The sequence below is a fragment of the Arachis ipaensis genome, chromosome B7 (assembly GCF_059453495.1).
Source record: "Arachis ipaensis isolate K30076 ecotype BB chromosome B7, ASM5945349v1, whole genome shotgun sequence".
In the NCBI taxonomy this organism is placed as follows: Eukaryota; Viridiplantae; Streptophyta; class Magnoliopsida; order Fabales; family Fabaceae; genus Arachis; species Arachis ipaensis.
In genome coordinates this window covers 36,759,771-36,831,859 of record NC_142442.1, presented here as the reverse complement: position 1 = coordinate 36,831,859, position 72,089 = coordinate 36,759,771, and the positions used below count along the sequence as shown (strand labels likewise).

At 39.0% G+C, this 72,089-nt stretch overlaps 2 protein-coding genes and 1 non-coding gene across 4 annotated transcripts; 2 read left to right on the top strand and 1 right to left on the bottom strand.

Moving 5' to 3' along the window:
- The first annotated feature begins 28,151 nt into the window (after nucleotides 1–28,151).
- Nucleotides 28,152–32,201, top strand: LOC107609784 (glycine-rich domain-containing protein 1). 2 transcript variants are annotated; one of them, XM_016311813.3, is made up of 9 exons: nucleotides 28,152–28,292; nucleotides 28,407–28,606; nucleotides 29,140–29,257; nucleotides 29,426–29,683; nucleotides 29,906–30,361; nucleotides 30,437–30,969; nucleotides 31,319–31,511; nucleotides 31,623–31,775; nucleotides 31,868–32,201. In XM_016311813.3, the coding sequence occupies exons 2-9, from the start codon at nucleotides 28,449–28,451 to the stop codon at nucleotides 31,964–31,966; spliced, it is 1,968 nt and encodes a 655-aa protein (XP_016167299.1). In that variant the 5' UTR covers nucleotides 28,152–28,292; nucleotides 28,407–28,448; the 3' UTR covers nucleotides 31,967–32,201. The 2 variants fall into 2 exon arrangements, with proteins under 2 accessions (XP_016167299.1, XP_016167298.1); XM_016311812.3 differs by lacking the exon at nucleotides 28,152–28,292 and having other exon boundaries at nucleotides 28,295–28,606.
- A 416-nt stretch (nucleotides 32,202–32,617) lies between these two features.
- Nucleotides 32,618–34,480, bottom strand: LOC107609362 (uncharacterized). The gene has a single exon (XM_016311309.2). The coding sequence runs from the start codon at nucleotides 34,217–34,219 to the stop codon at nucleotides 32,858–32,860; it is 1,362 nt and encodes a 453-aa protein (XP_016166795.1). The 5' UTR covers nucleotides 34,220–34,480; the 3' UTR covers nucleotides 32,618–32,857.
- A 21,339-nt stretch (nucleotides 34,481–55,819) lies between these two features.
- On the top strand, nucleotides 55,820–55,926 carry LOC148550855 (small nucleolar RNA R71). The gene has a single exon (XR_015893880.1). It is a non-coding gene; the product is annotated as a small nucleolar RNA R71 (small nucleolar RNA).
- Nucleotides 55,927–72,089: the final 16,163 nt, after the last annotated feature.

Sequence of the window (72,089 nt, the reverse complement as noted above, 5' to 3'; positions counted from 1 at the left end):
TGCAGCTGGTGCGCTATAAGCACAATTCAAGTCACGCGTACACATCAATTTCAACTCTCGCACACCACGCGTGGGTGTGCGCAACGCGCACGCGTCGCACGGAAAATCTTAGCCCCCTTCAATCTGAACAGAGAGTTGCGCCAAAACGACGCTGGAATCGTGCGTTTAGCACAATTTTGGTCAACGCGTACGCGTGCCTCACGCGTACGCGTCATCTTCATTTATCCTCGTACACGCATTCGCGTCTACGATGCTTACGCGTCAATGCACTTTTCCCCCATCCACGCCCAGGCGTGATCCACGCGTACGCATGGATTTGATTTTATTAACCCCCCTGATGCGAGAATTGTAACTCCTTCATGTGCCCCTTTCTTCCCCCTCCTCCCTCAACGTTCCAATTTCCCCCTTTTCCTCCATAACCACCCCTCACCACCATCACCCTCGCACCGCACCACCACCGGCGACACCGACCGCCGCCAACCACCCCTCACTCTTCCCTCCTCTCTTCTCCTCTTCTTCTCCTTATTCCTCCTTTCTCAACCCTGCCCTCCCGCCGACCCCAAGACCGCCGCGAACAGCCCCTCCACCGCCGTGCCGCTGCCATCTCCGGCCATCACTACCATTCCCCTTCCTTTCCAATTTTGTCACAAAACCTCCCAGGTTTCACTACCTCCACCCCTGCATTTCAAGTTCATCACTCTGTTCAATTAAGTTAGTCTGCTTCTTTAAATTCTGTTCAAATTAAGATAGTTAGAGATGCATGCTCTTAGTGGATTTTAGGTGGTTAGGTAGCTAGGATGTGGTTAGTAGATTTAGGTCTGATAAGTGCTCCGTTCTTGCTATTTGAATTATCTGATTTTCAACTTACTCTGCTTGATGCTGCTATATGGGTTTAACTTGCTGTTCATGCTCTGTTAATGTTTCATTGACTTACTATGGTGCTAAATTGATTTATTGATGCTACTGGCTACTCTTTTGGATACACAATTTTTTATCTATGTTGCAGTAATGCCAATGTTAATATTTTGTAATCCTTTGCTTGCTGCATATGTTTGATTTGGTGATGGATTACTTGCCTATTGCTATCTTGTGGGCTCATTTGTTTCATTCTTATGGATTTACATTTGGTTTTGGTGTTTTCAATTGTTAATGAATTCATAGGACATATGAATTGTTTAAATTGAGTTTTCTATTTTTCTTTATGATGCCTGATTCGTTTAAATTCTTGTTCTTCATGCTGCCTGACACTTACGGTATTCATATGGCTTGATGATTCTGCTGTTTGATTCTCCGAGAACGTTCCTTTTACTGCCGGCATGCTGCCCAATTTTTCTGAAAACTGTTTTCCTTAACTTCCTCTCTTGAATTGACTTTGGTACTTTTGCATTGTGCTTTATTTGGTTTAACCTAAAGCCAATTCATGAGGTGGTGGGTTAGCATTCCCATTCCTTTTTGGTTCCCTTTCTATTACAATCCATTATTGATAATTTTGATCCTTTTCATGTTTCTCTCATTTACATGTTTTATCATCAATAACTTGCATTGTATGCTGACTGTGAGCTTGCTTGTTCTAAACCCTTTTCCCACTTCTTTTGATTAAGAACAACATTTCCAGGCCACTAACTTCTTTACACTTTTCTAACTCTTAACTTAATTGACTTTCTAACTTTTCTTTTAAGTTTAAACTAACTCTTTTAACCCTTTTAGGTTCCTTTTAAGGCATGCTACCTGTTGTTGCTTAGCAAACAAGCTTCTTATTATTATTGCAGGAATTCTTGATTTTTGTTCTGATTGTTGTCTGCATTCTATTTTCTTGCATTCCAAGAATTCGTTTCTTTATGTCAACTCATGAGTGTGCCTCCATCTCCTTTTGTTTCTTGCTTCATGTCTGCTTGCTTCTTACCTGCTTTTCCTTCCTCTGCTTTAATTGTTAATCTGTATCCTAGGATTTCTGTTTTTCAGGATGTCTGATCCGAAAGAAAAAGGCAAGGCTAAATCCAGCACGGGTGAGAGGAAAAGAGGACAGTCATCTGTTGCTCTATCAGATATTCTAGGGGATGAATCCTGGCGTGAGAAGAACTTCACTCCACAGGAAAAAGAGGATCAACTAGTGTCTGCTTTTGACCAAGTTAAATTTGCAAACCTCTACTATGAACTAAAATTTTTTACTTTTGCAAAAAAGAGACACCTCTATTTGGAAAAGACTCTCAGAATACCAACTGAATTATAGAAGTACACTGTCGAGCAGATTAAACAGAGAGGTTGGGTCTTTCTGGAGAGAAATCTGACAGAGGTTAACGTGTCCTAGGTCCGTGAATTCTACTGCAACTATTACAAGACGAACCTGGATGCAGTACAGCTAAGAGGAAAACAGATCTTGGTTACTGAGGAGGCCATAGAGGATATCCTTAATTTCCAGCCTAAATCAGACGAGCCAGATGGTTATCAGAAGGCTGAGGAGTCCATTCAGTTTATGAGCTTTGATTGGGATGCTGTGAGGCGCACCATAGCCATTGATCCTGCTGTTTCCTGGGCTATGGGTAAGTCGACGGTAACTTAAAAGGGCATCAAGATTATCTATCTTAATGATGAGGCTTGGCTATGGCAACAAATACTGAGTAACTATGTTATGCCGAGCACTCACGAGTCAGAGGTGCCACCTGCTATGATCATTCTCATCTGGTGCGTTATAAAAGGCAATGACCTGTACCTTCCACGGTTCATCAGGAAGTACATGGCTAGGGTTCACGTTCGAGGCACTCTGCCATTTCCCTATCTGATTACCCAGATGGCCCGCCGAGCTGAGGTGCCTTGGGAGCTTGAGGATGAGAAGCCACTGGCTGCCGACTGTAAAAAGATTATTCCACACAGCAAGCGGTTCGAAGCTTTAGGCCACAGACCACCTTCTCTTACTGCCTCTACTGACGCGGCCACATCCTCCATAGCACCTTCAGCTCCTGCTGCACCTCCCGCATCCACAGCACTATCTTCCGCTTCCCAACCCATCTACCATCTAGTGCACTGCCTCTTTGAGCGCATTGATCAGATGGAGCACCGCACTCAGCGGTGTATTGAGCAGTCTGAGCATCGCAACAAGCGACGCTATGAGCATCTGAAGCTGATGATGAGGACTGGGTATACTGACATCCCCTCCGAGCCTGACACACCCTCTGAGCACTCTGAGGAGGACGACGATGAGCAGGAGGAGGTTGCACAGGAGGAGGACCAGCAGTAGGCACAGCACGAGGAGCCTCAGCTTGAGCAGCCGGCAGAGCCACAAGCCCCTACCCAGCCAGAGCCCACAGAGCCAGCAGCAGCACACCCTTCAGGAGGCGATGGCCCTTCACACTGAGCTTGACTGAGCATCGAGGACGATGCTGTGATATAAGTGTGGGGAGGTCGCCATCTCTAGCGGATTCTATTTTTGGTGAACTATTTTAGACCTTTTATCCTATTTTGCTTTATTTTCTTTTTGATTTATTTTCTTTTCTTTTATTTTATTTTTTTTCTTTTATTACTTGGACATTTCTATTTTACTGTACTTTTGTTTATTTTTACTTTGTTATATTTTGCACTTTGGGCTGTATATATCTTAGGTATTTAGCTTGAATTGCACCTTTAGTCTATTAGTTGTGATATAGAAAAATATGGATTATTGAGCTTAGTTTACCCTTTTAGCATATGAGAATTTGGTTTGATTAAAAATAGGAAGTAAACTAAAAACTTTTAGTTTTCATAGTCACAGCATTTCATTTAGTATACATAGTAATAAATGTTGGTCAATTTATGAAATTCTCAAGGAATATAATTATTTAAAGGAAAGGCATTTAAAGATTCACATTGATTTGAGTTAAAACTTTTTATTTTTACTTGCATGATATACATAACTGGAATATGATTTTGAGCTAAGAACACACAACCCGTGAGTTTTTGAGCTTAATTGCATGGTTACATTATTTAACCATAATATTTTATTTTTGTGTGTTTCTTCACTATGATTACAGACTTTACTTTGTTCCATTCTATATGTCCACTATTTAGTATATTTACATGCTTGCATATGATTGAGGCCATTATTTGTCATTAGTTCACTTATCCCAAATAGCCTACCCTTTCAATCAACCTTGTTTGCCATTTTAAGCCTTTTAATCCCCATTTATTCTGTATTTTACCACATCACTAACCTTAAGCAGAAAAAACAAATTAATTACCCCAAATTAAATCTTTGGTTAGCTTAAGATAGAGATTGTGTATCAGTTAAGTGTGAAAAACTATGGGAACTTGGGTTGATGAAAGTGTGCTGTGTTTTATTGACAAAAGTATTGGGAATTTGGGTGCATACTCATGTGAGACCAGAAAAATTAAAAACTCATGTGCATTGATATGTTATGTTTATTTTTACAAAAAAAAAAATTCCTATAATTAAATAAATAAATAAGGGGACAAAACTACCCCAGTGTTAAGTTTAATAAAAGATCAATGCATATATGATAAAATTAAAGATAATTTGGTACATGAGTGTGTGATGCAAAAGTGGAAATTATGGGTAGCTAGGCATGATTTTAGAAGTACATAGAGTATGTGTATGTTAGGTGAGAACTTAGGCTAGTCAAGAATTCAATTTATAGATCACTTGGCCATACATATATCCTCACCCTTGCCTTAACCCCATTACAACCTTGAAAAGACCTCATCATGTTTGTATTTGTACATTAAATATTTGTTGATTGGTTAGATGAAGAACAAAATTTTAGAAAGCATGATTAGAGGATATTTGAGTGGTTTAACCCCAAATACTGAGTGATTAGAGTATATATACAATTTCAGTGAGGGTTCAATAGCTCATTTCCATATATCCATATTTGATTATTGCTTGTCTTGCAAGTTTGTGAACTCTTTTGTTTGACTCAACTCAATTGTGAATGTGTTTTGATTTAGTCCTTGGTTATGCATATATGATTCCTTGAAAATTTGACTAAATCTGACCACATGTATGCTTATATATATAGACAGATAGTAATTAGAATAGCATGATGCATGTAGGAAGCTTGAGTTATAAATAGGTTCCACCATTCTACCTTCACTCTTTTTCAGTTTCTTTTGAGTTGAGCATGAGGAAATGCTAATGTTTAAGTGTGGGGAGATTGATAAACCACTATTTTATGGTTTATCTTGTGCTAATTTGAGTGGTTTTTTTCAATTCTTTGCTCACTTATTCATATATTTTGCATGGTTTTATGAATCCTTCCTTATTCTGTGATATAGTTGAAAACATGTTTCCTAGACCTTTAAACTATTAATTTTAATTATCCTTTATTACCATTCAATGTCATGATCTGTGTGTTGAGTATTTTCAGGCTTTAGAGGGCAGGAATGGCTTAGAGGATGAAAAGGAAACATGCAAAAGTGGAATGGAACATGAAAAATGAAGTTTTGAGAAGCTGGCAGCGACGCGCACGCATGGGTGACGCGTACGCGTGCCTAGCGCAGAAGACGAGCGACGCGTACGCATGACTAACGCGTACGCGTGACAAGAAAATTCGCCAAATGACGCGCACGCGTGACCTACGCGTACGCGTGACATGCACCACGTGCAGAAAGTTGCAGAAAGCACTGGGGGTGATTTCTGGGCTCCTTTTTGGCCCAATTCCAAGCCCAAAAACACAAAATAGAAGCTGCAGAATAGTGAAATCACACATCAATCAATCAATCATTCATTCATAATTTTAGGTTTCAGATGTAGTTTCTAGAGGGAGAGGCTCTCTCCTCTCTCTAAGTTTTAGGATTTCTCTTAGTTTAGGTTTATTTCTTCTCAATTCCAGGTTCAATGTTCCTTTAATTTAGTTTCTCTTCTATTTTTATTTGTTCTAGTACTTTGGTCTATCTATTATTCTTGTTGATTCTCTTCTTTTCCAATTTGATTTTTGAACCTTCCAATGTTAGACTTGATTTTCTATATTAATGCAATTTGAGGTATTTCAGATATTTATGATTATTTTTATGTTATTGGTGCTTTCAATTGGTTGTTTTAGATTTTACATTCCCTATTACTCTTCTATATTTTTATGTTATGCCTTCCAAGTGTTTGACAAAATGCTTGGTTGGATTTTAAGTTAGATTTTAATGATTCTTGGTTTTGGTTGAGTAATTGGAGACTCTTGAGTTATCAAACTCCTTTGTTGATTGATAATTGAATGTTGCTGGTTGACTTGGATTCCTCTAAAGCTAGTCTTTCCTTAGGAGTTGACTAGGACTTGAAGAATCAAATTGATTAGTCCACTTGACTTTTCTTTATTCGGTAAGGGTTAATTAAGTGGGAGCAATGAACAATTCTCATCATAATTGATAAGGATAACTAGGATAGGACGTCTAGTTCTCATACCTTGCCAAGAGTTTTTCTAATTATTAATTTACTTTCTCGCAATTTACATTCCTTGTTCAACCTTTCAAAAACCCAAAAAGATACAATCTCATAACCAATAATAAATACACCTCCCTGTAATTCCTTGAGAGATGACCCGAGGTTTAAATACTTCGGTTTATTTTTATTGGGTTTGCTTTAGTGACAAACAAGTTTTTGTATGAAAGGATTATTGTTAGTTTAGAAACTATACTTGCAACGTGATTACTTTAGTGAAATTCTAAACTGTCAAAAATCCGTTCGTCACCTTGTTTTTCACAATAAGAGCAAAGTTTGGGAGCTTCTCTAGTAGTAACTCTACCACTTTTACCACGCCCTCTTCCTCTTCCTCTGATATTGTTGGCCCCAAATTGGCCTCTTTCAGCTCCAGTATTGACAAATTTGGCACTGCCTTGCCTAGTCTGGTATGTCTCTCTTTTACTTATAGGTTTAGTGTGAGCATCATTCACTAGCATTCTAGAATCTAGTTCAATGAGATACATCATTTGTCTCTCTTGTTGAAGAAGTAGAGAAAAAGCAGTATTCACATCTGGAAGGTGTTTAAGCAACATAATATGGAAGCGCACACTTGCATATTAGTCATTTAAACCTCTAAGAAAATGAATCATATAAGACTGCAACCTATATTTCCTCATTATGTCTAATCCACCGCTATAATTACTCAAGCAAGCACAAGTTGGTATGGGTCTGAATTTGTCTAGTTCTTCCCACATCCCTCTCATTTTTGTATAGTAAGAGGTGATGGATAACTCACCTTACTTTGTGCTAAACAAATCCTCCTCAAGCTCAGCAATCCAAAATAGATCACCCTCATCAAATTGATGTTTGAGGTCCTTCCACAGTTCGTGTGCATTATCGCACTACAGTACACTTTGTAAAATTTCTGGACTCAATGATCCATGTAGCCATGACCGCACAAATGTGTTCCAACGGTCCCAAGCATCATACAAATTCTGGTTTGAGCAACGTGCCATTAATTAATTTAATTTTATTCTTCAATTTTAGACAGAATAGGTGTGGTAGTTCAGTGTGGCCAGTGAAATGGTTGTGAGAGCGATTCTAAATGTCTTACCTAGGTGGGTGAATGTAGTAACAACTTGAAAGATCTTGAATAAGGTTGGTGTTAGATTTGGAAGTGGCTTGGAAAGCTTGAAACTGAGCCATCATCTTCGCAAAAGTTTTAGAAATCTGCTGTAGTAAAACTTTGCGTATCTAGATTCATCACCTCTGCTGCTTCATTTATTGTCATTGATCAATAAATTGGTCAGATCTATTAAACTACTCTTCCACCTTAGCCCATGACAACGATAAAGAAGTCTCATGGTCCACAAATTCAGCCCAACAGAATACATAAATTCAATTACAATTTTAGTCTTTATTATCTTATCTTGTCTTATCTTTATCTTATCTTTAGTTGTTCTTATCTTATCTTTATTTACTTTTATCTTTCATAGGACAATGCTCTATATATTTAGTTTTACCCTCATAGTTTACAATATACTTTACTTCAATACAATTCAATCAATCAACAATCAATAAAATTTCTTCATCTATTCTTTTCCTATTCTTTCACAATTTTATCATGGTATTAGAGCCTTTGTATCCTCCTTGAAAAGGATACATAAGCTATCATCTTTCCGGTGATAAATCACCCTACTTCTTTTTCAACCTCCTCCTACAATGAATAATTTAGCTCAGAATTCAACCAATCTATATTACATCCACCCAAGTAAAAATCCAACATCAGTCTTGGTTATCCCTGTTCTAACAGGAAACAACTATCATTCATGGAATAGTCACTATGGTCTATCTGCGCCTTCTTCCGGTAGTTTCATCTGCGCATTTTTTCGGTAGTTCTGTCTGCATTCTGTTTCAGCAGTCATGTCTACATTTTGTTTCAGCAGTTTAATCTGCATTCTGTTTTAGCAGTTCCATCTGCACTTTTATTGCGCTCTACGTGCCCTCTTTTATTGTGCTCTATGCGCCCTCTGAAGACCACTCCTATTGCGCCATACGCGCCCTCTAAAGATCAATCTTATTGCGCTCTACGCGCTTATTTTTTTTCATATTTTTTAAAGATCGCTGCTCAAGAACAGTATCTCCTTTTATATTTTTGCTGCCAGCAGCTCAAGCTCCACTGAACGCATTTTTTGAAGATTGCTGCTCAAGCACAGCATCTCCTTTTATATTTTTGCTGCACGCATCTTCCTCCGCGTCACCACATCAGACGCTCAACAATTTCATCGGAAGTTATCCAAGCTGTGGATTATTGACATCTTCCATCCACCAGCTTGCAGGGGGCATATTAAACTACTCTTCCACCTTAGCCCATGACAATGATAAAGAAGTCTCGTGGCCCACAAATTCAGCCCAACAGAATACATAAATTCAATTACAATTTTAGTCTTTATTATCTTATCTTGTCTTATCTTTATCTTATCTTTAGTTGTTCTTATCTTATCTTTATTTGCTTTTATCTTTCATAGGACAATGCTCTATATATATTTAGTTTTACCTCATAGTTTACAATACATTTCACTTCAATACAATTCAATCAATCAACAATCAATAAAATTTCTTCATCTATTCTTTTCCTATTCTTTCACAATTTTATCAAGATCCATCTTTCACGAGCTACTCTCACTACAAGTTCTCATATGTCGTGAAAGATTTACACTTTGATGTGAGCTCCATGCTCACCGTACCATGATAAAAATCTGTTCAAACCTGTGGTGAAACAGTGGAGTAAACATCATATGAGAGTAGGGATGGCAACGGGGCGGGTAGGGGCGGGTTTTTGCTCTACCCGACCCCGCCCCTCCCTACAAAAAACTCGCATGAAACCCGCCCCGCCCTACCCGCCGGTAGTAAAATGTTAAATCCTAACCCGCTCCTGCGGGTACCCGCCCCGCCCCTACCCGCTCGTATAATTATTAAATCCAACAAATAAAATAAAACTTTAAAAATTATATAACCACCATTTACATACATAACATAAACTAAAGTAAAAATTTATATATGATATAATATTATTAATTATTTTACTAATTATTTTATATATGTTACATATATTATATATTAAAATATATATATATTTATATATATATTATATACACCGGGGCGGGTAGGGGCGGGTTTAACCTAAACCCGACCCCGCCCCGCCCCGCACAAAAACCCGCCCCGGTGCGGGGGCGGGTAATTACCCGCCCCGAGCGGGTAGGGGCGGGGTGGGTACCTGTGGGTTCGGGTAGTGTTGCCACCCCTATATGAGAGGAAGGTTCTGAAAAGAAAAAAAAATAACTGAGGAATGAAAAATTTTATTGTCTTTGTTATTACTTTCATCCATATATATACAAGAGTATTAGATACATTTACCCTAATAAATATACTCTAACAATTTATATATACAAGCATAATTTATGAGTACCTAATTAACAAAGTAAAATACTATTTAATATATAACTTGATCCAACCATTACAAATTACAGGTCATAACTCGGCATAATGACTCATAACTCGGCTAAATAAAACTCAGATCGGCGTTACATGTTACAAACCCAATTCAACGGCCTACATATCAGAATCATAACGTCAGACCAGACATCATCACCCATTAAGTCTTATTATTATTCTTCAATTCAGACAATAAAAGAAAAGCATAACGGACCAATAGTACTCCACCTATAAGAGATATGACATCTTCTCCTTTAGGGACATTGAATTCTCAATACTAACTTAAGCTTCAGAGTGCCTTTGCAGGTACACTCCTCCCTATTTCTTGCTCAAAGCTCTACGCGATTGGACATCCTCTTGGAGTAAAGCTCAGATTACCACAAAGCTCGAAGGTCGGTGATAAATGGATTTTTGACGGTTTAGAATTCACAATTGAAATCTCGTTGTAAAGTATAGCTTCTAAACCAACAATAATCCTTTCATACAAAAATTTGTTTGTCACAAGTAACAAACCCCTAAATTCTATAAACCGAAGTATTTAAACCTCGGGTCGTTCTCCCTAGGAATTACAATGAAGTGTCTTGTTATTGGTTATGGATTGTATTTTGGGGTTTTGGGATAAGAGACATGAAATGTAAATGACAATGAAAATAAACTAACAACTAAAAAGCACTTGGCAAGGTTGTGAGAATTAGAAGTCCTATCCTAGTTATCCTCCTCGATTGTGACCACAATTGTCCATTGCTACCACTTAGTTAACCTCTAATAATGGAGGAAAGTCAAGTGGATGAATCAACTTGATTCCACAAGTCCTAGCCAACTCCCAAGGGAAAGACTAGCTTTAGTGGTATCTAAATCAATTAGCAACTTCTAATTATCAATCAACAAAGACATTAGATAACTCAAGCGTCACTAATTACTCTACCATAGCCAAGAGGAACAAAATCTACACTAAAACTAAAAGAGGCATTTCAACAAACACATAGAGTGTAATAGAAGTAAACATTATTAATTGCAAGAATTAAAGGAATCTACAACTACAAAGGCAAGAGATCAACAATAGAAAAGCAAAGAAGAACAATTATTATGAATTACCTCTTATTGAATTGGAAGAAAGTAGAAGGAACAATACTAGATCTACAACAAAACATAAGAACAACATAAAGGAAATTACAACAAAAGAATAGAAGAATGGTGAATGTAACAACAAAGAATTGAAAGGTAGAAGTAGAAGAAAGCAAAGATTAAAACCTAGATCTAAAAACTAAACCTAATTCTAATTCTAGAGAGAAGTGAGAGCTTCTCTCTCTAGAAACTAACTACAAAGCTAAACTAAACTATTGGTAACTAACACATGTTTCCCTCTTCACTCCTTGGGTTAAATAGCATCAGAAATGAGTTGGATTGGGCCGACAAGGCTTTAGAATTCGTTGGCCACGTTTTGCTTTAAGTGAGCTAGGTGGCAGCAACGGCGCGTGCGCGTACTTTGCGCGTGCGCGCCACCATACGTGTAGCAACTATGGCAAATCTTATATCTTTTCGAAGCCCCGGATGTTAGCTTTCCAACCCAACTGGAACTGCATCATTTGGACCTCTGTAGCTCAAGTTATGGCCGATTAAGTGCGAAGAGGTCGGCTTGACAGCTTTCCGGTTCTTCCATTTCTTCATGAGTTCTCCAACTTTTCATGCTTTCTTTCTTCATTCCCTTGATCCAATCTTTGCCTCCTAAACCTTAAATCACTTAACAAACATATCAAGGCATCTAATAGAATCAAGGTGAATTAAATTTAGCTATTTTGAGTCCTAAAAAGCATGTTTTCACATTCAAGCACAATTAAAGGAGAATATACAAAACCATGCTATTTCATTGAATAAATGTGGGTAAAAGGTGATAAAATCCCCTAAATTCAATACAAGATAAACCGTCAAATTGGGGTTTGTCAACCTCCCCACACTTAAACCAAGCATGTCCTCATGCTTAAGCCAAGAATGAAGTAAGGGTATGGCATTTATTCAATGGAAACTAACTAAATGCAATCTACCTATATGCAACTATCTAAACGAATGCAAGTGCTTGGTCAAAATAAATCAATTCCCAAGAAACATATATGCACAAGGGCTAAGGACTAGCAAGTCTAATCCACAATTGAATTGAGTTATTAAATATTTTTACAAACTTGCATGAAAATTATGATCATAGGTGAAAACATGTAATTGAGCATCAAACCCTCACCGGATGTGTTTGCACTCTATTCGCTCAAGTGTTTAGGGTTGATTCACTCAATTCTCCTCTATTTCATGCTTTCCAAGATTTGTTTTTCTTCTAACAATCAACATTTATTTCATGCATGCATACAAGTATCATGAGGTCTTTTCATTGGTTGTAATGGGGCTAGGGTCAAGGTAGGATGCATATTTGGTCAAGTGAGCTTGAAATTTGAATCTTTGATAAGCTTAAACTTCCCACCTAACCTATGACATCCTATACAATTAAGTTCTAATCTAGCTACCCATTCTTCACTTTTTCACATACTCATGCATTTTCTTTTTCATTTCACAACACTTATGCATTGATTTTATTGAGCTTCACCTTGGGGCATTTTGTCCCCTTTTTATTTCTTTCTTTTTCGTTTTCTTTCTTTTTCCATTTTTTTTCTATACTTTTCATATTTTTTTTTTTTTGATTTTCTCATTTTTTTTTCTTTCTTTCAAACTATATACAAGAGTACCAATGCATAAGGTCTATACATTTAATCAGTACATGAGCATGTACCCAATTCCCGATATTTACAATAATAATACAAAACGACCCTTTTATTCGCCCAATGTCCCAAGGTCCCCACACTTGAATGATACACACACTCTAGCCTAAGCTAATCAAAGATCCAAATAAGGACATTTATTGTTTTTCGCTTTAAGGCTTGTAATGTGCTAAATTAAGAACAAGTGGGTTAATCGTAGGCTCAAATTTGGCTAACAATGGAAGATAAAAGGTAGGCTATTTGGGTAAGTGAGCTAAATGAAATGATGGCCTCAATCACATAAATGCATGAATACGCAAAATAATGGACATAAAGAATCAAACAAATCAAAGATTACAATCATAGAAAGAGAATAATACACACAAGAAGGAAAAATAAGTGGTTATAAGATGTAACCACATCATTAGGCTCAAGTCTCACAAGCTTGTGTTCTTAGCTCAAAACATGATCCATAATATATATAATTCAAGCAAGTTCTATGAAAAGTTTTCACTCAAATCAATTGACATGCCCTATAGATAGAAATCTTGAAAAATTCTCATTATTTTGACTAAGCTTATTGTGTATGCATATGCAAAAATAAGAAAATGCAAGTAAAAATCCTAAAATCCTAAAATGAAATGCAAAAGTGTTGGGATTAGAAATTTGTCACCCAAAATCGCCGACCGGTCGGACGACCTCCCCACACTTAAAAGTTTGCACCGTCCTCGGTGCACTCAAAGATGAGCAAGGGGGTACGGCGACTCTCCGGATTGCTATGTGTTCTTTCTTCCGCTTCCATGGTTGCTTGTGGTGCATTCGTTATGAAAAACAAAAATATAACACCATAAGATGAGAAGATATAAAAGCAAGGAAGCATACATTGTTGGAATGAGGTAAATCACTAGAATGAGGTGAGTGAATTAGTGTGACATTAAGAAATATTAGGTGTGTGAATTCTAAATTGCGCGGTTTAGAATACACATTAGCATAAAAGCTATGTCACAAAAGAAGCATGCACTTCGCTTATCCTAGTGTGCTTGAGATGCTTTAAGTAAGCTTGTAAGGTAAGACAAGCATTAGAGAAGCATGAAAGCATTCAAGTCAAACATATGGATGGATATAATCATGAAATACAATGCATTAAGGTAAATGCACAACATCATCCATCAAGAGATTGCCTAATCAAAGAATACGGGTCAAATCACATGGTGGCTAGCTACAACATGCAATTCAAAAGAGTTATAAGCTCGAAGACAATTCTCATCACTTGGTATTTTTCAAAAGGTAAGCATGAAGAACTCAAAACCAAGTAACAAAATATAACCTCAATCATAGGATCCAACAAAGATTATCTAAAAGTACTCATGCTAAAATAGCATTTAGGCAACAAGGGGCAGCAATGTATGGTAAACAAAGTCAATAATCCAACACTTATGATGAAAAGAGAGAAAATAAAATGAAAACTAAACCGAAACTAGCTAATCAACTAACCAACTAACTAATTAACTAACTAAAATAAATGGTTATCCATGGTGTTTGGAGGTGTTGGATGAGGGGTAGGAGAGAGGAGAAGGAAAGAAATAGAAAGAGGAGAAGAAAAGAAATGTGGTGAAGGAAGGAAATCCGCGCGTACGCACGCATGCCGCGCGCGCGCGGATGGCTTATTTCGAGAGTGGCGCGTACGCGTCATGTGCGCGAGCGCGCAAATAGGTTTGTGCCAAAGGCACAACGTTGGCGCGGCGCAGGCACAACTCTCTGGAAAATGTATGGAGGCTGGAACTTCTCAATCCGCGCGTACGCACGCATGGCGCGCGCGCGTGGATGGTCGAAAAATGCTGGAAGTGCGCGTACGCGCCATGTACGCGTACGCGTGGATGGTGCTCTATTTTTCAAAAAATTTTTCTATGTTTTTGCACCAATCCAAGCATTCCAAACCTCCAAACAGCTACCAAAACACCATAAAACCTTATTTAACATTCTTAAACTACCAAACATACTTAACTAACTAAACAAAATATGAAATTAAACTAATTCTACCAATATATACAAAAGAGAAAATGAAAGGATTTTACCATGGTGGGTTTTCTCCCACCTAGCACTTTTGTTTATTGTCCTTAAGTTGGACTTATGGGGAGCTCCTCTCAAGGTGGCTTGTGCTTGAAGCTATCCTTGAACATCCACCAATGCTTGAATCTCCAATAAGCTCCATTCTTCAATTTTAATATCTTCAAGCCTTGATGGAGTTCTTCACAAACCATGGGCTCCCAAAATTGATCCTCATATATTCCCGGATCCCATATCTTATTTCCACACCCATCTTCAAGTTGATTATCATTATTCCATTTGGGTGGCATGACCTTAGAATTCTCAATAAAGTGACCAAACATTCTCCTAGACCCAAACAATCTAGCTCTATACCAAACCGTGCAATTAAGCTTCGAACATGCAACCATAATGAGCCTAGAATAATGTTTCCAACCACTAGCCATTTCCTTTTTGCTTTTAAAGCCACAAATATGTCTAAGTTGACCATCCGTCTCAAGCAAACCATATTCAAGGGGAATAATAAAGCTTGAGTATAAGGAATTTACCCACTTGAATGAAAGAATGGATGGTGGTGGCTTGGGGAGAGGTATCTCCAACGTGCTAGCAAGCTTTACTCCCTTGTGTTCTTCCTTATTAATCTCCACCTCTTCATAAGCTTCTTCACTTCCAATCCTTTGTTCATCAATTTCATCTAACTCTTCCTCATCACTCAAATCATAAATGGGAGGTTGAGAGAAATCTACCTCCACATTGCTTTCTATCTCATTGGGAGAAGGTTCTTCAAATTCAAAGGATTCACCACCAAGATGGTTGGATGCATGATCTTCGTCACCAAGGGAACTCAATTCTTGCTTCATTCTTTCCAAGTCTTCATTCAAAAATTGTTTTGGAGGTTGTGCACTTTCCTCCTCGACATCAAATTCAATCTTCTTGGATGGATTTTCTATGATTTTGGCTTCCCATGGAAGTTCCGCATCTCCTAGGTCTTCAACCACTTCTTCCTCTTCTTTAATGATCATAGGCTCCTCCAATTGTTCTAATACAAAGTGGCATTCCTCCTTTTCCACCGGAGTTTTCAATCTCTCCTTCATGCTATGCTCTTCTTGAGCCATGGGAGTTCCTTGAGTGTCCAAAAGTTGGGATGCTAACCGGTTTACCACCGCATCCAAGGCGGTCATGAATTGTTGCATATCCCTTGTCATCTCCTCATGTCCTTGAAGAAGAACACTAAGGGTTCCATCCATTAGAGGTTGGAGTGGATAAGAAGGTTCATTGTCTTGGAGAAAGAGTTCATTATAGGAAGGTGGTTCTTCTTGGTGAGGTGGTGGTGTGTATTGAAGTGGTTCTTGGGAGTAGTAATCTTGGAATTGTGGTTCCATGTATGGCTCATATGGTTCAAAAGGAGGTTGGTATGGTAGGTAAGGATCATGGTCATATGGAGGTGTTTGTTGAAAATAGGCTTGTGAGTGTGGTTGAGGTTCATGTTGAGGATATGACTCATAGGCATATGGTGGTGGTTCTTGAAAGTCACAAGGAGATTCACCATAGCCATTGGATTGATATGCATCATAGAATGGCTCTTCTTCATAGTGCATTGGTGGGGGTTGTTGCCATGATGATTGATCATAAGCATATGGCTCTTCCCACCTTTGATTGTCCCATCCTTGATACACATCTCCATTATAGTCATCATCACCTACAACATAGTTGTAATCACACTCATAGCCAAAATGAGAATTCATAATGGAAAGAGAAAACAAAAATCAAAAGATAATGGAAAATAAGAGAAATAAAATTCTACAACTAGAAAATAAAACAAAAAGCAAGATATTCACACTATTCACATATGTACAATAACCAATAACATAACACCATTGCAATCCCCGGCAACGGCGCCATTTTGATAAATGGATTTTTGACGGTTTAGAATTCACAATTGAAATCTCGTTGTAAAGTATAGCTTCTAAACCAACAATAATCCTTTCATACAAAAATTTGTTTGTCACAAGTAACAAACCCCTAAATTCTATAAACCGAAGTATTTAAACCTCGGGTCGTTCTCCCTAGGAATTACAATGAAGTGTCTTGTTATTGGTTATGGATTGTATTTTGGGGTTTTGGGATAAGAGACATGAAATGTAAATGACAATGAAAATAAACTAACAACTAAAAAGCACTTGGCAAGGTTGTGAGAATTAGAAGTCCTATCCTAGTTATCCTCCTCGATTGTGACCACAATTGTCCATTGCTACCACTTAGTTAACCTCTAATAATGGAGGAAAGTCAAGTGGATGAATCAACTTGATTCCACAAGTCCTAGCCAACTCCCAAGGGAAAGACTAGCTTTAGTGGTATCTAAATCAATTAGCAACTTCTAATTATCAATCAACAAAGACATTAGATAACTCAAGCGTCACTAATTACTCTACCATAGCCAAGAGGAACAAAATCTACACTAAAACTAAAAGAGGCATTTCAACAAACACATAGAGTGCAATAGAAGTAAACATTATTAATTGCAAGAATTAAAGGAATCTACAACTACAAAGGCAAGAGATCAACAATAGAAAAGCAAAGAAGAACAATTATTATGAATTACCTCTTATTGAATTGGAAGAAAGTAGAAGGAACAATACTAGATCTACAACAAAACATAAGAACAACATAAAGGAAATTACAACAAAAGAATAGAAGAATGGTGAATGTAACAACAAAGAATTGAAAGGTAGAAGTAGAAGAAAGCAAAGATTAAAACCTAGATCTAAAAACTAAACCTAATTCTAATTCTAGAGAGAAGTGAGAGCTTCTCTCTCTAGAAACTAACTACAAAGCTAAACTAAACTAATTGGTAACTAACACATGTTTCCCTCTTCACTCCTTGGGTTAAATAGCATCAGAAATGAGTTGGATTGGGCCCACAAGGCTTTAGAATTCGTTGGCCACGTTTTGCTTTAAGTGAGCTAGGTGGCAGCAACGGCGCGTGCGCGTACTTTGCGCTTGCGCGCCACCATACGTGTAGCAACTATGGCAAATCTTATATCTTTTTGAAGCCCCGGATGTTAGCTTTCCAACCCAACTAGAACCGCATCATTTGGACCTCTGTAGCTCAAGTTATGGCTGATTAAGTGCGAAGAGGTCGGCTTGACAGCTTTCCGGTTCTTCCATTTCTTCATGAGTTCTCCAACTTTTCATGCTTTCTTTCTTCATTCCCTTGATCCAATCTTTGCCTCCTAAACCTTAAATCACTTAACAAACATATCAAGGCATCTAATAGAATCAAGGTGAATTAAATTTAGCTATTTTGAGTCCTAAAAAGCATGTTTTCACATTCAAGCACAATTAAAGGAGAATATACAAAACCATGCTATTTCATTGAATAAATGTGGGTAAAAGGTGATAAAATCCCCTAAATTCAATACAAGATAAACCGTCAAATTGGGGTTTGTCAGTCGGCACCGAAGATAACAACTCGGCGTCGATTCCCAGAGACCGAGCTCTCCCTCCAGGTATCCATACAAGAACAATTGGCACCCACCGTGGGGCCGAAAATATAAACCTCTCCATATATCATCGGCCTCGAGGTTCCCGTTTGAAGTCATGGCTGAACAACCTCCACCCACACCGTCCGAACTACTCCGGATGGTGACCGAGTTGCGGCAAGCCATGGCCGAGGAGAACCAAAGAATGGCAAATCAAATCGCCAATTTGAATAACACTCGAACCGAAAATAACAATGACCGACAAGAACGGACAGAAGAAGCTGAGCAGCAATTAGGACCAACACATGTCTCAGACACTGCTCGACAGGAAGAGGAGCAACCCGAACATAATGAGGAAGCTCAGAAAGACATAGAGAATGACGATCAGGAAAGCTCCCCCGGACCATTCACGGAGGAGGTGATGAACTTCGTGCTACCCCGAAGGTTTACTCTGTCGACCACCCTAACTCCCTATGATGGGTTAGGTGATCCGAAGAAATACATCAAGAAATTCACCTCCATAATAATAGTAAACGGTGCATCTGATAAAGTTTTATATCGTTGTTTTCCATCTTACTTAGACGGTCCCGCACTTGATTGGTTTTGTTCTTTGCCTGCAGGTTCTATTTCTCGATTTCGAGACATATCAAAGCCCTTTGAGGAGCACTTCGCTGGATCAGCCATCTACCTACATGACTCCGATTACCTGAACACAGTCAAGCAAGGCCAGCACGAAAGCCTCAAGGACTACATGACGCGCTTCACAAAGATAGCCATAAGTATACCGACCTCCATCCCGAGGTGGAACTACACGCCATAAAAAGCGGGTTATGACCAGGAAAATTCCAGGAAACTATTGCTGTGGCCAAACCAAAAACTATGGCCGAGTTCAGTGAAAAACTAAAGGACAGATCGACATCGAAGAACTCCGACAAGCTCGGAAAGTAGAAAAGCCTCACTATAGAGACGACGACAAAACATGGGACAGCAAGAAGAATTTCAAACCAATTCCACGATATGAGACCTACACCAAATTCAACACCAAGCGCGATGATATCATCAAGGAGATCTTGAATTCGAAATTAATCAAGCCACCAAGAAAAGCTAGCAGTTACCCAGATTCAAAAGGCACCGACCGATCAAAATACTGCTCCTTCCACCAGAAGCACGGACACAATACCGACGACTGCATCATTGCCAAAGACCTACTGGAGCGACTAGCTCGGCAGGGTCACCTAGACAAATACATCAGCAGTCACACGCAGCGGCGAGCACCTCCTTCAGGAGACCAAAGCTTGGTTACACAACATGGCCGAGATAGAGACCGACCGAACAATAGCCATCCCGAACTACCAACACGTACAATTAACTGTATTTCTGGAGGTTTTGCAGGTGGAGGAGCCACAAGCTCGGCAAGAAAGAGATCTTACCGAGCTATACTTTCCATCAACGCCGATCAAAGTCAACAGCAGCCGCTGCCGCGATCTCCACAGATAACATTCCAGACAGCCGATCATGACACCAGTGTAGCAAATCTGGATGATCCCGTCGTAATCTCCTTATAGCTCGGAGATCTCCTAGTTAAAAAGGTGTTGCTCGACCCAGGCAGTAGCGCCGATGTTCTCTTTTACTCAACTTTCCAGAAAATGAAACTGAGCAATAACGTCATCCAACCTTCCAGTGGTGAGTTGGTAGGATTCTCATGTGAGCGAGTCCCGGTTATGGGCTCTGTGTGGTTACAAACCACACTCGATAAGTTTCCCTCGTCAAAAACTTCAGACATTCAATACTTAGTTGTTGATTGCTTTAGTCCCTATAATTTAATACTTGGCTGACCTTTCTTAAATAGGTTCGGCGCTATAGTATCTACAATTCATCTTTGTGTTAAGTTCCCTTTGCAGGACAACACAATTGCAACCATTCACAGTGATGCCCGAGAAGCCAGGGAGTGCTACAACAATAGTCTCAAAAGACCTAACCGTAACACAAAAGCCCAGGTTCACAATATCGGCAACATGAACGACCAACACATGCTGGCCGACCTTGATCCCAGAGCGAGAACACTAGAAAGGCCAACCCCAACAGAAGACCTAGATAAAATCTATTTCACAGAAAACACGGACAAATTCACATACGTCAGCTCAACATTATCCTCAGAAGAAAAATCATCATTCCGAGCATTCTTACAGCAAAATGCCGACCTGTTTGCTTGGACCCCAGCTGATATGCCAGGCATCGATCCATCCATTATATCACACAAGTTAGCGTTAGATCCATCTGTTCGACCTATAGCACAAAAAAAGAGAAATCTCGGCCACGGCCGAAAACAGGCTTCCCTAGAAGAAACCAAGAAGCTCATCAATGCAGGCTTCATCCGAGAAATCAGATTCACAACATGGCTGGCGAACGTCGTCATGGTTAAAAAACATAACGGTAAATGGCGCATGTGTGTTGATTTCACCGATCTCAACAAAGCATGCCCCAAAGATTCCTATCCTTTGCCCTCTATTGATTGTTTAGTTGATAATGCCTCTGGTTTTGAAAAACTCAGCTTTATGGATGCATATTCTGGTTATAACCAGCTCCAAATGCATCCATCCGATCAAAATAAGATAGCCTTTATTACTAAATATGGAAACTTTTGTTATAAAGTCATGCCATTTGGCCTTAAGAATGCAGGTGCGACATATCAACGTCTAATGGACAAAGTCTTCGCCAAACAAATCGGCAGGAACATTGAGGTCTACGTTGATGATATGGTCGCCAAGACAAAGATCAGAAAAAATCACCTTGATGACCTCACAGAAATCTTCGGACAGCTAAGAAAATACAACATGCGGTTAAATCCCGAAAAGTGCGCATTTGGTGTTCAGAGCGGTAAATTCCTCAGCTTTATGCTCACTAGCCGAGGTATTAAGGCAAATCCAGAAAAATGCCGATCTATTTTAGACATGACAAGTCCACACACCATCAAGGAAGTCCAACGGCTAATAGGGAGACTTACTGCACTTTCTAGATTCTTACCTTGCCTAGCTTTTAAATCCTTATATTTTTTCCAAACTTTAAAAAACAAAAAAGCTTTCCAATGGACTGATGAATGCGAACAAGCATTTACAACTATCAAAGAAACTCTTTCAAAACCACCAATTTTACAAACCCCCCTACAAGGGGAGCCATTATTCTTATATTTATCTGTCACTAACTGGGCTATAAGCTCTGCCCTTGTTGCAGAAAGGGAAAAAAAATAGTTCCCGATCTATTTTACCAGAAAAACCTTACAGAATGCCGAGCTCCGATACCCGAGCATTGAGAAACTGGCACTAGCCCTTGTCTTCTCAGCCAGAAGACTCCGACCATACTTTCAGAGCCATGAAATCCATGTTTGAACATATCAACCTTTGCGGCAAGTCCTTCAGAAACCTGAGCTGGCTGGCCGACTAGTAAAATGGTCGGTGGAGCTATCAGAATTTGATATCAAGTACGAAGGCCGAGCATCCATCAAATCCCGATTTTTGGCCGACTTTATTGCCGAATTCTCAGTACCGAGTACAACTGAAGACTACATCGAATGGTCTTCATACATCGACGGATCCTCCAACCCACAAGGGTGTGGAGCAGGTATCATACTTGACGATAGCCACGGCAACGTCATCGAACATTCCCTCAACTTTTCATTTAAAGCAAGCAACAATCAAAGTGAGTATGAAGCACTAATTGCTGGCCTTAGACTCGCTGCCGACCTAAACATCACCGAACTTAAGGAATATTGCTTATCGTCCAACAGGTAAACAACTTATATCAAGTAAAGGACCCTTTGCTTTCTAAATACCTGGATGTCGTACAAAATTTACTTTCAAAATTTTCTAAATATGAAATACAGCACATACCAAGGGAGAGTAATGGCCGAGCTGACATTCTGTCTAAACTCGCCAGCACTCAACCAAATGGGTCATCACTTTATCAGTCAACACTACTCAAGCCAAGCATTGAACTAACACAAGTCTTAAGTGTAACACAAGAAGCAGATTGGAGATCCCCATACATACAGTATCTCCAGACAGGGATCTTGCCAGGCAACGTCGAAAATGCTCGACACTTCCACCGATAAGCCTCCTTTTTTACAATTTATAATAATTGCCTATATAGACGGGGATTCTCTCGTCCATTACTCAAATGTCTTTGCAGAACAGAAGCCGAGCTTGCACTTGCTGAGGCACATGAAGGGATCTATAGTACACACCTCGGAGCCCGAAGTATGTATTCAAAAATCCTCAGAGCTAGATTATATTGGCCGACAATACGACAGGATTGTCAAGCAAAAGTTAAAAGCTGTAACAACTACCAAAAACATAGTCCGATTACACATCTCCCGGCTGAACTCCTACACTGTTCCGAGGTTAGTTGGCCGTTCAACCAATGGGGCATAGATATCCTCAGACCTTTCCCCACAGCAGCAGGTCAGGTAAAATTCCTTGTGGTAGCAATTGATTATTTTTCCAAATGGATAGAGGCACAACCTCTAGCCAAGATTACATCACAACAAATGCTTTCCTTTGTTTGGAAATATATTATTTGTCGGTTCGGCATTCCTCGGTACATTATCACAGATAATGGTCGCCAGTTTGCCGATCAAAAACTCGCATCTTTCTTGCAGAACTTGAAAATCAAACAACACTTCTCATCAGTAGAGCACCCACAAACAAATGGGTTAGCTTAAGCCGCAAATAAAGTAATATTACATGCTCTAAGAAAGAAACTGGATGATGCAAAAGGCCTCTGGGCCGAGCTTATCCCAGAGATCATATGGGGATACAATACAACAATTCACTCAACTACAAAGGAGACACCCTTCCGTTTAGTCTACGGTTCAGACGCAATGATACCAGTGGAGATCTCCCAATCCTCACTACGCACTGAATTGGCCGACCAAACTACACAAGACATAGCTCGGCAATCCAAGCTTGATCTCATTGAAGAACTCAGATCGTCCACAGCAATCAAACATTTAGCCATGCAACAGCACATTGCCCGAAGATATAACCAAAGACTTCAACCAAGGTCTTTCCAAGTCCACGACCTTGTGCTCAGAAAAACAGAAGAAGCTAGGAAACCACCAGCACATGGCAAACTAGCAGCTAATTGGGAGGGCCCTTACAGAGTCACAGAAGTAATCGGCAATGGAGCCTATCGACTACAAACCTTAGAGGGTAAAGATCTCCCTAACACTTGGAATGTATCTTCTTTAAAGTTATATTACATCTAATACCAGGGACAGGCAAGTACTCTTTTTCCTACTGCCAAGATTTTTCCCACAAGGGTTTTGCTTGGAGAGGTTTTAACGAGGCTATCCTACCTGGGCCTTTGACATCAAGGTTTCTTTAATAAATAGATTCCCTACTTTATCAAATCATTATTTTTCCATTTCATAGTTCCGCTTCAATCTATAAACATATCATGCCGACCTATACTATCAATCCGACCATTCGGATACTATCAACACTGATCAAATGCTAAAATAGGTCATTCGGAACCTATCAGTCAATACGATATCCGACCTTTAACAGAATCCGATTACTCGAAAGCAATCAGTCAATCTGACTGCCGACCTTAAAACGGAATCCTATCACTAGGATACAATCAGTCAATCTGACTGCCGACCTTCAAACGGAATCCGATCACTAGATGCAATAAGTCAATCCGATTACCGATCTCCATCGGAATCCAATCATTCAAACAAACTTCCGATCTAAATTGGAAGCCAATCATTAAAAAATTAAACAAATACCCGATCTACATCGGAATCCGATCATTCACACAAAACTCCAATCTAAATTGGAAGCCGATATTTCAAACTTTGTCAATCACCCCAATTTTCCAATCTTAATCGGAACGCATTCATTCAGACTTTATTAATCATACAAATATCCGATCTTAATCGAAAGCCAAATCATTTAGAATATCTCCAATCAGACTGCCTAGAATTAATAACAAACTGCCGAACAAATACTCAGAAACCAACTATTCAAACTTTATCAAAAATTACTACCAACCATTAAGCAGAATTCAGTTACACAAAATGCCTATTAATCGGCAACTCAATAAACTCGGCCTACTCGGCCTTTCCATGATACTTCTCCGTCAAACTTATGGCATTAAACCATTAACACAATCTTACCTAAAAACAAATTAGCCCCAACCCACAAAATAGGCAAAATTCACCTATCAATATATATGTTTTCTGCAAAGTCAACATAGCCAAAAACAAAATAAACTGTTTCATAAATAGTACAAAAATTTAACAGTCAAAAGCTCACTACTGGAGCAAAATAACCCACCAAAATACATGTTTAACCGTACAAAACATAAACACTGATTAACTATTTTCATCCTCCTCCTCTTCAGCACCATCATCTTCAACTGTAACCCCATCACGAACAATCTTACCAGGGTCCATCTGATCAAGATCAACATTAGGAGCTAAGAACCTGGCTTGCTGAGAAGCTTGTTCAAACCCCTCAATAAAAGAGTCCAGGATCGCTGTCTCCTTACTCTTTTCTAAGCTTTTCAATTCAGCAGTCAACTCCACTACCCGAGTACTCATACTAGACAGATCCGCCTCTTTCTTTTTAACATCTTCCACCTCTTTTGCATAATTCACCTTCATCAATTTTAAATCTTTTTCAACCCCAACTAATTTACTCTCCAGTTCTGTAACCCTGGCAGCCTTCAACCTCAATTGTTCCTCCAATCTCAAATCGGGCTTTTGCTCGGCTACTTGGTGATGTTTCTTTTCTCGGCTATGCCCTAAACTGGCAAGCCTCAGATCCACAACCTTCCACAAACAAATGCAGAATTAAACAAGAACATCCACAAGATTATCAACCAAAACAAACAAAGAATAAAACATTACCTGCATGTACTGATCAATTGCCACATCTTCCACCTCTTTAGCCAAAATAACATCAGCAGGAGTTTGGCAAACTTCATCGGCGGTAATCATGAAGGGGTAATCTTTCCCCCAAAGAGAAGACCCCTCACTCTGCTCAACAACCTCATGCAATTTCTTCTGGTTATCATAGAACTTCTGCAATTCCTCAGCTGGAACCTCCACCTCCTCTTCATAATCTTCGGACAAATCCACTACGTCTGATTTTTTCCTTTTCAAAATTACCTTTGTTCGCTTCGGCTTTGGCTGATCAACCTCTCCAGTGCCGACCTTCCCCGCTTTTGATGAAGATCCCTCTTTGTCAAGACCTTTATTCTTCACCCGAGCTCTCAAACTCGCAGCAGATACACCAGGATATTTTTCACCTACCAAAAAACAAAACAAAAAAGTTAGAACAACTATAGAATCCCACTCAACCTACAACAAATCACACAACTTACCTAGATACTCTATCACTGCTTCCCTATTTTCATCCCATTGGAGCAAGTCAAACACCGAAATTAACTCCCTCCGATCAATAGCCTCAACTAAATACTCAATGATACATTCATCCCTTGCACTTATAACCTCTGGCCCCAAAATATTCTGAGGCTCCGAACACCACCAAATCGGAAATCTCTCCCCAAAATGCTCGTCCATATAAAACGGAAAGTCACCCTCAACACTTCTTAATTTCAAATACATCTCCTTGAAATTCTTAAAAGAGGATTTGTAAAGTTTGAATACAGCAAACCTTGGTGAACTGTTCAAATTCACCCACACCCCTTTTCAAACACCTTTCGCTTGAAACAGAGAGAAAAATAACTCCACTGTAGGTACCTTCTCTAGAAACTCCATCAAAATCTCAAAAGCACGAAGAAAAGCCCCCCTATTAGGATGCAATTGAGATGGTGCACAGTTCAATTGCGTCAAAACATGACACTGAAACTCATTAAATGGAAGTTTCACCCTCAGTTCCTCCAATACACAGCTATACATATAAAAGTATGGAAAACCATCTTCTCTGTGAAATATACGGTCACCATCAACACATGGAAGAAACTCCAAGTTAACCCCAGAACCAACCCTCCCAACACTACCCTTATCTATCTTCCCTACAGCACCTTCATCCGAAAACAGAGATACATATTTTCTCACATCCTCACTCACCCAATCATATGACCAATCAATTTTGTCCTTTTTCTCTTTCTCAAAACCCATTTGAACAAAAACAAAAAGAGGAATAAAATCCAGAAAAAGAAGACAAGAGGTTACAGAGATGAAAAAAGAAGTAGCGTACCTCTCTTGCTCATTTTTTCTCCAAATGCAACTGATAAACACACACACTCTGAACAAACACACAAAACCTCTTGGATTCCAAAACCAATTAACTTCCCACTACAAAACGTTTCTCAATCCCACCAAACAATCAAATCAGTCAGATCAAAAGCCATCATGCGCATAGGGAACATACATGTTCATTAATTAACATTCAAGACTTTTTCTCTCTCTTACTGACACGTATTTAATTTTTTTCAAATGAAGCATCTTGAACTGGGGGCTACAAGGCCAATTCAGTCGCCGATCTATAAGATCACTCAGTAAGCTGACTTATGATCCATTTAAAGCTCAACCTGCTTCATTTAATACATTCTCAGGCTAAGCTTGGGGGCTATGATCCAACCGTTACAAATTACAGGTCATAACTCGGCATAATGACTCATAACTCGGCTAAATAAAACTCATATCGGCGTTACACGTTACAAACCCAATTCAACAGCCTACATATCAGAATCATAACGTCAGACCAGACATCATCACCTATTAAGTCTTATTATTATTCTTCAATTCAGACAATAAAAAAAAAAAAAAAAGCATAACGGACCAATAGTACTCCACCTATAAGAGGTATGACATCTTCTCCTTTAGGGACATTGAATTCTCAATACTAACATAAGCTTCGGAGTGTCTTTGCAAGTACACTCCCCCCCTATTTCTTGCTCAAAGCTCTACGCGATTGGACATCCTCTTGGAGTAAAGTTCGGATTACCACAAAGCTCGAAGGTCGGCATCGAAGATAACAACTCGGCGTCGATTCCCAGAGACCAAACTCTCCCTCCAGGTATCCATACAAGAACATAACTTATTACAGATAATATGTTTCAAAATGGATTTTACAAATAACAAATAATAACAAAGACCAAATACACTTATACCAATTATTAGCAGCAATAGAAAATAGTGTTAATTTCAATTAATTGAAAGAATGAAATTTAAAAAAAAAGGAGTGACTTACCTGTCACAATTTCCAAGTGGTGAGAGTATTACAATATTTAGTTCAGGAATAGAGATTATTTGTGTTGATAACTTTAAATTCAGAGATATTATGTATGTAATTTTAAATAAAAGAACAGGACAAAAATGATTGTTATAGTTCAGCAACAAGGTCTAAAGATTTTAGAAAATTAGAAAAAGAAAAAAGAAAAATATTATAAAATTGAAAAAGACGAAAGAAGACTAATACAAATTTTTTTCGAGAATGAAGAAAAGAATAGAAGACGAAGTTGAATGAAAGGGGATTAAGATTCTATGTTTTTAATTTTTTTTTTTCAGTAGCAAATACAATACTGTTCAATTCTTTTTTTTTTTAAATAATTTATTTAAAATTTATTACGTATATTAGTTTGATTTAACCAAATTTAAATGTGTATACTGTGTATTAAGTATCATCAACTAAGTAAAACATATAAAAAGGGTATGTAATATCCTCAAATTAACTGGATATAACAAAACCATTTCCTTCCAGGTCAAGAAGAGAAAAAAAAAAAAAAGAGAAAATGACAAATTTGCTGAATATTTATTTGAAAAATAAATAAATAAAAGTATTTTTATTTCGTTGGATTATGGCAAGCAAAGAAGCAACGGGCCCATTGTAACCTATCAAATTTCAAGTTCGAAGTTGTGTTTTATTTGTACTTTTTAATTTTAGAAAAATCCGAATTCCGTAGCTAGTATCTTGGTTCTTGACTCTTGAGAGAGCTAGAAAATAAGAATCAGGAAGTTTCGTTATCCAAATTGAATCTCATCCAATACGCAACGCATTAATATACGCGCTTCGAAGGAAGTTTCAATTTTCAAACTGTTGACCAACAACAAGTGATTCACCTTAAAAACACTATTATCATTTCTTCTAATGTGGTGCACATTGCCACATAAATAAAAAGGTAAAATAATGAATCTTGTTATAGTCTCGTCGTACTCATCTAAAAATTGTGGATTCGAGTTGCGAAGGAGGTTATTTCTAAAGAATAATGAACCTTGGTTTCTTTGTCTTTCAGAGTTGTGAAGGAGGTTATCTCTAAAGAATTGAGACAACAATAATGGAGAAACAGCAAGAATTAGAGTGGGCTGAAGCCCAGAAAATTATAATAAGTGAAGACCTTTTGGTCAAAGCAAAACAACAGCTTCTTTTTCTGGCAGAAGTTGATAGGAATCGTTGCCTCTATGGTGGCTCAGTTTTAGAGCGAGCTACTTTCAGGTACGTATTCTTCTTTGATTATATTGTTTACTGAGATCAAAACAGTTCTGACTTTTGAAAATGAACAAATTAATCGTTAAATTTACAAATGGTGAATCTCCTTTGTTTCCAATTCAATTGTAGTTAATGGAACCTTATAGTGTTAACGTAACATCCCAATAGTAAAACAACGTGGCTAAAATTTTAGAATAATCAAATCGATATCTCAAATTGGTTAATTGTATTCATTTTAGTTTTTACACCAATTTAACCAATTTGAAACACTTATTTGATTATATTGAAGTTATAATCATATCACTTTATAATTGAAATGTCATGCTGACACTTTTTAATACTTCATGTTACCATGTTAACAAAACTTGAATTAGAAACAAAGGAGATTGATAATTTGTAACTTCAGGGATCTAATTTGATTATTTCCAAAAGTATGTTATGATGATCGCTAGGCTTGACCTCATTGTTTATTTATAGGCTTGTAATAGAAAATGTTTACTCCTAAAATGAAATAAGATACTAGCTGTTTATCATTACAGGTATAAATATTGCTGGCTTCCTTTACTAGCCAAACATGTAGAGACACCAATGACACAAGACCCTTTGGTAGTGCCTCTTGATTGTGAATGGATTTGGCATTGTCATAGGCTTAATCCGGTATGCTTCAGCACCCAAAATCACAATGCTAATATGTGAAACGATAGAATTTATTTGTTTATTTGTTTATTTACGTGGACTACTACTATAAAATCATGTTTCAATGCGTGTGCTATTTGGTCTTCTTGTAATTAGCTGTTAATCTGTGTGTGATTATTTATTTGTCAGGTGCGTTACAAGAGCGACTGCATGGATCTTTATGGGATAATACTTGATGATTTGAATGTGGTTTCTTCAATTCTAGGAACCAGCAATGAGGAAAGTGAAAAAATCTGGAACACAATGTATCCAAGTGAGCCTTACGAACTTCATCTGGACAGTGACTCACTTCAAGACTTTGATGAAAACTTGTTGGGAGACCCAGAAAGTACCACAAAGTATGATCTAATCTCGGCTGTTAAAAGACAAACTACTTTCTTCTATCAGGTAACCAAGAAATTTAGAATGTCATGTCTTTAAAAGATCCATCCACAAAGTTTATCATTAAAATTGTCTATGTCAATGCTTTTTAAGTTTCAAAAAGTTAGTGTTTTATTTTTCCTTTCCTCAATTCCTTCTGAGTCAGGCTTAGATTCCTAAGTAAGTTGTTATTCCCAATCTCATTATCAATTTGTTAAAACCTTGATGAACACTTTGAGGTAATAACAGGTTTCTAGGTCATATTGGAATGATGATACTTTCCTTGAAGGAGCCGTGGCGCGATACAAGGGGTTTCTGTATTTGATCAAGAGGAACAAAGAAAGGTCTATGCGTCGTTTCTGCGTCCCAACATATGACGTTGATCTCATCTGGCATTCACACCAGTTGCACCCTGCATCTTACTGCAAAGATCTGGTGGCAATTATGGGTAAAGTGTTGGAGCATGATGACACAGATTCGGACAGAAGCAAGGGTCAAAAGCTGGATGTTGGATTTTTCGAAACCACCAACCAATGGGAAGAGACATTTGGAACAAGATACTGGAAAGCAGGAGCAATGCACAGGGGTAATCCCCCATCTCCTCTTACCTTTGATAAGTTCAAAGTAGATGCTATGCAGAATGATTCGACTCCATCCAATAAAAACCAGAATCTGATTCAGCTTCCACAGAAGATGCTTGTGGAGGTAGGTTCCTATAATTTTTATTGCTAATGTCTTTAAAGGCATAAAACATTATAACATTTGATGATTCTTATTTAGGTGATGCTTGAGATTGTTGATGTGAGAGACTTACCATCTGGGCATAAGGGTAAACTAGTTGTATCCTTCAAGAAGAAACAAGAAGATATACTTTTCAATGCTAAGAAACAATTAAGCATTTCGTCACAGCCGGAAGGGAAACAAGTTGCTGTCTTCCAATGCGAAAGCAGAGGCGAGTTGGTCCTTGAGCTCATTTACCGCCCATGTGTCAACTTTCGAATGGTGCGGCCGGCCAAAGTTTTGGGAAAAACTTCAATAAATCTCGAGGATTCGCAAAATGCAGCATGTAAACTACCACTTCAGAAGTGGTTAGATTTGACGTCTGCAGTCAAATGGTCGAAGCCTATTAGTATTTGCGTTGGTCTCTCTTTGACTCCTCCTGTTCCGGCGCCATACAAGTTGCAAATGGTTTCCACCCGTCCATCCATACGAAGCTATGCTCCATTCCTGCCTTGGAGAAAGTTTCAACAAACAAAAAATTGGACAAATGTTGTGGATGAGGCTGGCAACGAGATCATAAACATCCACAGCCAGTAAGCAAAAACCAAACATGCAGAATTTAGAATATTATTATCCAAACTTTTAGCAGTAACAATGGTGAAGAGATGATCATATTTTACCACATGACAGTAAGTAAGTAGGTGTTTCTATAAGCTTTTTTCTTAGATTTGTGTGAGAATGTACTTTTCTTATATCCTTCTAACATGCTTATATTTAGATACTGCTGTTAATTTAGGAAGGAAGACTAAGATAGCTGTTATATCTAATTGCCATCTATGGCTTTTATTTTCTGACTTTTCTTGCTTGATTTTTCTGTTACCTGCGTAATTAGATACTAAATTTGTGTTATCTTGCCTTTTTTTTTTTTTTCGCGTAAAATAGGAACTTGACAACTGAGAAATCTAACACTAACATCAAGTTAGAAGTGATTGGCACAACTGCATCGGATGAAACTCATCTCCTGGCAGAACTAAAGGGAACAACGTGGTCTATGATGAACTCCGATTGGACGTTACAGAGAAAGAAGAGCAGTGATGAAGATGAAAATGTATTTGAGCTCACAGGCACCCGGAAGGTCATCTTCTTATCCTTGTCATTCTTAAATCAAATTCCAATAGAGAAGCATTCTCATAAAGATTCAATGTTACCTTCACTCTCAACACCTGTGATTTGTGATCTTTCCCAGGTGATTATTTTTCCTGGTAGAAAATTGGAGTTTGAAACTAGATACTATGGAAATGAAAGAGGAAATTGCTTTCTTACAGCAGTAGAATTCTCACCGAAGGATCCATATGGGAAGGCAGTGGCTTTGATGAATTTAGCATATGGTTTTTTAGAGGTATTTTATTTCTTGAAAATAATTATTACAGTTACATCTTGGTTTATTATTCTTCTAGTAATATTTTATTGATTTTTGAGTGCTTTTAACAGATCAAGGAAGAGTGGCTAGTACTCCCTGCGATATTGTCTGCATTTGCTCTCTCTAACTTCCCCCATTTCAGTGATGGCATACAAAATGGGAATAAATAAAAAGGAAATGAGAAAAGTTGAAGATATATGGATTCTAGGAAAATATGTTGTGAGGCCATTGGTCCGGAAATAGCCGCTGATACCTGATAATACATGTAACCAACTCAATTGGCAAGCAAATGACTAATGCTATTTTAAACATCACTAGACATCACTTATTATATAATCTCTTTCATGTAAAATTCATGTAAATATATTTCTATACTTGAATATACGCTTAACTTTTTGCACTCAACCCCTCACATCATAAATTCTCACCTTCTCACCCTCCTAATAATGTAGCCAAACCAATTCCAATTACATTCCATAGCTGTTTAACGCGTGTAAACACATGGGATGTTTGGTTACGCCTTTCGGTTGGGTGATTGATTCAGAATTTCAGTTTTGTTAACCTTGGTAGCTAAACAATCTTCAATCTCTCCATTGGAAAATTTAGTTCCCCGGTCACATCAACCATTAACCAAACTAGTTTTATTAATTCGTTTGCCAATCATCAATCAATTGCATCACAATGGCAAGCTATATGCTAAAAATTGAAAAATATCAGTCTTTTACTCATCAGAAAACTAACGCATCAAACAAACAAAAAAGCCACTGAACCACAGAATCACAAAATGAATATTGCAGAAAGAATAATGGAGACAGGATCACTGATGGAAAAGGAATATACTATTGAGAAACCAGTTACACTCTTAACAAATCTCCAAATCCATTTTTTTAATATGCACAAGAAACAATAATATCCATGACAATAACCCCAAATTTAACAAGAAAAAAAAAATTGAAACACCAAAACTAAGCGAAAGCGTTGCGCCACGAAACGAAGAAACCAAATATCGACTTGTATCAAACTATCACACAACACAGCATACGAACAAATCACAGTTCTTCTCAGTTCCACCCGTCACCGCTGGGAGCCGCTGCCGCCTGCGGTCGTACCGCATATGCAACCTGCGAGTAGCCTCGCTCCGCAGCCGAACCAACCTCGGAACCGCCGTAACCACCATTCTGCGCCGGTGCATGCGACACCGGCGTCGGTGCATGTGAAACCGACGCCGGCGTCTTCTGAATCAGATAAACCGGACCGGGACCAACCGGTCCGGCCACCGGTGTTATTGCCTGGTAGACTCCCGAAGGCGTCTGAATGATATAAACCGGAGCCGGTTCAACTCCGGTTCCAGAAACCGGCAAAGAGTAACCGCCACCATGACCAACCGGGTTGTGCAAAAAAGAGCCATGAACCGGAACGGGAACCGGTCCATTTCCGTGAACCGGTCCTGAATTAGTCGGTTTCTCTTGATTCTTCTGAGCGTAATACTCAACGCCGTTCTCTTCGGTGCTTTTCCGTTGAGGCTGTGGTGGTTGGTCACTGGTCGTGTTGTTGTTCCGGAGGTGAAGCCTCTGCATCTCCTGCACGTGCCTAACGAATTCAGTTTCTCCAACCGCTTCTGGCGCGTTTTCCGAGGATCCAATAGAGAAATCCGGAACGGTTGGAGCGGAAGGTGCGGGATCCATTGAAACCGCGTGATGTGGTTTATGATTATCTAATCCGAACAGAAAATCCGGATTCAATGCCGCGAAAGATGGATGAGGCAGTTGCGTAGGAGACGAGGAAGAAGAAGGTTCTGGAATCCGAACGGAGTTGAGAGCGTCCACGAACCACTGACGCTCGGGTTTGGTAAGAACTGAAGGGTGAGGAGGAAGAGGCGCATTGTTGGTGGTGGTTGCGATTGTGGTTGTGGTGGTGCTGGTGGTGCTGGTGGTGGTGTTGGGGAGAGGAAAGAGGATGAGCCTCAGGCGTGCGGGTCTAGGTGAGGAGCGGCACAGGCGATCGTACTCGACCATCATGTGGTCGAGGTCTTCGTCATTGGTGACGGAAATGAGGGCGTCGAGGTCCTCGCCGGGAAGCTGGTACTTGAAGCAGACATCGGCGTTAGCGATGGAGCAGAGCTTGGAGACGAGGGCAGAGAATTTGACGTGGCGATCGACAGCGACGATCTTGGTGTCGCCGCCGATGTAGGTGAGCTGGTTATCGTGAGGGCGGGGCTGGATCCTTCCGCCGTAGCTGCACATGAATTTCACCTTGGCGGTTGTAGCGGCGGAGGATGGCGGAGGCGGTTCATCGATGAAGGAGTTATTGCTGTTGTTGTAGTGGTTGCCGTTGTTGTCAGCGTCCCGAGAGCGCGGCGATGAGTCACGAGACTCGGCGACGTTGAAATTGTTGGTGCCGTTGGCGGTAGTGTTGTTGTCCATGGCGGAATTGCGGGTGGAATTTGGGGAATTAGGGTTTGGAGGAGGCCATCGAAATTAGGGAATTGAGGAATGGGAGAGTGGAGTCTGGAGCGTGGTTGGTGTTGTGAGAAGTGAGGTGAAAATGAAAAGAAAAACGGCGTGACGGCAGTGTTGAGAGAAGTGGGTTGGATTTTTAACTTTTTATGGTTGGGTGCGGTAGGGAGCGCTGAACAAGTGTCAGATCCGTGGAAGAGAAGAATTGCGCATGACAAGCACCTAATTTAATTTAATCCTTCTTTATTATTATTATTATTATTATAGTTTTTCTTAATTATTTTTCTAGAACAACAATCACTTTGTCTCTATAATTAATATATATATATATATTTGTTTTTAAATTGAAGACACTGTGAACCTAGCTTACCACTATTTAGTTATTACGATGTTAAATTTGAAATAAAATTATTTCGTTGATCATTAAGATATTACTTATCTGTTTTTCGGTGGTTAAAGATTTTAGCCATTTTTTAATTTTGATATTGGGATAAGCATAGAGTATAACTAGATTATAAGAGTGTAGAAAATTTTATGAGGACGTGATGGCTATGATCAAGAAATCGGACAGCTCGATTAGAGGTATGACAGGTACACAAATTGGAGCGTTCGATTTGTGCACCCCAGTTACACGTCAAACATGCATGCATTCTAGTCCGAGTTAAGCCTTAAAGTAATCTCTAAACTTACACTCGAGCCATAAAGTAATCCCTGAAGTTAATAATTTCTCAAATTCGTCTCCGAAATTGCACTCCAGGACTCATAGTAGTCCCTGAGACATTTTTCGTTCATCAAAACCTTAAAACGACGTCGTTTTGAACAAAAAAAAAAGGGCGTAGCGTAGACCCCCAATTCAAACAAAAAAAAAAGAAAAAAGAAAAAAGAAAAGTGTAGCGTAGAAACCTCCTCCCCCCTCCAATTTCCAATCTGTTCCATCTCCAACCTTCTCCTTCCCCTTCTCTTTCCCCATCCCCATCCTCTTCCCCTTCTCCATCCCCAACCCCAACCCCTTCTTTTTCCCCTTAGCGTAGAACCACCCCCCATTCCCAATTCCCAATCTGTCCATTCCCATCCCCAACCTTCTCCTTCCCCATCCCCAACCCCTTTCCCTTCCCCTTCTCCTTCTCCTTCGCCATCCCCAACCCCTTTTCCTTCCCTTTCCTCTTATGCTTTCCCAACCTTCCCCTTTTTCTTCTCCTTCTGCTTCCCCCAACCTTCTCCTTTTCCTTTCACATATATGTTTTGGTTGTTGTTGTTGTCGCCGCTAGATGAGAAGGTGAAGATGGAAGAGGAGGAGGAGTCAGAGACGGGTGGTTATTGATGCTACACGGCAGAGGTTGAGCGGCGGACAGTGTGAGAGCGATGATGAGAGTGGGAAGAGTAGTGTTTGGGATTTTATTGATTTCAGAGATTGTTATTAAATTTGCTATTTCTTTTTGGTTTGCAAGTGGTGGTCGTTGATAATAAAGAATTTTGAAAGGATTTTTCGGTCTGAGACAAACGAGTTGGATGCTTTGGAATGAAGCTAGTTGCATGACCCGTTTAATTAGAAGAGGAATGGGAAGGAGAAGGGGATGGGGATGGAGATGGGGATGGGGAAGGAGAAGGTTGGGGATGGGGATGGGGATGAGGATGGGGATGGGGATGGCGATGGGGAAGGGGAAGGGGAAGGGGAAGGGGAAGGAGAAGGTTGGGGATGGGGATGGGGATGGAACAGAGTGGGAATTGGGAGGGGGTGGTTCTACACTACACTTTTCTTTTTTCTTTTTTCTTTTTTTTTGTTCGAATTAGGGGGTCTACGCTACGCCCTTTTTTTTTTTGTTCAAAACGACGTCATTTTAAGGTTCTGATGAACGAAAAATGTCTCAGGGACTACTATGAGTCCAGGAGTGCAATTTCAGGGACGAATTTGAGGAATTATTAACTTCAGGGATTATTTTGAGGCTCGAGTGTAAGTTCATGGACTACTTTGAGACTTAACTCATCCCAGTCCCTCTTGCTTGTATACTCCCATCTGAATATCCCATTCATCCTTTTCACTCTCATTCCAACCTTCCCTCACTTGCCAAGTTTCCAACCCTACCTTTAACCTCACTGATTTCACTTTCCATTGTTGATGAAATCGGACCTTTGAGCAAAAAAAAAAAAAAAATTGGACCACCAGCCTTTAATAATGCTAAGGAGAAGGATAATAAAAGACGTCAATCGTCCGAAACTCCATATTACTAATTATCTTGATTATCCTAATTATGTAAGTTTTTATTTTTAAATATTTTGATTTAATTAAAATAATAGTGATAATGTTAGAAATTAGTAAAAATAGTGTAGTAATACTTTTTATTAAGATTATAGATGTATGATAATAAATTAATTATTATTAATTGTTATTAATAGATTGTAGTAAAATGTGTAGGTATGATATTATTATTATTAATTGTTATTAATAAATTTATTGTAGTAATAACTTTTTATTAAGATTATACGTGTGATAATTAATTAATTATTATAAATTGTTATTAATATAGTAATAATTTTTATTAAGATTATAGGAATGATAATAAATAAATTAATTAGTATTAATTGTTAGTAATAAATTTATTGTAGTAATACTTTTTATTAAGATCTAGGTATGATAATAAAATAATTATTATGAGTATAATATAGAAGATATATAAAAATTATTGAATTAATTATTTTTATTATGAGTATAATATAGATATTTAATAAAGAATTAATGATTTATTATTATGTGTTGTTAGAATAGAATAGAATAATTACTTGAGATTGTTTATTATGTTGGAAGTGTAAATATTAAAATTATTTTAATATAATAATTATTGAAAGTGACTTAATTAATGTATTATTATTATTATTAGTGTATATAAATAGAAAATAAGGAATAAGAATTATTATTATAAAATAATTTGGTTTTAAACATTAGAATATGTAATTTTAATGTATCTAAAAATAATTAGATTTATATTTAAAATTTGTTTAAAATTTATTGATAACTATTAGAATGTAAAAAATATAGATGTTAATTTTTTGTAAAATAGAGTTAGTATATTTTGAGTAGTTAATAATATAATCGTTAACATGATTATGTTTTACTGTTATGTGATAATGAAAATTTGATTCTGTTAAATTTAATTTGTTAATTAAATAAAGTTATATTTGTTTAATGTGATCTATGGCTACGTTTTGTAGGGTTCACGGATGTTGCAATGTGACCACTACATGCTGTCGGATCCGTACAATCAAATTGTGGAGGGGTATTTACAGGAGACTGACTTTTATCACGTTTTTCAGATTGGAGTTGTTCAATGTCAGTTGGCATTGGTTAATGCTCTGATCGAGAGATGGCGCTCTGAGACTCACACATTCAATTTTTCGGTTGGTGAGTGTGCTGTGATGCTGGAGGACGTGGCGATAATTCTTGGTCTTCCGACGAATGGTCTGCCAGTTACAGGACCGACACTCAGTAGTTATAAGGCATTACAGGTTGAATGCTTGGATCAGTTTGGTGTTGCACCTAGGAAGACAGAGTGTAGAGAAAGCTTCATCAAGTTGACGTGGTTTCGAGGACTGAAAGATCATTTAGTGTTGGCTGATGATATTCACATTCAGAGGTACGTGAAGTGCCAGATAATATTATTATTTGGGACCGTTATGTTTGGAGATAAGTCTGGGCAGCGGTGCACTGGAAGTTTTTGCCGTTGCTCGGTAACTTTGCTCGGATCATATAATTTAGTTTGGGATCGGCATGCCTGACACACCTGTATAGAGCGTTGTGTAGGGCAAATCGTGTCGACTGTAAGGAGATTGATGGTCCACTGACACTTTTGCTTAGCTAGGCTTGGATCTGTCTACCATTTCTTGCGCCGATTCCTAGTAATCCTCGACTCTTTCCGATTGAAAATAGGTAAATTTAATTACTATCTGCTTTGAAAAAGTGTAGCACGATGTATTTTAAATTTGATTGATAAAAGTTAATTAACGAATTGTCTGATGTCAGGTAGCGTAACTGGAAGTGTGCTGATCAGCCTTACAGATTTCCTAGTCTTGCTCACTTTAGAAGAGCATTGGATGATCTGCAAGAAGGGCATGTATGTTGTAATAAATAAGTATCTATTTTTGGTTAGCGTATTATTATTTGGTGTATAATCCTCCTTTACTTGCATAATGTGTACAGTTTGTTTGAGAGGCTTATGCAATTGGTTGCATTGATCCAGATGTGATTCCTTTTGACATCCGTCAGCATTCAATTATATAGAGTGCCATGGTTCTGCTTATATCTTTTGAATGTATTGAGTGACATGCATTTGATAGACTGAGGAGACAATTTGGTTTGACTCAGGGTGTTCCTCATCAAGAGTGGGATCTAGTTGAAGCATACGGCGAAGTTCTGACAGGACCCAAGAATCAAGATTGGTCTGGAACCCACTCATTTTGGGTTATGCATTGGACGAATCGGTATAGTCATGTTCTTGTCGAGCACCTGGTGCCCTCACAGCATCCTCTAGATATTTACATGCATTGGTACCGAGGTACATATGGTGCCCACTTGCATCTGTCAGATCTCGTATTGCAAGAGAATCAGGAGGGTAATCCTGTTCATAATCAGGTAAAGCAACAAGATCAACCACTGCCACCACCATCGCCACCGCAACCGCCACCACCACCGTCACAGACACAAGCACAGCAAGAGCTTGAGCAATTCACACCATATATTTCTGACACATATTCTACGGATTATTTTACACCATCAATCCCATTACATCAATAGTATTAGAGTGTCCCGCAGCAAGAATCAGAAGAACAAGGTTCGTTTAGCCAACTGCTTGGATTCATGGCTCCTGTGCCAGGTTACTCATATCCAGGTAATTACGGAGACATTCCTACCGACCAGAGGGCGCACCCGAGTGGTATTACTCCAGGTAGATTGTCATTGGATACGAGACCTCGACTTCGCACTTCCTCTGGCAATTCCGGAGGTAGACTTTCTATTGACTTGAGTAGGAGTGATGATGCCACGAAGGGGATCACACAGAGCAGAAACTCATGTCGTATTCCGATGAGTCTAATTCAGGAGAGCAACCAGGCAGTTGATGATAAGGCTGATGACTATCTGGTTGACCATCCGGACGAGGACGAGGATGAGGATGCAAATGATGCTAATGATGACGACGATGATGGTCCAAAGCCTAGTGGAGGTAAAGTAATTTATTGGTTAGATTGGTAAAATGATTTCTTGTTAGTTGGTAAAGTAGTTTATTGGTTAGTTGGTGAATTAATTTCCTGGTTAGTTGGTAAAATAATTTATTGGTTAGCTAGTAAAGTAATTTCCTTGTTAGTTTGGTTTGATTAGTTAGTTATTGAATGTGTGAATGTTTTCATAGGTACAACCACAAGTGAAAAAGGAAAATGATACAACCTTAGAGTTGATCCACTACATCGGAGCGCTAATCGATTTACCTCATCCACTTTTAATAGGGTTGCAAAGAAATGCAAGAAATTATACAAAGATGTAAAATGGGCAATGAGAAAATGATGTGTGTATTGGACTTCCTTACTTAGAATGTGTTTGTTGTTTATTTTTTCCGGTTTGTTAAACTATGACGATGACTATGTTAATTCCTTTTATCTCATTAACTATGCTAGTGGACTTTATGTCATTAACTATGTTACTTCACTTTATGTCAGCATTCACTTTATGTCAATATATAAAAATGCTAAAGTCATACAATAACATCATACACAAAAAGCACCAATAATATATAAAAAATTGAAAGTCATACAATAACATGACAAACGAAGATGCAATTTGGATGGGAGCTCTATTGGGTGGTCGGACTTGCACTTGAACCACCACGTTGAAGACATCTGTTATGGCTGTGGCCCTCAGCCCTGTATTGCTTACATCGCCTAGGACCATGCAACATCCGAGTGTCCATCTCATTCAAGAAATGGGTCATCCATGGCCGACCTTTGGATACCCGTCTGAGGAATGGATTACCTACAAATCGAGGTCCATGATAAACAGGCCATGTTGTGGGATTTCCTAGTAGCCTAAACCTAGCTCTGTACACTCTTCGAACTCGGTCCATTTTGTAAACATCATGAACATATAGTTGCCAATCTAGGCGCTGATTTGCACAACAAACAAACACAAGTCAACACGGAAGTCGGTCTACTTGGAATTCACCACAGTCACACCATTGTCGACGTAGGTCCACTGCATACTCCACACCACTAGGACACTCATGCACTTCGAATACCTCATTCCATCTGTCAAAGCAACTAACTTAGATGTTACTCGCTGCCTGCTAATTCGCATGCAATTTAGAGGTCACAAGCTCAGAGAACACATGTCCTGCATTAATACGAGCCTCAGTTTCGGCTCTTTTTTGGGTGAACAATTCATTAAGCCTGTAAAACGTTGCCTTAACAAGTGCAGTGACTGAAGATTGCACGCTTCTTTCAGTACCGAGTTGATACATTCCACTAGATTAGTGGTCATATGACCCATCGGTATCCCCCATCAAATGTCAAAGCATACTGCTCACGTGGAATCCAATCCAACTAGTTGGTATAAACCTCACCCCGCTCGTGTAAACGCTGATAATGCGTCTCGTACTCGCGAACCGTCCTCGAATATCTTGTCAATAAAAAAAAAAGACCAACTATATACAACATTCATTATAATATCTGGGTTTAAGACTAACTATAATAGTAACTATGATACCGATGTTGATGATAAGATTCTACCAATACAGAGCTTTGAACTTCCTCAAGAAGTTGGACTCTATGCTGATACAAAACATGTGGAAAGCTCTGGGAGGAGACCAAGCTCCGTTACTACGAGCAATAGCTGACCTGATGGATTCATGCCGATCGGAGATAAGGCCCACACTATCACGTGTCACGACATGTTATCGCAAGTTACTAATAAAAAATTGCCAAGCCTCAGATGTCTCTCCCTCCACTGTCGCAAATGCAATAGGCACGATGTTGTTATGCCATCCTGTGAAACTGCAACCAACAAACAGCCCTTATATTTTTCATACAAATGAGTTCCGTCTACCTGCACTATTGGCTTGCAATGTATGAATGCTCTAATACAAGGATAATAACTCTAGAAGGCTTAGTGTAGTACACGAATATTAGGAACCAAGTCATCTCCCTGGTATGCAGGCATTGTTTCAAAATGAATAACTGCTGATGGCTCCTTGTGACATATAGCCTCAAATTATATGGGAAAAGCTTTGTACGAAGCTTCCCAACCTCCAAAAATTGACTCCACTACCTTCTATTTTGCCAACCATGCTTTACGATAACTTATGGTGTAGTTAAACTTCGACCGTACTTTCGCAATCACTGATTTTACCTTTATAGATGGGTCAACTTCTACCAATAGCTTCATTTCTTCTGCAATTGTGTTGGAATCCAGCTTTGAATGATCTTGAGAAATGGTGGTCCTAGTACAGGTGTGACTACCATTGTACCTCCTTATCTCCCAGCAGTACTTTCTGGACATTTTGCTAACTCTGATCAGCCAATCATAACATGCGCCGTACTGGGTATATTTAGCATAGAATGTTGTCAGTTCTAACTCATGCACCTGATAATCTACACATCTATGGATGGTATAATCTTTCATCGCCTTAATTACTGCCTCCTTATAACTGAATTCCATTCCCACGGTGAATTCACCATCCGTCATAACAGGAAGCTCTGTTGCAATCACGCCACAAAATTTATATTTCGATAAATAATTCTTAAAATACGTGTCTCATTAATAAAATCTATCTATGATCCGTAAATTAAGAATAAATCATTCAAAAGTTAATAAATTAATCAACTAGGTCATCAAATGCTATTTAATAAATTAATAATCACACAAGAATGCAAAATACTAAATTCCTCAACATACATGTTTACTTGATAATTAAAAATTAAACAATTACTAATTATATGCTATATTTTACCTATTTACCGTTGACTTAAATATTTGTCTCAAACTCAAAACATCTGTATAAATCATAATTTAAAATTATTATATACCTGCATTTATATATTGAGGAAACTTCGGCGCATGCATGGCCTCCAAATCCAACGACCGCATGAAAGTCGTCTCCTCAAACGGCTGCTGGTTTGCTAGTGCATTTGCCACATCTGCCACATCTGCCGCCATAGCATCGTCAACTTGATATTCATCTACACCCGGATCAATGACCTCATAGTTACTTTCAAACTCTTCCTCGCTATCACTGTTGTAATCTTCCAATTCAATATCTCGGTCTGCTACAGATTGCTTGAACTCAATATACAGTTCGATGAACGATATTCGGGACTAACTTTCAAGATACACTGAAAACATTTCTTGTATGCTCGCTTCATCGGTCACATATTTCGTTTGAAATTGAATGAACCCACCAAATACAGAATACACTACATTTTAATTCTTCAAATGGCACTACATTCTCCTAGATTTTTGAGAATCCATCTTCTCACAAATCACACCTTTTAATTCTTCAAATGACAATGTGAATGGAATTATAATATCTAATGGATTTTCATATACAAATTTTACTCCTTTAGATGTTTGTAATAAAATTTGACCATGATAATACACTTTTAATATCACTCTATCATCCATGATAATAGGGAAGAAGAGAAAGAGCAGAGACGAGCTTCAAAGATTTGAAGAGTGTGAGAAGAAGAAGATGAAGTGGATAACTCGATTATGGAGTTGGTATATATAAAACTGAAATCGGATCATCCGACGGCTTTCTTGACGGTTCAAATTTTTTGAAAACTTAAATTGGACAGTCCGATTAAAGGCACGGCCCGCCAAAATTTTTTTTTGCATGAAATCGGTGGGTCTGATTTTATTGTCCAACAAAAATTTTGTCCTGCAGCCTAGAAATCGGGTGGTCCAATTTCTTTGGAAAAAAAATTCCCTCTCCATGCATGAAATCGGTGGGTCTGATTTCTTTGCAAACAAAATGTATGTCCAGCACAAATCGGACGGTTCGATTTGTGTCCCTTCTCACCTCCAAGAAATTGGACCGTCCGATTTCTTCCCGTCAGCTAACGTCACAACAGTGTAAAACACCCCTAACTTCCATAACGCGGCGTTACACCAACCTAGGTGTCATATCCAAAAAAATTAGCCGATCTTAGTCATCTTTACTAGTCCTAATAATAATAATAATTTCAGAATTTAAGTAACAAAAAATTAGTAGGGTAAGGATATGAAGTTCTAAACTATTTAAGTCTAGTCACAAAAAAAAAACTATTTAAGCCTAATACTTTAATCATGTCCTATTAACTAAAATTTAGTTAGGTGCTTAGCTAGGTTTTTCTCAAGTAATCTTTATTTTTTAAATAGTGTGATTCTCTAATCACATCATACATAGTGAGAGAGTTAAAAATGGAGGACAACACTAATTCTGTTAGGCAGCAACAAAGACAGACCATGGAGGAAGAAAAGGACATGATAAGGATTGAGAGGGGAGCTCCATAGTTATTTAAAAATTACATAATTAATTTGAAGAGATAGAGGCAAAGAAAGAAAATGGAAGAGAAAAATTTTGTATAAGCCCCAGTTTGGATTCAATTATTAGATTTGCGGAACATTACAAGACTAAGGTGAAAGGTCTATGGTAAAGTCACATATGCGAATCTATTTACAATGCGAAAAAGATATGAGAAGATAGTTAAGTTCCAGGTGATGATGGATGTTATAAAATCCTTTAGAAGAGTCATCAGAATTGCTGGACCAGATAAAAAATAAAGCTAATGTATGAAAGAATTGGTAATTTTTGTAATTATTGTAGCTATATAAGGCATGAAGTCAGAACATGTTCAGATCAATTGAAAAATGCAGTTAAGGGGAAGTGGAAGAGGAAAAATAGCGGGATTGATTGAAAGTAGCCCAATTTGAAAGGAGATATTTTGGACAGCAGGAGAGTTCTAATCCTAACATAATGAGTGAGACCATCAGGATAGAAAAAAAGCTATGAACCCAACCCTGATCAATTTACTCAAAAGATTAGCAAACCTTTCAATCACTAGTGATAGGAAGGAAAGTAGGAAATATGATGAGGATGTGCGAAATATGGCTGCAGTAGTGATAACTCGGAAGGAGAACATGATCCCTAATATTATCTTATCCACTGAGAAAATAGATGACAATTCCAATGTAGTGGTTAAGATTAACACAACAAAGGAGGCAGAAGAAGGGTCTCAGAATCTAATCATTTTGCCTAGTTCCAAAGCCACTGGTGAACCATTATTTTATGATTAATTTTGGATCGAATCGAGTGACTTTTATCAACTTTACTCACACTTATCCAAATAATTTGCATGCTTTTAAGTTCCTTTCTGAATTTTGTGCTATGATTGAAAACACGCTTCCTAGGCCTTTAAATTACTAATTTTTAATCCTCTCGTATTACCATTCGATGCTGTGATGCGTCTGTTGAGAGATCTCAGGGTTATATGGCTGGAATGGCATGAAGGATGAAAAGAAAACATGTTAAAGTGGAAGGAACACAAGAAATGGAAGATTTGAGAAGCTGGTCTCGAAACGTACGCGTGGCTGATGCGTACGCATGACAAGCGTTACGTGCTGCAATAAAGGGAATATGCGGCCCAGTTTCAAGCCTAAAAATGAAGCCAGTACGCTAGGATAGACACACCTACACTTTCACTTTAGTTTTTTTTCAATTAGTTTTTGAAATTCTAGAGAGAGAAAATCTTACTTCTCTATAGGGTTTTGGATTTTTAGTTGATTCTCAATCAGATCTTGAGAGAAACAGTTGCTACCTTTACTTCTAGTCATTTTTCTTATATTTTTCATCTTTAAATTCCTTTAGTACTCTTTCCAATTTGGTTACTTGAATTCATGTTTGGATCTTGTTACTCTTGAATTTTGTTATTGTTGATTATTGTTAGTGGTAATTTGAATTGAGTTATTTTCTCACTTTTATCATGTCTTTTATCTTTGCCCACCAAGTGTTTGAGGAAATGTCATCCATGATCATGGAGTAGATTTCCTTGCTTGATTTAGGATTGAGTAATTGGAGCCACTTGAATTGTTATACTTAAGTGTTGATTGGTAATTGACGATTGCTAATTAGCCTGAACCTCACCAACTCGAGTCCTTCTCTATGAAGTGATTAGGACTTGTGAGATAAGGTTAATTGTGTTCACTTGACTTTCCTTCAATTGTTAGAGGATAACTAAGTGAGAGCAATGAGCCTTTACCATCACACTTGGGAAAGACAATGAGGATAGAAATTCCGATTCTCACCCCTAACCAAGACATATTATATTGATTAATTATCAACTCTTGCTAGTTATCTATTGCTCTAATTTCTAGTTATTTATTTTTCTTGTTCTCAACTTCAAAAATCTCTAGGAAATCCTCACCAATAATGTGCATCTTGTGTCAACTCCTAGGAAAAACGACTCGGGATTCTACTCCCGGTTATTGATTTTATTTATGACACACATTTTAACTTTGACTAGCAGAAATCTCGTCGGTTGAGACTATACTTTGCGACGTTAATTTGGGAAACCCTTTTTGGTAATTCTTGACCGACATTTATTCGCTCGTCAAGTTTTGGCGCCATTGCCGGAGAGTTGCATATGTGTGTGATAAACCCCATTTTTAGGGTTTATCCTGTGCTTAATTGAGTGGATTTTATCCACTAAACTCACTTATTCATAGAATTCACATGTTTTACATTTTCCTTCCTGATTTTGTGCTATGATTGGAAACATGTTTCTTTGGTCTTAAATTTTCTATGTTTAATCCTCTCTTATTACCATTCGATGCCGTGATATGTGTGTTAAGTGTTCTCAGAGATTACAGGACAGGAATGACTTGGAGGATGGAAAGGAAGCATACAAAAGTGGAAGGAATACAAGAAACTAAAGGAGCTGCTAAAGTTGTCCAGCCTGACATCTTGGTACTAAATCAGTCATAACTTGAGCTACAGAGGTCCAAATGACGCAGTTCTAGTTGCGTTGGAAAGCTAACATCCGAGGCTTCGCAACGATATATAATTTACCATAGCTGCCCTAAAGATAGGCGATGCACACGCGTGGCCTGGCAAAAAACTCAATCCGCGCGAACGCGTGGACGACGCTCACGCGTGACTGTGCTGCGTGCTGGACGTACCAGAAATCACTAGGGGCGATTTCTGGGCTATTTTTGACCCAGTTTTCGGCTCAAAAAAAAAATTAGAGGCTATAAAGTGGGGGAATGCATCCATTCATTCACACAATTCATACAACATTCATAATTCATAATTTTAGGTTTTAGATGTAGTTTTTAGAGAGAGAGGCTCTCTCCTCTCTCTTAGGATTTAGGATTTATTTTAGCTTATGGTTATTTCTTCATTCTAGGTTCAATGTTCCTTTACTTTAATTTGATTTTTCTTCTACTTTTAATTACTCTATTACTTTAGTTTGTCTATTTTTCCAGTTTGGTTTATGAATCCTTATATTGAATTTGATTTTCTATTTAATATAATGAGGTATTTCAGATTTATGATTATTTATTCTATTCATGTTATTGATGCTCTTAATTTAATTTAGATTTATCCTTTTTGGCTTTGGTTGAATAATTGGTGACACTTGAGTTATCAAAGTCAGCAGTTGATTGAAAATTGGAATTGCTGATTGATTTGGATCCCTCTAAAGCTAGTCTTTCCATAGGAGTTGACTAGGACTTAAGGAATCAAGTTGATTGGTCCACTTGACTTTCCTTTATTTAGTAAGGGTTAACTAAGTGGGAGCAACGGACAATTCTCATTACAATTGATAAGGATAACTAGGATAGGATTTCCAGTTCTCATACCTTGCCAAGAGTTTTTCATAATTATTAATTTACTATTTCTTGCAATTTATTTTTCTTGTTCCTTATTCAAAAACCCCAAAAATATACTATCTCATAACCAATAATAAACTACACCTCCCTGCAATTCCTTGAGAGATGACCCGAGGTTTAAATACTTCGGTTATTAATTTTATTAGGGGTTTGTTACTTGTGACAACCAAAACTTTTGTACGAAAGGATTCTCTGTTGGTTTAGAAGCTATACTTACAACGAGACTTTATCTGTAAAGTTCTTTACCAACAGAAATCTGATCGTCAGTGTGCTATGTATTGGTTGGTGTAAATATGTTCATATTTGAATAATTGCATCTTTTGTTTGTGTTCTTGTTGGTTATTAGTAGTATTTATTAGTTATTTTGCTTAATATATCTTGTTGCCATAGTTCTATGTTTCTTTTATTGAATGACGCGTTCATTGCCGGCTCCGAGTTTAGCCCCATTTGATCCCGAAATTGAAAGAACCGTTCCACAGATTAGGCGAGCTCGGCGTCAGTTAGCCTCCGAGGGTGGTGAAGGGGTTTCTGCCAATTCACCAACCATACCCGAGGTTGAATCCGAAGTGTCATTTGAGGAAGAAACCAACTCCTCTTCCACTAAATCTATTAATATCTCTTCCATTGATTTAGATACCGATACTATGGTTGCATCTAGAAGGATCACTCTCAAGGAGGCGGGAGCTTCGGATTTCACTCTCCAACCATTTCAAGTGCGTCATTCAAATTTGAATGCCGATTTTGAGCTAAAGACCTGATGCACGGAAACTTGTCTCTCAACAAAATTTTCTTCGGCAAGTATACCGAATTGTCGTCAAGTAAAAACTCATAATAGAGTGAGGTCGAATCCCACAGGGATTGATCCTTTAATCATAGGAATGTTCTAGTTGAGCTAAGTAGAAGTCGATTTGAGAGTTGCAGGAAATTAAATGGCGGGAAAGTAAATGGCAGAAAGTGTAAATGCTGGAAATAAAGAACTGAATGTAAATGGCGGAAGGTAAATTGCAGAATCTTAAATGGGGAATGGGAAAGATGAACATAAAAGTAAATGGCAGAAAGTAAAGAGAATGGGTAAGATCAGAAATGGGGAATTCATTGGGCTCAGGAGATGTTGTATTCTCCGGATCGAGTTCATTTTCATCTCTTCCTCAATCAATGCATTCATTGATCTCCTTGGCAATCTTAAGTGATTGAATTCCAATTCCTTGGTAATTTAATCTCTCAAATCTTGATCAATATCCAATTCCTTGGTCTAATTGCTCATGAGAAGAGATGAAGTGTGGTCACTGATTATACCACATGTATTCCTAAATCAAAGTGTTGGTAGGATTATATGTCACTATATCCATCCAAACCCCAATTTGGTCTAACATGAGAAAGCGTTTCTAGCATGATCTCTTCATTCCTCTTCCAAGGTTCCGAAGAGATCCAAGTATGAATATCTTCTTTTCCAAGACAACTACCCAATTGGATGAAGATTGAAAGCTTTCTAGTAAAATCAAGAGAAAAGAAAGAAAAAGAATAATGAAAACTATTATTGATCCATCAAATTACAACAGAGCTCCGATCCCTAACCCAATGAAAGGGGTTTAGTTGTTCATAGCTCTGAAAATGGGAAGCAAAGATGGAAAATACATTCTGATAGTAAAACTAAAAGTTGTAGAGAAAGTAAAATTATATAGAGAGTAGTTCTCCCAATGCCAAAAGCTTCTTCTATAGTTCAAAACTACTCCTATATATACTACTCTTCTGATCTTCTAGTTGGCTCTTCAAGTCTTTGAATATGGGCCTTTGGATCTTGAGTTGAATCAGTTTGGAATCTTCAGTGGGCTCTGCTTTACTTGCAGAGAAAGTGTGAAGTAGGCATAGACTTTAGCTAGGACGTTAGTGGTGTTAACGTTAAGTGAAAATGTAGGTTCGAGAACGTTAGTGACAATCACCTTTTTCACTAACGTTCCTAGCCCAAGATGGTTCACATTAACTTCAACGTTAGTGGCACTAATGTGACCACTAACGTTGCCTCTTGGTCCATCACAAGCGTTATTGGCGTTTACCTTTGCCAATAACGTTGCTCTTAGCCCCTCTTTTCTCACGTTAGAGTCTACGTTTGTCTAACTAACGTGGCTCTTAACGTGGGCGTGCCTTAGCCTCGAGAGCGTTAGTGACACTTACCTTTGTCACTAACGCTCCAAACGCTCCTTCTCACGTTAGTGCCTCACGTTAATTGTCTTAACGTGGTGGTGATTGCCATCTCCAACGTTAGTGACAAAGGTGAGTGTCACTAACGTTGGCTCATCATTTCTTTCCTCCACGTTAGCTTTCACGTTAATGCAATTAACGTGGCTCATAGTGGCTTGGTCCAACGTTAGTGACAAAGGTGAGTGTCACTAATGTTGGCGACTCCTAGCTCCTCCCACGTTAGAGTTCACGTTAATGTAGTTAACATGACTCTTAACGTAGCCAATTGGGATTAGTCCAACGTTAGTGACAAAGGTGAGTGTCACTAACGTTGGCATTGTCTTCCTTTTTCATGTTAGAGTTCACGTTAACTGAGTTAACGTGACTCTTAACGTGGCTAATTTGGAGCGTTAGTGGTACTCACTTTTACCACTAACGCTGGAGCTCCCTTTTTCTCCACGTTAACTACAACGTTAATATAGTTAACGTGGTAATTAATGTGGGCCATGATGGTTTCGAAGGCGTTATTGGCAATCACTTTTCTCATTAACGTTGCAAGTTTATTCCCATTCCATGTTAGTGGTCATGTTAATTAGATTAACGTGGCTGCTAATGTGGCTCTTCCTTGCTTCCTTTGTCCTGAAACCAAGCAAATAAAGTGCATCAAAGCTCTAATCCAAATTATGAGATATGCATTATCTAATTTGTCATTCAATTCATTCATAATTCTCATAAAATCACATGAAATTCACAATGTTTGCTTGAATCAAGATGTAAGTGATTATCTACCCAAAACTTGCTTATTAACTAGGAAAATGCATGAAATTATCCTAAAACAGTAAAGAAAAGGTCAGTGAAACTGGCCAAAATGCCCTGGCATCACAACACCAAACTTAAAGCTTGGTTGTTCCTAAGCAAGCACTGAAACATAAGAATGATGAATGAAATGACAAGAGAAATGAATCATTATTGTGGAAGTCATGTCCTTGGTTTTATGGGTTTTTATGCATAGCAACTTAGGTTCATTCCTTCATTGGATTTTAGACCTTTACCATGCCCTGGAATACTCACTTGATTGCACCCTATGAGACTTTTATTCATTAATCCCTTTGTCTTTTCAGGATTTGATTGTGTTCTTTAGACTAGGTGCTTTGTAAGGGGGCGACTCTTTAATATAAGCTTTCAGCCAGCACTCCCGAACCAGTTGGTTCAAGGTGCTAGGTGTTAAGACACCCTTAAGGACCTACTCCCTCAAGTCTCTTTCCCCCATAAATTTACACCACAGGTACATGGTTTGTTATTTTTCTTCTTGAGACCTTGGTGTCCAGCACCTCTTTGGGTTACTAAGTGTTCTGTAGCAAAGGTTACTCTTGATAGTGGACTTTCAGCTGATAATCCCGGGTTAGTTAACCCAAGTTACCAAGTGATAAGGCACCCCTGAGAGCTTATTCATCCAAGTAGATCCTTTACACAGGAGCACCACAGACACATGCCTTAAGATTCAACCCTTGGTGCCTAGCCTTATTTCTTATTCTTTTTCTTTATTTCTCAACTTTCATTTTTCTTTCCCTTTTTCTTATTAGGATCTTGTTATTTAGCTAGTCTCATGGGGTGTGTTTCAAGCATACGATTCAGGACAGATAGTTGCCTTCCTACCTTGTTGGTGAACCAACTTAGCTAAGTAATTACTACACCACAAGCTTAAGAACTTACTCCATAATATGAACCTCGCTCTGGTCTTTCATAACATCTCTTTTTATTTGACTTAAAAAGGGCAAGCATACAAGTAAGCAGGGTGAAGATGCAACAGGTAACTTGAACCAGCAAGCATAGACCTAAGCAATAAAAACTTAAAGGCAGAATTGAAAATCCTAAACTACCATGGAAACATGTTCTATTTCATACATGATTTTCCTTATTTAAAGCTTGAAAAAGATGGAACAAAGAGGGAACTCCACCACCTTTTACTCACGGGGGTGCCCATGCTCTCCCTCTTGTTTGTCTTCTTTGTGTCCACTTGTGTTTCCTTGTATCCGTGCCAGTCTCGCCTTTTTCCACTCCTCAAGTGCCTTCCTTACTGATTCATGACTCTTTTCTACCCTCTCTCTTTCTTCTCGCGCTAAGTCATCTTTCACCTCTTCATATCTTGGGATTCCTGGATGCAATATAGGCAGTTGTCCAACTAAGTACCCGAGCCTGGCTTGAGTATTCACATGATGTCCAGTCTCGTTCATGTAAACTCCTTCTGCGAACGCTCTGTATTCGTCAAAGAGTTTTTCCTGTTCCAATTGTTTCCGATGCATTTCATGTATGTGTGCACCTTAATGTGCTTGGATGTTGATTAGCTTTTGGATGGCTTCTTGTTGTTGATCCTGCCTTTGCTCTATCCTGTGGAAGGATTCACCCCATTGTTTCCCTTGTTCTAGTTGCTGTTCCATTATTTGCTTTTGCCATTCCCCCTGTTGATTCATCCATCTAGAGAGTGATTCTTCTTGATGATCCATCAACTGTAGTTGAAGCTCTTTCTGTGCCCCTTGATTTTCAAAGTATTGTTTAGATAAGCCATCAATGGCTTCCTGTAGTTGGTGCATGTCCAGAGGGGCTTGCTCCTCTAGGTTTTGTCCTTCTACCACTTGCTGGGCTGGCCTCTTTCTTGGCTTTCGTTGAGGTATGGGGGATGCAACAGCATGCAACCATCGAACAGTAATTGGGATGCCCACTTTTATCCACTCGGGATTCTCATCCTCGAACACCACCCCAGATTTGTCACACAGACGGAAAATAGTGCTGGGGTAGCCCAACCTTCCTCCAGAATCGCTTTTCTTAGCCATCTTCCTAATGCCTTGGGCTATGAGTTCATGAACCTTGATCTCTCCTCCTTTAAGTATACATTGCACCATTGTTGCTCTCTTAAGATTTACCTCTGAGTTATTCCCAGCGGGGAGGATGGATCTCCTTACAATTTTGAACCACCCCTTTGCTTCAGGAGTGAGGTCCCCTCTCTTGATAAACTTGGGCTTCCCTTGAGGGTCTCGTACCCAATCAGCCCCTTGTACGCAAATATCTTGCACAATCTGGTTATGGTCGGGACTGCTATCTATTCTGGAGTGATAGCTTTCTTCTGCAAATGGTATGGTTCGTAGCTTTAATGCCCTCATGATGCTCATAGGACTGAAATCCACGGTCACCCCTCTTATGAAGCTTATATAGGAGTCATCTGCCTTATCATATCTGACTGCATTTGCATAAAACTCTCTTACAAGAGTTGTGTTTACTTTTATGACTGGATCAATAAGGAGCTCCCATTTTCTCTTTTCCACCTTCTCTGTGATTTTGGGGCATTTAGTTTTTCTGACTTGAACGCCTAGCTCATATATGATCTCCTTATCAACCATCCACCCAAATTGTAATGCATGGTGAAATGTTCTAAACTTCTTCTCATCGAAAGGGTGTTGCTCCATAGGCTCCTTTTCCTTTCGCCTTTTGGAGCTTGATGATGCCATAAGTGATTTTTGAGATGTGAAGTTGTTGAGGGGTTGTGGGTAGGTGGTGGAATTCGGCTGAGTTAGGATAGGGTATAGTTAAAGGAGTGGGTGAGAGTGAGAAGCTTGAAGAAGTGGGCGTTGGAATGTGAAGGGAGGTACGGACTAAGAGCCACTTATATAGGGAGGTGGTGAGTGAATGAAAGGTGTGGATTGATGGTGTGGTTGTATGATGAACGGATGGGGTTTAGCATGGGTTGAGCACAAGGATTATCAACTTTATGATGGGGTTGGTTCGATTTCCAAGCGTGTCATCCTTTCAATGTTGCATGACAACATTTCCCAATGCATTCCCCCTGAAGACACGTGTATAATCCTCTCCTTTTGTGATGGCCGAACCCTCCTCCTTCAATTGTCCCATCAATTTTTCTACAAAATAAAAGGGATGTGATTAATGAAATTGTGGATGGTGGCGGCAAAATTTCAAATAAAATTGGGATAACTACTTTTTAAAATTTTTGTTTCTAACTAACTAAGTGCTATTCATGAATACAAACCAACTGACTTTTTAATTGTTCATGTATGCAACATTGGTGACACCAAACTTAGTTTGTGTCCATGTGGTGTACAAAGTTTTGTTCAAGGCTCTAAGAGTGACATGATATGAATTGCATTCATGTCCTCTTAGTGTGCCTTGAACACCAAACTTGTTCTTCACTATATGTTGCATAAAAGGATTCATTCAAGTATATGTCAAAGTTGATTTGGAATTCATGAACCTTGCATTATTAACTACTTTAAAAGCATATAAAACATGGGTTGCCTCCCATGAAGTGCTTCTTTAGCATCACTAGCTTGACGTTCTGACTTTGTCAGGGTGGTTGGTAATGCTTCAAATCTTCCCCCCTCGCAATAAATCTATCTCCATTGGCTTCATCAAGGATCTCCACATGTTCTAAGGAGAGAATCCTGTTGATGGTGAAAACTTTAGGTAGCTGAGATGGGATGGTGGGGAGATGAGGTGGGATATCTGGGAAATAAGCTGAGATCACTTTATCCCCTGGAGAGAAATCCTCTGTAGGGATCTTCTTGTTCCTCCATCTCCTTGGTGCCTTCTTCTTTGTTCCTTTTGATGTTGCCCTGCTCTTCGTGGCCTCTTTTTCCAAGGAAATTTTGTTGCTGGTCTCATATAACTCTGGTGGTTTAGGTTCCTTCTGGTCTTCCTTTAGCTGTGACAACTGCTCACTGTCTCGTTCGTCAACCAAAGGGATTCCCGGGTATACAGCTTGTGCTTCAATGCTTGTTTCTTCCACCAGTGCTTTGTCGTGCTCTCCCCTTGGTTCCTTGCTTTCCTGATCTACTTCTTGTGAGGGTTTGAAGACATTGAATGCGAGTTGTTCGTCATGTATCCTCAGTATTAGCTCTTCTCGCTCCACATCTATGAGCGCTCTGGCTGTAGCTGGGAATGGTCTTCCCAATATGATTGGGTGAAGGTGACTCTCTTCCATTTCCAATATGACAAAGTCTGTGGGAAGGAAGTAGTTCCCAACCTTCACCAACATATTTTCAACCACTCCTACTGCTTGTTTTTGAGTTTTGTCAGCCAGCCTGATGACTACGTCTGTGGGCATTAGCTCATTGATCTACAGCTTCTTCATAAGGGATAACGGCATTAAGTTGATGCTTGCTCCCAGGTCACAGAGTCCTTTATCAAACATTGTTTCTCCTATGGCACAGGGGATGTGAAAACTCCCTGGGTCCTTCCTTTTTGTAGGTAACTCTGGTTGAATGAGAGCACTGCACTCCTTATTCATCACTATTGTTTGCCCTCCTTTGAGTGAGCTTTTCCTGGTCAGCAGCTCATTCATATACTTAATGTATGAGGGCATTTGTTGGAGAGCCTTGATGAATGGTATGTTTACATGGAGAGATGCAAACATATTAAGGAACTTTGAGTATATTCTCTTTTCTACACCACCCTTGAGCCTTTGGGGAAAAAGTGCATAGAGTTTCAGCATCTCCTTCTGTGTAATTTTGGTTTCTTGGTGACCCTCTTCCTGCTTCTCTGCTGAAGTATCTCCATAGTGTTCGAAGGGTTTGTTCAGCTTTTTCTCAGTCCCCTTATCACTTATAGTGACCATCTTGCAGTCTTCCCATCTTACTTTCTTTGCTTCACCTTTCGGGTTTTTCTCTGTGTCACTTGGGAAGCTGTCAGTAGGTTTGGGAATCTTTTCAGAGAGGTATCCCACTTGAAATTCTAGCCTCTGAATGGTGTCTCCCTGGTTTTTGATATTAGCTCGCACCTCCTCCTTGAACACCTTGTTCTCTTGGAGTTCCTTACATATGCCTTCAAGTAGGGCCTCAATCCTTGAGAGTCTATCTTCGGATGATGGTGAGTTGGGGTTGGAGGGATGAGAATGGCCATTTTGGTTTTGATATGGATGTTGAGAGGTGTTGTTAGGTAGGTGCTGATATGATCTCTGTGTTGAATGTTGGTGAGCTGCATTGTTGTTAGGGTTGTGACGTCTCTGATCTTGGCCTTGATCTTGTTGATTTCCCCACCCAAAGTTTGGGTGGTTCCTCCAACCAGGATTATAAGTTTTGGAGTATGGATCATGGGTCTGCCTAGGTGAGTTTCCAATGTAGTTGGCTTGTTCCTGCTCACCCTCTGCTTCTGCATTTACTCCTTCTTGGGTTGTTGATGAGGTGGTGATTGCTGCTACTTAGTTCCTCTCCATCTTCTTGGTAAGGTCAGCCAACTGCTTGGTAATCAGCTTGTTCTGGGCCAGCAATGCATCCACGTTGTTTAGCTCCATTACTCCTCTAGTGTTACCTCTTTTAGAAGCATAGAAGTAGTCATTCTCCGCTACAGTCTCAATGACATCTATGGCTTCTTCAATGGTCTTCTTCTTGTTCAGAGATCCCGCAGATGAGTGGTGCACTGCCTTCTTTGATTCGTAAGAAAGACCCTCATAAAAAATGTGTAACTGCACCCATTCATTGAACATATCTGGCGGGCACCTTCTTGTCAAGTCCTTAAACCTCTCCCATGCTTTATATAGAGTCTCACCATCTTGTTGCCTGAAGATCTGTACCTCAGCTCTCAACCTTTTGATTCTTTAAGGAGGGTAGAATCTCGCTAAGAATTTGTTCACTACATCTTCCCAGGTTGTTAAACTCTCCTTCGGGAAGGACTCTAGCCATTTGGATGCTTTGTCCTTGAGTGAGAAGGGAAACAGAAGCAGTCTATAGGTGTCAGGATAAATACCATTAGACTTCACAGTATCGCATATTCTCAGAAATGTGGTTAGATGTTGATTGGGGTCTTCTTGGACACTTCCTCCGAATGAACAGTTGTTCTGAACAAGGGTGATGAGCTGTGGCTTTAGTTCAAAGTTATTGGCATGTATGGTTGGCTTTTGGATGCTACTTCCATAGTTTCCTGGGTTTGGATTGATATAAGAGCCTAGAACTCTTCTCTCTTGTCCAGCATGATGCGCTGGACCTTCTCTGCCATGGTTGTGAGCCTCTTCTTCATGATGGTTCTCCATATTCTCATCCATGTCTGGTTCAAAGTACTCTTCCTCTTCCTCAGCACCAACAACTCTCTTTTCTCTTGCTTTCCTCCTTAATCTAAGGAAGGTTCTCTCAGATTCAGAATCGAAGGAAGTTGAAGCCCCACTTCTTCTACCTGTCATACAACCAACAAGGCCAAAGCACAAGGGAAATAGAGAGTATTCTTGTTAAAAATGCTGTTAGTGTGAGTGATGCAATATATCAAATAGTTAGTGGGTTAGTGAACTGAATTGTAATAAATACGAGAACACCACAAACGGGTAGGGGTAAAGGGAAGAAAATAACTAAAACTGAAAGTAAATTACTCAAACAGAATTTAAATCAAACAAAAAAAATGCTCAATCTAGTTATCCACCAATTTAATCATCGTTGATACAAAATCAATCCCCGGCAACGGCGCCATAAACTTGATGCACGGAAACTTGTCTCTCAACAAAATTTCCTTCGGCAAGTATACCGAATTGTCGTCAAGTAAAAACTCACAATAGAGTGAGGTCGAATCCCATAGGGATTGATCCTTTAATCAGAGGAATGTTCTAGTTGAGCTAAGCAGAAGTCGATTTGAGAGTTGCAGGAAATTAAATGGCGGAAAAATAAATGGTAGAAAGTGTAAATGCTGGAAATAAAGAACTGAATGTAAATGGTGGAAGGTAAATTGCAGAATCTTAAATGGGGAATGGGAAAGATGAACATAAAAGTAAATGACAGAAAGTAAAGAGAATGGGTAAGATCAGAAATGGGGAATTCATTGGGCTCAGGAGATGTTGTATTCTCCGGATCGAGTTCATTTTCATCTCTTCCTCAATTAATGCATTCATTGATCTCCTTGGCAATCTTAAGTGATTGAATTCCAATTCCTTGGTAATTCAATCTCTCAAATCTTGATCAATAGCCAATTCCTTGGTCTAATTGCTCATGAGAAGAGATGAAGTGTGGTCACTGATTATACCACATGTATTCCCAAATCAAAGTGTTGGTAGGATTATATGTCACTATATCCATCCAAACCCCAATTTGGTCTAACATGAGAAAGCGTTTCTAGCATGATCTCTTCATTCCTCTTCCAAGGTTCCGAAGAGATCCAAGTATGAATAGCTTCTTTTCCAAGACAACTACCCAATTGGATGAAGATTGAAAGCTTTCTAGTAAAATCAAGAGAAAAGAAAGAAGAAGAATAATGAAAACTATTATTGATCCATCAAATTACAACAGAGTTCCCTAACCCAATGAAAGGGGTTTAGTTGTTCATAGCTCTGGGAATGGAAAGCAAATATGGAAAATACATTCTGATAGTAAAACTAAAAGTTGCAGAGAAAGTAAAATTATACAGAGAGTAGTTCTCTCAATGCCAAAAGCTTCTTCTCTAGTTCAAAACTACTCCTATATATACTACTCTTCTGATCTTCTAGTTGGCTCTTCAAGTCTTTGGACATGGGCCTTTGGATCTTGAGTTGAAGCAGTTTGGAATCTTCAGTGGGCTCCGCTTTACTTGCAGAGAAAGTGTGAAGTAGGCATGGACTTTAGCTGGGACGTTAGTGGTGTATGTTAACGTTAAGTCAAAATGTGGGTTCGAGAACGTTAGTGACGATCACCTTTTTCACTAACGTTCCTAGCCCAAGATGGTTCACATTAACTTCAACGTTAGTGGCACTAACGTGACCACTAACGTTGCCTCTTGGTCCATCGCAAGCGTTATTGGCGTTTACCTTTGCCAATAACGTTGCTCTTAGCCCCCCTTTTCTCACGTTAGAGTCCACGTTAGTCTAACTAACGTGGCTCTTAACGTGGGCATGCCTTAGCCTCGAGAGCATTAGTGACACTTACCTTTGTCACTAATGCTCCAAACGCCTCTTCTCACGTTAGTGCCTCACGTTAATTGTCTTAACATGGCCACTAACGTGGTGGTGATTGCCATCTCCAATGTTAGTGACAAAAGTGAATGTCACTAACGTTGGCTCATCATTTCTTTCCTCCACGTTAGCTTCCACGTTAATGCAATTAACGTGGCAACTAACGTGGCTCATAGTGGCTTGGTCCAGCGTTAGTGACAAAGGTGAGTGTCACTAACGTTGGCGACTCCTTGCTCCTCCCACGTTAGAGTTCACGTTAATGTAGTTAACGTGACTCTTAACGTAGCCAATTGGGATTAGTCCAACGTTAGTGACAAAGGTGAGTGTCACTAACGTTGGCATTGTCTTCCTTTTTCATGTTAGAGTTCACGTTAACTGAGTTAACATGACTCTTAACGTGGCCAATTTGGAGCGTTAGTGGTACTCACTTTTACCACTAACGCTGGAGCCCCCTTTTCTCCACGTTAACTACCACGTTAATGTAGTTAACATGGCAATTAACGTGGGCCATGATGGTTTCGAAGGTGTTATTGGAAATCACTTTTCTCATTATCGTTGCAAGTTTATTCCCATGCCACGTTAGTGGTCACGTTAATTAGATTAACATGGCTGCTAATGTGGCTCTTCCTTGCTTCCTTTGTCCTGAAACCAAGCAAATAAAGTGCATCAAAACTCTAATCTAAATTATGAGATATGCATTATCCAATTTGTCATTCAATTCATGCATAATTCTCATAAAATCACATGAAATTCACAATATTTTCTTGAATCAAGATATAAGTGATTATCTACCCAAAACTTGCTTATTAACTAGGAAAATGCATGAAACTACCCCAAAATAGTAAAGAAAAGGTCAGTGAAACTGGCCAAAATGCCCTGGCATCAAGACCGCATTGATTAATCTACTTCCTAAGTTCTGATAGCGGATAAATGTCGATCAAGAATTACCAAAAGTATTTTTCCAAATCAACGCCGCAAAGTATAGTCTTAACTGACAAGACTTCTGCTAGTCAAAGTTAAAATGTGTGTCACAAATAAAATCAATAACCGAGAGTAGAATCATGTGTCCTTTCCCTAGGAGTTGACATGAGATGCAAATTATTGGTTATGATTTCCTAGAGATTTTTGAAGTTGAGAACAAGAAAAATAAATAACTAGAAATTAGAGCAATAGATAACTAGCAAGAGTTGATAATTAATCAATATAATATGTCTTGATTAGGGGTGAGAATCGGAATTTCTATCCTCATTGTCTTTCCCAAGTGTGATGGTAAAGGCTCATTGCTCTCACTTAGTTATCCTCTAACAATTGAAGGAAAGTCAAGTGAACACAATTAACCTTATCTCACAAGTCCTAGTCACTTCATAGAGAAGGACTAGAGTTGGTGAGGTTCAAGCTAATTAGTAATCTTCAATTACCAATCAACACTTAAGTATAACAATTCAAGTGGCTCCAATTACTCAACCCTAAACCATGTAAGGAAATCTATTCCATGATCATAGATGACATTTTCTCAAACACTTAGTGAGCAAAGATAAAAGACATGAAAAAAACTAGAAAAATAATCCAATTCAAGTTACCACTAACAATAATCAATAATAGCAAGATAAGCAATAACAATGGATATGAAAACAACTCAATGCATTAACAAAATTCAAAGTTAACAAGATCCAATTATGAGTCAAAATAACCAAATTGAAAAGAGCAATAAGGGAGTTAAAGTAGAAAACTATGAGGAAAATGACTAGAAACGAAGGTAGCAACAACTTCTCCCAAGATTCGATTGAAAGTGAAACTAAGAATACCTAAAACCCTAGAGAGATGTCAGAGTTTCTCTCACTAGAATTTTAAAAACTCAAAAACTAAGCTAAAGTGTAAGTGTGTTTCGTCCCTTTCCATTCCCAGAGTATTGTCATCACTTTCGGGCTTGAAATTGGGCCAAAGCAGCCCAGAAATCGCCCCAACGTATTCCCTTTATTGTAGCACGTGACGCTCATCACGTGTACGCGTCAGCCACGTGTACGCTTTGCTTGGACGAAGCTCCTGGTCACGCGTACGCATCACTTATGCGTACGCATCGCTTGGAAGATAGCTTGATCACGCGTACGCTTTAGCTATGTGTGCGTGTCGGTTTTAGCTTTTCAAATCTTCAATTCCTTGTGTCCCTTCCACTTTAACATGATTCCTCTTCATCCTCTATGCCATTCCTGCTCTATAAATCCTGTAATCACTTAACAAACGCATCACAGCATCGAATGGTAATACAAGATGATTAAAAATTAGTAATTTAAAGGCCTAGGAAGCATGTTTTCAATCATAGCACAAAATTCGGAAAGGAATTTAAATACATGCAAATTACATGGATAAGTGTGAGTAAAGTTGATGAAATCTACTCGATTCGATCCAGAATAAGTGTTAAAATAGTAGTTCATCAAGTTCCATGGTCTACCCGCTCAAGATCCCATCAAGCACCTTAGAGACTTTCAAACGGCTTGTTCAACTACTAGGCGCTATGGTGCGGATGAGGTCACTATTTGTGTATTTGCTTTCCCATTTTCTCTTGAGGGAAGGGCAAAGGAGTGGTTCTACACTCAATCCAAAAATGTTGTCACTAATTGGGATTTGCTTAGAAGGGAATTTTTGGATAAGTTCTTTCCACCGGAGGTTACGGATAGGTTGAGGAAGGAAATCTCTTGCGTCATTCAAGGTGAATTGGAAACTCTCTATGAGTATTCGAAACATTTGAGGAAGCTCCTTGATTCATGCCCCCCATCACATGATTGACGAGTTGGTGTTAATTAGTTACTTTTGCCATGGCATGAAGCCTCAAGATAAGATCCTTTTGGATGCTTCGAGTAATGGCTCTTTGACAAAGTACAAAATGACTGAGGAAGCGTGGAAACTTATCACCGATTTAGCTGAATCTACCCAACATGCAAAGCAAAGGAATAATCATCCCAAGGCTATTGCGGAAGTTTCTTCTAGTAGTGAGTCCGCCCTCCCCAAGACTTTGGGAGAAATGACCAATATCCTTAAGCAACTCCAGCTCAATCAACAACAACCTCCACCTCCTCCACAACAACAATGCCAACAAATAGTCCCTCAAAGAGTGTGTGAAATTTGTGCTTGCTACTCTCACTATTCCGATGAATGTCCACAACTCCAAGAGGACAATACCTTGGCGGCCACCAATGCTTATTACAACCGTCCAAATGAAGGGTATTATCAACAAGGCGGTAACTATAATCAAGGAGGTAACTATAACCAAGGAGGAAGAGACAATGGTGCAAACCAAAGGTGGAACAATAATTACCAACAAAACCGGTATCTACAAAACCCTCTTTACCAACAACAAAACCAAGGTCAAAGGTACCAACCACCTCACAAAATGCAAGCTCAAGTACCTCAAATCACCCAACCACAAGTCCCCCAAATTAACTACCCTTCTTCTTCTTCTTCCAACCAAGCTCCCGCGGACGATACCCATCGTACTATTCTTCAAGGGAAAAAGAAGCTTCAAACCACACTTACCTCTTCCCTTACCGGTTTCACCTCTGCTCTCCAAGCCCTTATATCCCGTATGGTCCCACCATCTACCTCCAATACTCAACCTTCAAGCTCTAGTGCATTTTCCTTTCAACCTTTACCTAACTTTAAGGGTGGCATCAATGCTATCACCTTGAGGTCCGGCACTACATTGCAAGAAAGGAGTCCCAAGGAGCCAAGCTAAAGAGAAGTCACTCAAGATGAAGATGTTGTTGAGGTAGAAGATGTTGAGGACGAGGACGAGGTACAAGAGGCGGTTGAAGAAGAAGTTGCTCAACCAAAGGATGGAGTCTCTAAGGAAGAAAATGTTTTGAAAGAGACTATTCCAATTCATTTTCCAGACCTAGCCAGGAGGATTAAAAAGCAAGTGGAGCTAGATCCCAAGATGGTGGATATCTTCAAAAAGGTCGAGGTAACTATTCCCCTTTTTGATGCTATTCGCCAAGTTCCTAAGTATGCTAAGTTTCTAAAAAATTTGTGCATAAAGAAGGAGAAGATTCATGATCTAGAAACTATTCCTTTGGGTAGCTTAATCTCTGCTTTGATGGGTGCTATACAGGAGAAATGGGGTGATCTCGGTCCTTGTCTAGTTACTTGCACTATAGGTGGTATACAAATTGTTGATTGCATGTGTGACTTAGGTGCTTGTGTTAGCATTATACCTTTATCTGTACATGATGTATTGAAGCTTCCACCATTGAAACGGTCGGCTACCTGTTTTGTTTTGGCGGATAAAAGCATAATCTCTGTGGTTGGCATTGCGGAAGATGTCTTAGTGAGCATCAAGGGGTTGACTTTTCCAATTGATTTCTATATTTTTGAGATGCCCCCTAATGACTACGGAAGACCATCATCTATCTTACTAGGGAGGCCATTCTTGAAAACCTCCCAGTTCAAATTGGATGCTTTTTCGGGTACCTACTCCTTTGAAATTGATGGAAGAGCAATGAGTTTTAATCTTGATGAGGCTATGAAGCATCCACTGGAGGACCATTCTATCTTCCAGTGTGATATGCTTGATGATATTGTGGCCGAAGTCCACCATAATATAGTTGATGAAAAGAATATGGTTCAAGGTGCAAGTGTGGGAAAACCCCCTGAATATGATGAAGACACCTTACCACCTTCAGTGCTACCGGATAATCAAGTGCCAAGCCATGAGCCTAATATGGAATTGAAGCCACTTCCACCCCACCTTAAGTATGCCTATCTTGAAGAAAATCAAAAGCTCCCGGTGATCATTGTAAAGGAGCTTACCTCCCAACAAGAGGAGAGATTGCTTAATATACTGCGAAAGAACAAGAAAGCTATTGGGTGGAGTTTGGCAGACATAGTTGGTATAAGCCCTCAAGTTTGTGAGCATCGCATATTTCTAGACGAGGGAGCCAAGCCTATCCGTCAACCTCAAAGGCGGTTGAACCTTACAATTCTAGAAGTTGTGAAGAAAGAAGTGACTCGACTACTAAAAGCCGACATTATCTATCCAATCTCGGATAGTGAGTGGGTTAGCTCGGTACAAGTGGTTCCGAAGAAATCTGGTGTCACAATAGTCAAGAATAAGAGTGGGAAACTCATGGCCAAAAGGGTGCATAATTCATGGAGAGTTTGCATCGACTACAGACGCTTGAACTTGGCCACTCGCAAGGATCACTATCCACTACCATTCATCGATGAAATGCTTGATCACCTATCGGGTAAATCACATTATTGCTTTTTAGATGGCTATACCGGAGTTATTTTTAAATCCATATTCCTCCAGAAGACCAAGAGAAAACCACTTTCACATGCCCTTTTGGAACATAAGCATACAAACGGATGCCTTTTGGTTTATGTAATGCACCGGCTACGTTTCAAAGGTGCATGATGAGCATCTTTTTGGATCTTCTTGAGTACTGTATGAAAGTATTCATGGATGATTTTAGTGTTTATGGTGATTCTTTTGATCTTTGTTTGGATAATCTTGCTAGAGTATTAGAAAGATGCACTAGTTCAAACCTTGTGCTTAATCTTGAAAAATGTCACTTTATGGTACAGCAAGGTATTGTTCTAGGTCATGTTGTTTCTTATATTGGTATATTTGTTGATCCTGCTAAGGTTGATATTATTTCTGATTTACCTTACCCCTCTTCTGTGAGGGAAGTCCATCCTTTTCTTGGTCATCCAGGTTTCTACCAACATTTTATCAAGGACTTTAGTAAGGTTGCACTACCCCTTTCCTGTCTATTGCAAAAAGATGTAGAGTTTGACTTGAGTGAAGAATGTATGGAAGCATTTGACAAGCTGAAGAGTGCCTTAACCCAAGCTCCTATTGTGAGAGGGCCTGATTGGAGTAGGCCATTTGAGATTATGTGCGACGCATCTAACTATGCGGTAGGAGCGGTGCTTGCTTAGTGTGAAGGTAAGGATCCCTATATCATTGCTTATGCTTCTAAGACATTAGATGGTGCCCAGTCTAACTATACTACCACTGAAAAGGAACTTTTAGCCATTGTTTTTGTCTTGGATAAATTCTAGGTCTATTTACCTGGAACCAAAGTGGTAGTATATTTAGATCATGCGGCGTTGAAATACTTGCTAGCTAAGAAAGAATCAAAGCCAAGGTTAATCTGTTGGATATTGTTATTGCAAGAGTTTGATTTAGAGATCAAGGATAGGAGTAGTTCCCAAAATTTGGTGGCAGACCACTTGAGTCGCCTAGAGCATATAAAAAGTGACTCCACTCCTATCAATGATGCATTTCCACTTGATAGCTTGCAAGCAATATCCGAGGTAGTTCCTTAGTATGCACCCATTGCTAATTATTTGGTTGGTCACACCTTTCCTCCACATTTCTCTAAACATCAAAAGGACAAGCTCAAGAGCGAGTCCAAGTACTACATATTGGATGAACCATATTTGTGGAGATGTGGTGCCGACCAAATAATTAGGTGTCTTCCACAATTCGAAATTCAGTCTATCTTGGAGGCATGCCACTCTTCTAAAAGTGGTGGCCACTTTGGCCCTCAAAGAACTGCAAGGAAAATCTTAGACTGCGGATTTTGGTGGCCCACACTCTTTAAGGATGCAAATCTTTTCTGTAACCCTTGCCACCAATGCCAAAGGTTTGAAAACATATCTTAGAAGGATGAGATACCCCAACAACTCATATTGTTTTGTAAAATTTTTTATGTTTAGGGTATTGACTTCATGGGTCCCTTTCCAAACTCGAATGGTTTCTTATATATTCTGTTAGCGGTTGATTATGTTTCTAAGTGGGTGGAAGCAATTTCTACCAGTACTGATGATGCTAACGTGGTTGTCTCTTTTGTTCAAAATAACCTCAATTGCCACTTTGGATCACCACGAGCAATCGTGAGTGATCAAGGCTCTCATTTTTGTAACAAAAAAATGACAGGTTTGATGAAGAAATATGGCATTATTCACAAGGTGGCAATGACTTATCACCCCCAAACAAATGGCCAGGCTGAAATGTCTAATAGAAAAATTAAGTGCATCTAGCACGAAACGTTATCTGCGCACGTGTGACCGACGCTTACGCATCACTTTCTCTTTTGGGCCTCCCACGCGTACGCGTGGGTGACGCGCGCGTCGCGCAACCGATTCAATTTAATCAGTGCGCTGCCCTGCCTCTCTTCATTCTTCTTCTTCTTCTTCTTCTTCTTCTTCTTCTTCTTCTTCTTCTTCTTCTTCTTCTTCTTCTTCTTCTATCTTTCTTCTATCTTTCTTCTTTCTTCTCTCTTCCCTCTTCCATCTCTTGTCTGGCAGACCACCATTGGCGACCACCACCTCCGGCAGTCCCACCTCATTTCTTCTTCTTTTTCTCTTCTCACCCCTGTTCTCTCATTTTTACTTGCATTTAATCTCCTCTCTTCCCCTTCTTTTCAAGGTTTCTTTTCTTACTCTCTTTTACTCTTTAACCCTTCTTTTGTTTGTTTCATTTGCAATATTTTAATTGTTATTACATTTTAATTTTGTTCTTTGTAGTTTCCTATTGGTTCTTTTTCTCCTTGCATTTTTGTTTTGGTGTTGAAGTTTCAAGTTGAATATTTTGTGAATTGGTGGATTATTTTAATATCTTTTGACTTGTTTATATCATGTGGTATTGCTATAGTAGTTGGTATTTTATTTTGGAGCATATCCTACACTTGAACTTATCAACTTACTTGTTGTTTATGATATACACCCCAAGTGTTTGTGAAAAACATCAATGACACTTTGGTTCATCTTTGATCCTACTTCTATGCTTCTTTTACTCTTGCATCTAGTGTTAGTGACATGCTTCCATGATCATCTTGATGTCTTACTTGCATGTTGTAGCTACTATGTATTTAAGACGCTTTCCTTTTTTGGCATTCATTTTCACTTGCATCTTCTTGATTCTGGTGTTTATCTCTCTGAGTTTAATATTTTCTCTTTTTCTTTCTTTTTCAGGATGGCCACCAAGAAAGGGAAGGAGAAGGCTTCTAAATAGACACCTGCGAAGAAGGCAACTCAAAGAGCACCCACTAAGGCGCCAACTTCCTCAAAAGTCAAGCCAGTTTCTAAGCGGTTGAAGAGGGCCATCCGCGTTGATGAAGTGGAGAAGGAAGTTCTCGTAAAGGACTCTGCAAGATTCACTAACCGCTATTGTGAGCGGATATTCCCCATCTTGGTTGATAGAAACTACCACAATGAGCACCTCCTCCTACTTCTAGCACACTTTGTTCATTTTGTGATGCCCCACATTGAGAGGAGGCATTGGGGATTCTTAAATCAGAGGCCGAGAGAAGTTAATCTATCTTGGGTAGTTGAATTCTACTCTAATTATCACACGCCTACCCTTCAATTAGTTTTTGTGCGCTAAAAGCAAGTTCCTATATCGGAAGATGCTATTCAGCGGGTACTTGAGATCTTACCAAGTCCAGATGGAATGGATGCCTACCAAGAAGCACAACTTGAGTGCAAGAGATTCAATTTTGATTGGGATTCCGTCCTTAGGGTTATTGCTCAACCTGAAAATGAGTGGATCCATGGGAAAATCCAGACTCAACCCAAGTGCATCTGAGCACAAGCGCTCACTATGGAGGCTCGGGTGTAGGAACAGATCATGTCTCACTATATATTTGATAAACCACTATTTTACGGTTTATTTTGTATTGAATTGAGTGGATTTTATCAACTATTCTTACACTTATTCATATAAATTGTAAGGTTTTATAAATCCTTCCGAATTTGTACTATGATTGAAAACATGTTTCTTTGGCCTTAACATTGCTAATTTTTAATCCTCCTTTATTACCATTCGATGCTGTGATGTGTGCGTTAAGTGATTTCATGTTTTATAAGGCAGGAATGGCTTAGAGGATGGAAAGGAAGCATGCAAAAGTGGAAGGAACACAAGAAATTGAAGTTTTGAGAAGCTGGCCTTGACGTGCACGCATAGATGACCGTACGTGTGACTGGTGCAGCAGACAAATGATGTGTAGGCATGGATGACGCGTACGCGTGACCAGGAATTCATTCAGCGACGCGTACTCGTGGCTAACGCGTACGTGTGACAAGCGTCACGTGCCTCAGTTGCGAGAAAACGCTGGGGGCAATTTCTGGGCTGCTTTTGGCCCAGTTTCAAGGCCGAAAATGAAGATTAGAGGCTGTAGAATGAAACGAACCAATCATTCATTCACACTTCATTCATACACTTTAGGTTTTAGATGTAGAATTCTAGAGAGAAAGGCTCTCTCCTCTCTCTAGGTTTAGGGTTTCTTTTAGTTTTATCTCTTCTCAAATTCAAAATTTTATCTTGCTTTAATTTAGTTTTTCTTCTACCTTTTATTATTCTAGCATCTTAGTTTATCTTCTCTTGTTGATTTCTTTATTTTTCCAATTTAACTTATGAACTCTTCTTGTTAGATGCAATGTCCTTTAATGCAATTTGATGTATTTCATGTTTATTGCTTCTTCTTTAATTGTTGGTTATTGATTCCGTGCATTTGTTAGTCTTAGATTTTACATTCTGTTATTAATTTTCTATGCCTTTATTTTGTGCCTTCCAAGTGTTTGATAAAATGCTTGGTTGGATTTTAAATTAGATTTTTATGTTCTTAACTTAGATTGATCAATTAGAGCCTCTTGAGTTATCAAAATTCTTTTGTTGATTGGTAATTGAAGATTACCGGTTAGCTTGAACTTCACTAAATCTAGTCTCTCCCTATGAGTTGACTAGGACTTGTGAACTCAAGTTGATTGTATGCACTTGACTTTCCTTCATTGGTTAGAGGTTAACTAAGTGAAGGCAATTTACATTTACCATCACAATCGACAATGATAATAAGGATAGGACTTCTAATTCTCTTTCCTTGCTAAGAGCTTTCTGGTGCGGAATGTATAACCATAAACTAACCGACAAGTGCACCGGTAATACCTCAGGTGAGTGAGGGTCGATCCCACGAGGATTGAAGGACTAAGCAACAATGGTTAATTAATTTACTTAGTTAGACAAGCAAAAATAGTGTTTGAGAGTTCAAAAGCATTAAACAGTAAATTCAGAATATTAGAAGACAGGCAAGTAAATAAGTTGGGAATAAAATATGGAAAAAGGAGTTAAGGCTTCAGGGATATCTATTTTCTGGATTGAATTTTCTTACTAACTATTTTAATCATGCAAGATTTAATTCATGGCAAACTATATATGACTAAGCCCTAATTCCTTAGACCTTCTTAGTCTACTCTAACTTTCATCAACTGCCAATTCCTTGGTCACTTAATTCCAATTAGAGGATGAAGTTCAATTCTAGTTTATGTGCCACAGAAACTCTAATTACCAAATATAAAAGGATTATATGTCACGTATCCCATTAAGTCCAGATAATTAGAAATTTAGGAGAATATGTTTTCAAGCTATTGTTCGAGTAAAGGGCTTTTCCAAGTTATACAAGAACTCAATTAGAACAAGGGTCATACTTCCGTTCCACCCAAATTCATAAGATAAAGAATGAAAACAACTCTTGAAATAGAAATCAATACATGAATTAAAATAGAAAAATAATAGTATCAATCCATACAATAGATAGAGCTCCTAACCTTAACAGTGGAGGTTTAGCTGCTCATGGTTCAGAGAGAAAATAAGGATTCTGGTAAAATGTAAATTGGGCTGAGGTGGAATGAAAAGTGGAATAATGTTCGGATCCTCCCAGAAGAGAAGTTTCTTTTCCCTTTTATATCTAATCCTAATTAATTTAAAATTTATTTTCTAAAACTAAAATAATATCTTTTCCTATTTTAAAATAAAAGATAAAGTTTAAATCAGAATTAATTAAATAATCAGCGTTTTTTGCGTTTTCTGCACGTGGCGCATGTCACGTGTACGCGTCGATGGTCTTCTTCGCGTGTCACGCGTACGCGTCAGGTACGCGCACGCGTCGCTGTGTAAATCTCCAAATCACGCGCACGCGTCACTCCTCGCTGGTCATCTCCTTTAATTCTTGTGCTCCTTCCATTTGTGCAAGCTTCCTCTCCATCCTTTAAGCCATTCCTGCCCTATATAGCCTTCTTCTCTTTTTCTGCAGAAGCTCCATCAAATCCAACCAAATGCTACCTAAAATAAACAGAATTGCACAAGACCCAAAGTAGCATCCATAGTGGCTAAAAGATAATTAATTCTTGATTAAACTCAACAAATTAATTGCAAATTCACTAGGAAAAGATAGGAAAGATGCTCACGCATCATAACACCAAACTTGAATTGTTGCTTGTCCTCAAGCAACCAAAATTAGTATATGATTAAGATGTTAACTTGCATGAGAGGTGAGAGTTCAATTAAGCTCATGTCTCTTCTTGAAGTGGGGTTTATAACTGTAATTCTAAACAGTTTTGGCATCTCACTTTCCTTTGAATCAGAGGGATGTCAGTGTCATTCGGAATTAGAATCCGGATCATATTATGAATTCTCTGATCTTTATACGGCAGTTTAATCATTGAATACAGCAAAATTTACTTTAATTCTCTTTTCTTTGGTGTTTTGCACCTTGAGCCTAGCCGTGACTTTAAATGTTTTGTCTCAAGCTTCACTTGACACAGAAACACCACAAGCACTTAATTGGGGAACTCTTTTGAAGTTCTAATTTTTCTTTCAGCTACTCCCAGACAGTGGTGCTCAAAGCCTTTGGCATACTCTGCTAATTGCAATTGATCTCGACTCTAAATGTTTTGTCTCAAGGATTACTTGACACAAGAACACCACAAGCATATGACTAGGGAAACAACTCTTTGAGCTTTTAATGATGTATGACCTCCCTAGTCATTGATGCTCAGAGCCTTGGACCTTGCTTTTGTATCCCTTTTTTTACTGTTTCTTTTGCTTCAAGGATTAAATTTTTGTTTATTTCAGAGAAGTCATAATAATTCTCTAAATCCCTATTCCTTATACATCAACATTCTTTGATTCAAATTTAAATATACACTGTTCATGTCATGCATTCAGAGTCACAAAAAATACCACCACATTTGAATGAATGAGACTACTCTAAAAATTAAACTCAATTTCTCATGCACTACATCTTTTCTTCTTTCTTTTTGATTTCAAGCTTAGTGGGCAATACATGAGACACCTTTCAACATTAAAGAAAATAATAGAAAATTTCAAAATAGTAGAATTAAACTAGAACCTAGGAATTTATCTAATAAAGGATCATGCAATAAACGAGACAAAATAGCAGAAAATCGAAACATAACATAGTAAGAGCGGGAAGGAATATAGAATGAAAGGAATTCAACCACCTCAGTTATCCTAGTGGCCGTTTTATTCTTCAGGCTGTGCTCCTCCGTGAAGATGATTCGCCTCCTTATTGTCCCATAAAAATAAACAGAAAAGCCATAAGCGAAGCAACAACACCGACCTTAAAGGTTTGCTTGTCCTCAAGCAAAGAAGAACTGAAAACAAAAATAAATAGTATGATGAAAGAAGAATAAAAAGGGTAGAAGAACAAGAGAGAATTAGGATTTGGGAGGGAGAGAGAATGAAAATCAAAACTGGGCAGCGCACTAGTGGAGTTGTGCGGCGCATGCGACGCGTACGCGTGGGTCGCCCGATTTTGAAAGTGACGCGTAAGCGTCTGGCACGCGTACGCGTGCCCTTGGTTTGTGCGAATCACGCGAAGGCGGCTGCGTGTATGCACAACTCTCTAATCGCATGACCTGGGAACCAAAATTCTCATATGACATGCACGCGCACGCGTGGATGGCCATTTGTGCAAAGTACGCGCACGCATCGGGGACGCGTATGCGTGATCAAGTTTGTGCCTCTAGCACAGTTCCAGCCCCAAGCCAGCACAACTCTTTGCCCAAACACTCATTGACACCAATTTTCAGGGTCACGCGTATGCGTCAGGTACGCGCCCGCGTGGGTGGCTACAAGCGCAAACGACGCGGACGCGTGAGGTACGTGTACGCGTGGGCTCGTTTGTGCGCAAAACATAGTTCCAGCGCCACTCCTGCTCAGCTCTCTGTTCACTTCTTTGGTGTTGCATACTCATGCATGACGCGTACGCGTCAGGGATGCTTGCGCGTCGAACACCCTTTTTCTTATAGGCATAAACCTTCTCGAAGTGTTCGGTTCCTGTTCTCAAATAGCTGCATGATCAGAGCACATGTAAAACAAAAGAAAAACAGTAGAAACTCAATAAAGATCAAATAAATAAGAAAATCACTACTACAAAAAGTAACTAAGGATACGAAATTATCGGGTTGCCTCCCGACAAGCGCTTCTTTAACGTCACTAGCTTGATGATCAGTTTTTCTAATTCAGCAGATGAACGGACCTCTGGCGATCGATCTCGCCTCCAAGATATTGCTTCAACCTCTGGCCATTCACTGTAAATTTCCTGTCATAATTCTCTTCCTGTATTTCCACATGACCATATGGTGAAGCTCTGGTAACCACAAACGGTCCTGACCACCGGGATTTCAGCTTCCCAAAAAAGAGTTTGAGCATTGAATTATACAGAAGCACTCTCTGTTCTGGCTCAAAGACTCTGATGGCAATCTTCTTGTCATGCAATAACTAGGTTCTCTCTTTATAGAGCCTAGAATTCTCATAGGCTGAATATCTGAATTCATCAAGCTCATTCAACTGAAGCATTCGCTTAATTTCTGTAGCTTCTGAATCAAGATTCAGATACCTGATTGCCCAGTAAGCTTTATGCTCCAGCTCAACTGGCAAGTGATAGGCTTTACTATAGACCAACTGATAAGGGAACATGCCAATGGGAGTCTTGTACGCTGTCCGGTATGCCCAGAGAGCATCATCAAGCTTCCAAGACTAGTCC

What these genes read in the sequence shown, in the direction of transcription:
- LOC107609362 (XM_016311309.2), bottom strand. Translation starts at nt 34,219, where the DNA reads ATGGACAACAACACTACCGCCAACGGCACCAACAATTTCAACGTCGCC.
- LOC107609784 (XM_016311813.3), top strand. Translation starts at nt 28,449, where the DNA reads ATGGAGAAACAGCAAGAATTAGAGTGGGCTGAAGCCCAGAAAATTATA. An exon ending in AAACTACTTTCTTCTATCAG is followed by an intron (nt 29,684 to 29,905) that starts GTAACCAAGAAA and finishes AGGTAATAACAG; the next exon opens with GTTTCTAGGTCATATTGGAA. An exon ending in ATCATAAACATCCACAGCCA is followed by an intron (nt 30,970 to 31,318) that starts GTAAGCAAAAAC and finishes CGCGTAAAATAG; the next exon opens with GAACTTGACAACTGAGAAAT.